Source organism: Lagopus leucura, unplaced genomic scaffold, assembly GCF_019238085.1.
Source record: "Lagopus leucura isolate 7727_CA_CO unplaced genomic scaffold, USGS_WTPT01 Super-Scaffold_73, whole genome shotgun sequence".
Taxonomy (NCBI): domain Eukaryota; kingdom Metazoa; phylum Chordata; class Aves; order Galliformes; family Phasianidae; genus Lagopus; species Lagopus leucura.
This window is the reverse complement of record NW_024962252.1, coordinates 47,023,950-47,096,038: the sequence shown is the minus strand read 5'-3', so window position 1 is coordinate 47,096,038 and position 72,089 is coordinate 47,023,950. Positions and strand designations below refer to the sequence as shown.

Here is a 72,089-nt window from a genome sequence, read left to right as displayed (position 1 = left end):
GTGTACTTCCCTCTGTACTGAGTAGTACTTAATGACCACTAGTCATCACAGTGCCAATAATACTGATTTGATTTTAGTGGGAAGCAAAGTACTTTTGGAGTGCTGTCAGCAATGGGATGAAATGGGCTTAGCAGGATGGCAGAAGGCCAGGGCTGGTGGGGAGGTGTTGTGTCAGAGCAGCCAAGAGGTAATTACGGCACCTCGCAACACTGCTGATTTCAAGGTAGTGATGGGGGAAAAAATTATCGCAAAAAAAACACCTACACAACAGCAAAAATCTCCTGCCTGCTTGAAATTCAGACACACACTATGCAACAGCGTAGTGGTAGAGCCTGGAGCATACAGATCTGTGTGTATTCCTATCTCTGCTGCCTTTTCCCACAAAGGTCAGACCAACCTGGACAAGTTGCAAAGCCATCGTGCTACTGGGAGGGATGTTGATCTGCCTGAGGGGAGAAAAGAACTACAGAGGGAGCTGGATAAACTGGATCAATGGGCCAAGGTTAACTGTGTGAGTTTCAATAGGGCCAACCGTCAGGTCCTGCATTTTGGTCACAACAATCCCAGGCAAACCTACAGGCTTGGGGAGGGATGGCTGGAAAGCTGCCTGATGGAAAGGGACCTTGGTGTACTGATGGACAGTTGGCTGAATATGAGCCAGCAGTATGCCTAAGTGGTCAAGAAGGCCAATGGCATCCTGGCTTGTATCAGGAATGGTGCGGTGAGCAGGACTAGGGAAGTCATCCTGCCCCTATACTCGGCATTGGTGAGGTCTCACCTGGAGTGTTCAGTTTTGGGTACATCAGTACAGAAAGGACATTGAGGTGCTGGAGCAGGTCCAGAGAAGGGCAACAAGGCTGGTGAAGGGCTTGGAGAATATGCCATATGAGGAGAGACTGAAGGAACTGGGGCTGTTCAGTCTGGGGAAAAGGAGACTGAGGAGACCTGATTGCGCTCTTCCAATATCTGAAAGGTGCTTACAGTAAGAGTGGGGTTGGTCTCTTCTCATTGGTGACAGGTGACAGGACGAGGGGAAATGGTTTTCAGTTGAACCAGAGTAAGTTTAGGTTGGATATCAGGAAAAACTTCTTTACAGAAAGGGTTGTTAGGCAGTGGTATAGGCTCCCCAAGGAGGTAGATGTGTTTAAAATCCGTTTGGATGTAGTACTCAGGAACATGATTTAGTGGAAGGTTGTTAGGGTAGTATGGTTAGGTCGTGGTTGGACTCAATGATCTTTAAGGCCTTTTCCAACCTGAGTGATTCTACTATTCTACTGACAGTATTTTTTCCACCAGCTGTAAGAGCTCGGATTGGTGATATAAAGGAGTGGGGGAAAAGAAAAACCCAAGCTCTTCAGCTCAAGATGTAATGACTGGAAAATTCTTAAGGTTAGTTGTTGCTTTGTTGGCGTTTTTGGTTGTTTTTTTTGTTTGTTTGTTTGTTTTGTTTTTGTTTTGTTTTATTTTTTTTTTTTTTTTTTTTTTAAGAAAATATTTTTTCTCATCATTATCTTGGAAGCGGCACAGAAAGAATAAACTAGTAATGGTGGGTTTATTTTTTTTTCTTTTGAACTAGTGTTGATATACTTAACAGAGAAATCTGTGAGCCTTGCAACAGGCTGTGAGTATGTAAACCAGCAATTTGCAGGGAAGTTTGGGTTGAAATTGTAACTTCTTATTCTACCAAAGCCTTAGATTGCATGTAACAAAAGTATGGTGTTAAAATAATACAGAAGGTCCTGAAAAATGCTGAGGAGTCAGAATCTGACCTATACTTAGTGCTGTGAAATTACAGTACAGTGATTTTGAACCAGATTTCATTACTTGGAGATCATCTGTTCGGTGGAACACAGAGTTTGGCTACTGTGGTGTCAGTCTTCCAGGAAGAGAGAGAAGAATGAAGCTAAACAAAACAGACATTATGATTTAAGGTCCGTGAAATGCAGCGACTTACTCAAAATGACACATTGTGCTACTGGGCAGGAAAGAAGCGGTCGACAACAGGATTGGTATCACAGAAACCTTTTGAGGCTGTGACCACAGCTGGTTATGCACTGTGACCGCTTCCTCCATCTCCCATGAAGGCTCTGGGGAAGAGCACTGAAGTCCTCCTTGAGGAGCTCTGCTTCACAAGGCAGATCTTCTGTGGATCCAGGTATGTGGGCTCCAGAGCATTGTACTGCCAGAACGAGTCATGATCTACTGGCAGTAGTGGTGTTTGTATTTTAAAGGAGACCTGTAAAACTGAGGGCAAGGATCTGTCAGAAGGCAAATCCTGTTAGTGAGTTACTGCTGATAAGTGCCTTGGTATTGGGAATGATGTTTTTAAAGGGTGTACACAAGTCCATGGTGAGGTGCTGGAAGTGCAGTGGCCCTAGTCCAAGCAGGAAGGTGGGCTTTTCTGGGCCCAGAGAGACTGCTGAATGCTGCTGCCTCTGGGGCCTCTACTACTGTATTGCATATCCTTTCCCAAATGAGAAACAGAGCTCCTCTCTAATGGAATTACCCCATAGTTTTGCCTTCTGAGTGATACTTGTGTCCATCCCAGTTGATCATAGGGGGACTATTTTTTTTCTCACGGGAGGGAAAAGAAAATAAAAGGCTATTTTCTTGCTTTGATCACATGTAGTTTGTCATTGTTTTCAAAATGCTGTATCATAAATAAATCTTGGAGTGCAGAAGTAGTCTTTGCAAGGTGTTTCACAGGCCATAGCATCACCGAAGGTAACTGCTTGAAATGTCTGTACTGAAGTAGGGCAGGCAGACATTTCAGGAAAAAAAGCATTATCCTTTGCAAAAGTGCTATTTGGGGGGTGCCTTTGATGTTACCTCCATGAGGAGGAAGACTTGAGGAGACTGCCTTATACATGGATACTCCTGCATTCGGACTGTACAAAAGGCACTGCTCTTGCATTTGCATGGTTATTATTTTTCTTATGCAATTGCAATGTCTCCCTCTTCCATCCCCCTGCAAGCACCCTGCAGCCCTGGCTTTGCAGAATGCTCCTGCTGTTTTACAGCTTGCAGCCTGGCCAGTTCTTAACCCAAAGTCTGCAGGAGTAGAATCAGAGCTATTTTTCCTATCTATGTGCCTCTTTTTCATGGTCTTTGAGACTGGGTGAAGGGCAGCTCCTGCTCTGGCAATTCTGTGAGAACTTTTCCTGCTTTCCTCTGCCCCTAACCATGACCGCACAGCCTGACCCAAAGACAATTTAGCAATCAAGTAATCAGTCTTTATCCTCATAGTTAAAAGTAAATGTGTTTTTTGTTTGTTTTGTTTTGTTTTTTAATGAAATCTATTTTTTTCCCACTTGTCAGAACTGCCTACCCTTCCTGGAAGCTCAAAGCACATCCAGTTACGAAAAGTAGTTTCTTTCTCCCACAACTCAGCAGTGTTTTGGCAGCATTGGGATTATCTATGATATTTTGCTAATATCATGGTTTATGACTAATACAAAAGGAATTAAAGCCTCGGTTAAAACAAAAGCCAGAAAACAGGCAGCTGTTGCTGCATGACTTTTGTGATGACCTTTAAATCCACGTGGTTTAGGGCACCTGGAGTCATCTGTTGGAGTGTAAAGCAGACAAGGACCCAAACCCATACCACCAGCAGAAAGTGCCAAATACATCTCCAGCCAAGAATCTCTGCAGATAGACTGTGACTGTGTGGATATTGTGTCCAGCTGGTACAACCATGTGTAGAAGGATTGCTTAAGTATGGGTTCCAGCCTTCGGTCTCATGGGTGTATTTGCAAACCCATCATCACCAAAAATTGAAATAATGTGTATTTGTGCTTTGCACTGATATCATGTGCTACCAGCAATGATTTGTTTAGTTATGTTTGGAAGACTAAATTTGGTGAAATGAACCCTAATTTAAAAGTGTTTCTGCCTTTGGACATCAGGCAGATCAAAATCTTTACAATTAGTGCTCATATGGAGGTATTTGACAGCTGTTTTTCTGCTGACGTTTAAAATATATGTCTGAGATCCACTGTGTTATGGATGTCCAGAAATCTTTCATGATACTTGCTCTTTTTTCAGCAGTACTTGCATAATATCTTTGAAAAAATATGAACAATTAAAAATATATATCTATGCACTAATGACGCTCTATCCATAACACAGCTATAGTTCAAAAGAATAAGAATATAAATTGATAAAATAATGATCTTAAAGCAACATTTGAATGACCAAATTGAGCTTGGGACTCTGTAACACTAGACAGGACATGATCTAATTGTTATCCCATCATTTCCAATTATAGTTTGGTCCAAAACCATTGAGCACAGACCTCTCTCCAGAGGTCTCCAATCACCAGAGCTGGGGGGGCCATGGAATATTTCACAGAAATTTCAGCATCAAAATCACAGCTTTGGCTGAGTTGGCATGTACCTGTGTAGACGAGCACAGGTCCTGCTTAGAAGACAGCACTGCCTGCTGCACCTTCTGGAAAGTGTTTGTATTTACCATTTAACTTTTCCATTCATTGTCCTTCTTCTGACTTTGGATAGTTTCAGCTTTCAATGATACAATTGGGTAGTATTTTATTTATGGATTATTTTTTTACTCTAATGTTATCTCATAGATACTTAGAGGTTGTGATCAACTCATCTCCTATCTTCAACTCAGAGCTACAAAAAGATTCAGGTTCTCCAGACATTCAGGGAGTATTTTGGTTGTTATCCATATATTTTCTGTTTCTGAACTGTCTGTTCAGTACAGGGACTCTGGAGTAGGGATTGTGGCATGGCAGATCTGGCCTCCTTCACTGGTGGCACAACCAGTTCTATCTGCTGTTTCATGCTGGAAGGTTATTTAGTTATGATCACAGAATTATAAATTCATTGAGGTTGGGAGAAAAAAAAAAAGAATCTAAGATCATCTAGTCTAACCATCACCACCATGCCCATTAAACCATGTCCTTTGGTTCAACATCTACCCTTTTTTGTGTGTGTGTTGGTTTTTTTTACCTTTTTACCACAATGCCACAGTCTTCCAGCATTGTTGCTTCCAGTGTACCTTTTCTATTATATAGCCATGGCACTTTCTACACTTGATGTATGGTCTGGCATATCTGTATTCCTCTGCAGCTGAGTCAGCTGAGTGCCTCCTGAAGTTAGTGTTCTATTGCTGACATTGCCAATTTCAAGAGACAATGTCATTTGTTTATTTTAAGGATTTTAATTGCATTATATTCTGTCATATTCCTTTTGCTTTTGCAACAACTCTGCTTGCAATTCAAGGTGTGAAACTAGACAAGAACACCTGTGGTCACGGCAAGCAACCTAAAAAATCCAGCTGAAAAATCCAGACATTTTAATGATGACAATGTTAAATACCATCTTTTGGAAATCTTACAGTAAATGTATTTTCAAATCAGCAAGCAAGCTACTTGTTCCTCAATCTGCATGTATTTCATATGAATGTGCGTTATATGTAAGCTCTACATTTAATTGCAACTTTATTCATTGCTTAGACACAAGCCAAGATGTATGTGTGCAAATGTTTGGGAAGGAGAGGCAGCAAGGTTGCTATTTGTACGAGCAAAATGTATTGCTTCCGTTCTGAGTAGAAAACCTCATCTCAGCAGAGTGCTGGGGAGGGATATTTTTGCTATCGATGAATGTTTTCCTTCTCAAAAGCAAGATTACTTCTGTTTGCATTCAGAGATTTACCACTGACTTCAGTGGAAAGAGAACAGTGTTCAATGGTTTGCTGTGTTGAAGAATTCTGGAAACTTTTACGTGATGGAGCAATCGCGTGATAATATTCAGAAGTCATTGGGAAGACAGATGCTACCACTGTTGACCAAAGGATGCAGTATATTTGGCAACTCCCCTTTCTGCTATATTTTTGTGCCTTGTGTATTTATAGTTTGGACAGGTTATTCAGCCTGTTTGCAAAGAGAAAACAGCCTGGGGATGTGCTTTCTCGTGCAGATCAGCTTATTTCCCCAAAGGCACAAAGTCCCACCTTCCTTCCTCCTTCTGTTTTATAATATAAATAAGAGAGGGAAAATAAAGCTATTCTCTCTATATATATTTGTCCAATTAAGAAAAAAGTAAAGATTGTCCCCCTTTACCCACCAATTATTACATTACCTGAACTTGATCAGCAAGGAAGGCAAGGCAGTGGAGTCGAGGTACCAAGAATGGCACTCCTGCCCCCACAGGAGCATCTGTGCTGGCTTCCAGTCGGTCAGATGGATGTGTAAGTTTCAGAACAGCAGCTGTGGTCCTAAATTGCCTTTATTAAGACTAGTGACTCAGCAGAGCTGTTTGAGGGGGAGCATAGTGTTGGATCAGAGTCAGTGCTATGAGAAGGGAGAAGTCAGGAGGGGAACAGAAAATAAATCAGTGCTGATGAGCTTCCTATAGGGCAGTCCCGACCCAGGTAAAGTCCAGTCTTGTTCTGGAGTCAAGGCTTACCTTAGGTGGTCTCAGGAAGGTAATTCCAGCCTAGTGAGTGCATTACTGTATTTAAGGCCTCCATGCTGATTTTACCCAGTTTGCCTTAAGGAAGAGAGGATCCAGAGGTATACTCTCAGACTGATAATTATTTTTAGTAAGAAAGATGTTAATATTAAAGTCATTGACCAGTTAAAATACACTGCCAAAAATTCAGTATTATGTGGAGATAACTATAGAGAACATTTAATTAACCAACAAAATCTACTAAAAATCTATCTACTATCATCTTATAACCAATAAGAAAATGACTTTAATTAAATAACCTTGGTTTGTTTTTGTGTATGAAATGACTAAGACACAGGAGAGAGAAGCTGTATGACTCCACTTGTTTCAGTGGTGTCAATGTGTTGAGAATCTACCTGCTGCACACTGGTCTTTCTGGAGCTGGTTGGCTTCCTGTGCTCTGTCCCTTCTCCAAATAAAAAGATCTATCTTTGCCCTGTGAGAGGAGGGGTAAAGAGTTGATTTTTAGATGCAGAACTACAGGAAATACAAGAGGCTATTTTATTTTATCACACTCATCCAGATGTTTTGTATAATCACCAAAATCCTTGAGTTATTACTTCAAAACGTGGGTTGAATTTTTAATGGCACTGTAAGAAGCTGATTGATGGCTGGACTTGATGATCTTAGTAGATCATCAGTCTTTTCCAATCTTAATGATTCAGTGATATAGAGGGGTCAGAATTTCAGACATTTTGGTGCACCAGAAAGTATCAAAACCAAAAGCCTCGGACTACTCATTTATTTTGAAAAAGCAGTGTATGTAACTCCATTGTTTTCAATAGTTATCATTATTTTTACTTGCTCAGCTGTAGTTTGCATGCATTTAAAATTAGAGAGATTTCTCTAATTAACAATGTTTACGTTCTTTATATATCATGAGTTTGTCATTAATTGAGGCCCACAGGTTATGTCTGTAGGACCTGTGTGTAGATGGGAAGAGAAAGGTTTTAGTGCTGTGGGGAACACATAGGTTTAGCATGTTGTTGGAAATTAGAGATGGCCTTTTGCTCCTGGCATGACCCTCTGAAGGATGCTCCTAAGGGTAGATGGAAGATAGGGAGTGAAGGCCAAGTGATGATGTCTCTATTGCACTGTAATGAGTCACCTAATTATGATTTAGCCTTACTGCAGGTAGCCTAACACCTACCTTAAGGCTTTCTTGCTAGAGAGCAGCTCAGCACAGAACTGTGTTCTGGCAATTTGTAGAAAATGAGGTGTCCCACAGACATACAAAAGTTTGATTTCCATCAGTTCCTACAACGTTCAGTGCTGGTGGTGAGCTTTGGCCAAGGTGCATGCTGGCTGTTCTCTTATGTGATTCAGTTTATGTGCAGGAAATCCATGCGTATTGGATATTGACTGTACACTACTAATTAACACAAATATATCTCGTAACATTTTATAAGAAGTTTTGTAAATTCCTTAGCCAATGCAACACTATCTTGTTAACGGAGAACAACCAGGAGTCTATTTTCACCCATGGAAAGTGAAACAAAATAACCTTTACCTACTTCTGAATTCATTTTCTGTTCCCCACCGGAAGGACTGATGTAAATCCAGATTCTGATATCAAGGTGGTGAGAGTGACAGGGAGTTAGGCTGTAGATCCATCTGGAAGTTTGTTATACTGGGATGATACCTACATGGAATAAACCCATCTGGTGTCCATAGTTCTGCCTACGATGAGCAGATGGGGTGCTGAGGGCAGGAAGGCTGGACTTGATGTTGCCTTGGAAATGCTGAGCCAGCAGTGTGGGCTCCTGGATAACATGAGTACCAGTGCAAATGAGAGGAGCAGCAGCACTCCTCTGTCTTGGTCTAGGGCCAAAGCTGCTTCAAGAGGAAGGTGGAAATGTTCCTGTGCCTCCAGCAGTGCCAAGCATTTCCTCAGGCATGTGCAGTGACTTGGTTGCTGTTAAACATTTGGTTAAAATGCTCAAAATACAGGAAAACAAAACTCTTGGAAGGTGAGAACAAGCCTTTTGTCCTAACCTGCTTAACTAAGGTGAGAGAAAAGCATGATGCCTATTTTGTTGATGTTTATGAAGCTGCACTTAGGAGAACAACACAGTCATGTAAATACACCAGAAATTCTGTATTCATTGTTCTTATGCACTCCCATGTTTTTCTGAGAGGATATTGGAGGCACGGAGAAGCTCTGAGAGGGGAAATATATGGCTCCAGTATATCTTCTGAGAATAATTGCCCTCTGAAAGCAAGGCACCAGTCAAGGTGGGGATACAAGTTTTCCCAAGCTTCAGTAAATATCTGGATTTGATTTTTTGATTCATCTTTAAGTTTTTAAAGTTTTTTATTCTTTTCATTTGTCTTTTTTTTTTTCCACCCTGTTTCTCAAATGCTTGAAAATTATTTTTACGTGGTGCAATGGAAAATACTTACAATTTAATTGATCTCTGTAAACAGATTAACCACACAGAGGCTCATATAACAATTTCTAATTCTCTGACTGTGCATTTGATGTAGTTGTTTTGCATTTTTATTTTCTTTTGCTGGGGGGAGCAGAGAAGAAGACACCATTGTTTTTGCTTTCTGGTTGGCATTCCAAGAAGTTACAAATTCTTCTTATGAAGTAATACACATTAATCACTGGAGCTGGAAGAAACATTTGGCACCTCTGGGAACGGAGGTGGAGCAGTTCTACCTTGATGCTCTTTAAAGGAAGCTTTATCTTGGCTTTGGTTAGGATTGCTTTGGAGCTCCCCTGTGCTACCTTCAACCCAAGTGTGAAATGCTCTGTTAATCTCAAACTGACACAAGTAAAGACCAGGATGCCTTCAGGTATTATTACAGTGAGTTTTGCCTCATGTCTGTTGATGCTTGAAGTTACTCGCCTGAGAAGAGAAAAACAAAATTTTAGGGGAAAAAACAACAACAAAAAAAAGAGTCTATTTTCCCAGTGCTGTGTTCGGGGCATTAGCAGAATTGTTTAGCTTACTTTTCCATGCTGGCAGGCTGGTATCTGCAGACACTGCCAAATTTCCAAACAGTCTGAGTCAAGTTCATAGAAACTTCTCACTTCTCTTGGGAGAGAAAATTGGAGGGCACGGTTTTTATTAGACCAGTTGGAAAAGCATACAGGCTTCACAGCAAAGAGTCTCTCTCTCATTTCTCTTGGTTGCGGTTGTTGTCTTTTCACTTCTTCTGAGAGCACCTCTGTGAAGGGAAGCGCTTTGCTGCGACCCCTCCTGCAGTGCAGTGCTGGGAGCTGACTCAGAGCCAAGGGCCGTCGACAGCGCATCTCTGCTGGTCACAGCTCCCCAGGGAAACCCAGGAGCCCTTTCCCTTTCATTTGGATTTATCCCAACCCCCATTTTTCCACTTTCACTTCCAGCACTCATCCACCCTAAAGTGGGACTGCAGTTAAGATACATAGCTCTAAGTATATACAATTTAAAAATGGTTATCTTTGCTTCATAGATTGATACTTTTGCCAATGTAATACACATTGCTATTTGCCCATCCATCCATCACACAGTGCACACACAGTTTCCATGCTTTTTACATAGGTTTAATAGGAGATTTTTTTTCCCAGTGACTGCTATGTACTGCAGCATTATTCACAGGTGCATGGTGCCACACTTGCTGGTAATGCACCTGCAGCCATGGATTGCAGCACCTGGGAAGGCCTTCACCCTATAGGCTTAAAATACTTCTGCACTAATCAGCCAGGCGGTGTGCAGTCTGCCCTTTAGCCAAGAGCTGTGTTCAAGGGAGGTGTTGCTCTGAATGAAGCTCACTGTCACTGCCAGCTCTGAGTGGTTTACTTTCTCTCTCCGTATATATATATGAGATTGTTTCTTACACAGCTTCAGCAGTTCCTTGATTGACATCCAGCTTTCCTCTAGATGGACGTGGGCTGATGCTCCACCTTGGATATGTTTTTTCCTCTTGCAGTGCTGGGAAGTGGTGGGTGGAACATCACCACCACGAAGTGCATGGTTTGTATCAAAGGGTGGCTGCATTTGTGAGTTCTTCATGCTTTACGCATCTCTTGTGCATATTTTCTCCAGTGTTTGTGATGTGAACAAAATTTTTAACCCTTTTTTTGGTGTGTGAGCAACTCCTGTGCAATTGTGTGAGGGAGCAATGGGCAGTATTATCCTACAACAGCAGCAAGAGATCCGAGAGGAAAACACCCATCACTGTGAGACTGCCTTCCCCTGGGAGAGAAGCACAGGGCTGGGTTCAGCCAGGAGGTGTCACCCGATGTGGTTTTGTGAGAGTTTGGTCTTTTTCTTACGCAAAACAAATGTTTTCGTTGAAGTCGCCAAAGTCTGTTAACTGTGAATTTTGGGAACTGTGCTGCTCTTCCCACAGAGTGCCTCTTCTAACTCCACTAGGAAAGTTTTATTGCATTGGTATTGTTCTTAGGAGTATAAATAGCAGCAAGCCTGAAAAGGTTGGGTTTGTCACTGTGCTTGTAGATGAAGCATGCAGTTCCGTTGGGATGGCTTGTCTTAATGGAAAAATGTCTGCTGGAGTTTGGAAAACTGTAGGGCTGCGATTCCCACCCTTCTACTATTCCAAGTTCATCGGTGTGGGGGGGTGAGCAGGGCCCCTGAGCCTGGGTCCAGTTCCACAGCCAGGGACAGGCTGTAGCCCCAGGGTTGGCATGGCATTGTCTTTGCACCAGCCCTCAGCCTTCAAAACATAATTTCTCTGCAAAAGAAAGCCTGGGAGCAGCCCAGGGTTGGCTTCCAGTGCTGTGAAACAGGGAAGGCACCCCATGATCACAGGGAACTTAGGGCACACCATACTGCCTGGGGGCTGCTCCTCAGGGCAGGACTCCCGGCAGCTCACCAGGAACACCCGGCTGCCCACAGTGCTGCCACTTTTGCCAACCCCCTGTCACAGGGCAGACCTCTGCTCTGCCTTCTGAAACACCACAGCCTGTCCAGTTTACCAGAGTATACACTGCCTCGGCTTTTGGCTGAGCTCTCCGGAATGATCTCAGCTTCCCAAAGTCTGGGTTACTCAGAGCCTGCTCTCTGGCTTTCTGACCCTCATCCCTGGAGACACTCAAGGCTAGGTTGGATGAGGCCCTGGGCAGCCTGTGCTGGTGGGTGGCAGCCCTGCCCACAGCAGGGGATCGGGGCTGAATGGGCTTTGAGGTCCCTTTTAACTCTGTAATTCTGTGATTCTTAGGGTTTCTGCTGTGTAAGAACGTGATACACAGCCTTAAAAGAAAAGTAAGAAAACATTTTAAGAAAACTAAGCCCCTCTGTAAGGAATGTCCTTCATTCTTCCCATTCCTCTGCCCCTGGAGATCTTCAGCATATTCTGCTTAACTCTGTGACAGACGACACGGCACAGGTGCCGTGCAGTTACAGTTTCTGCTTCAGTGAAACCCATCCAGCTGTGGGCATTAGCACAGTACCGCCCAACACCTCTGTGTGTTCTGCGCTGTCGGTCACCTTTGAAATTACTGCTACAGTTGGAAGCGCTCTCACACCAATCTGCCCCTTTAAAAATCAGGTCCGTGTCTCCAGTATTTAATCACTTACTGCTATTTTTGCCCCTTGTATTTCTTACAGTGCTTCGGATGAAAGTAATTTCTTGGTGCTTACCGTTTCCTCATCCTTTTCTCTTTTAGAAATTCTGCAGTTTGCTCCACACCTCACTTGGTGATGTTTGTCAGGCATTTGCACACAGAAGCCTACGAACGACACGCTATCACCTCCCTTACGTTCTACTTTGAGTGGTTTTCGCAGAATCAGCTTTTCACCGTGCTGAGTATGGCACTCTTTCCATCGCAATTAGACACGCTCCCAAGTCCAGCGGCGCAACTTCACTTTAACTACGTGCGAACGGGAGGCGGCGAGGGCCGACGCAACCTGCCGGCCGTGACCCTCCGCCGCCGCGCCGTACCTCGAAGCAAACCCACCCTCCGTCGTCGGCGCGCGGCCGCAGGTGCTGCCGGCGGGGCGGGAGTGGACAAAGCGGCGGTGGCAGGGCGCTGCCCCGACGGGGCCGGCCCGCGGCTGGGCGGGGTGACCGTCCCATCCCTCCTCCGCGCTGCCGGGCGCGCACGCTCCCACGCGCGCCCAGTGCCACGCGCGGCGCTGCGCGGCGGGAGGATGCGGCCGCTGCGCCCCTGGGCGCTGCTGTTGGGCGCGCTGCTGGGCGCCGCCGCGACCGCGGCGCGGAGCTACCCGCACGTCGCGGTGCTGGACGGCGCGGCCGCCTACCGCCTGCTGTGGGGCCGCCGCGGCAGCGCGCTCGCCTTCCGCCTGGAGGTGCGCACCCGCGGTTACGTGGGCTTTGGACTCTCGGCCGGCGGCGGCATGGCTTCGGCCGATATCGTGGTGGGGGGCGTGGAGGGCGGACAGCCCTACCTGCAGGTAAGGACCCGCATCCCGCGCTCTTTGTCTGGCGGCCGCCCCTGCTCCTCTTTCTCCCCGCGCGGACGTCCCCTTCTCCGCCCCGCTTCTTCTACCTCCGCTCCGCTCCTTCCTCCTGGCCCTTCGGTTTTTCCCATTGTTGCGCGCCTCTCCCCTCCTTTCGGTCCGCGCCCCGCCAACCTTCCTTCCAAACTTCTGCACGGGTGTTGTCGGAGGTGTCGGGTTTCCTTCATCCCAAAGCGCCTTCGCCTGTCCCCTTGGGCGCTTTTTCCGCGGGTACTGAGAGCCTGGACCCGGATGGGACGGGAGCGGTTGCCCTGAACGGAGACCGTCGGGGCGGCCGAGCCGCCGGCCTGGCTCCGTCCCTGTGACCCGCCGACATGGGCGCACGGTCCCGCTGCCCTCCCGGGCTGCTAAAAGACCTCTCTACCGTGTTCCTCTCCTCCTCACGTGGTGGTGTTCTGCCCTCGTTACTGAAAAGGGCTCACGGGTAACCGCTGGAACTCACTGCTTACCCTTTGGTAAAGCAAGCTTGCGGGAGCCCAACCCTACGGGCGTAATTCTCCGGGTATTTTTCAGCAGTTGTCTACGTATTGCCGTGGCTGGGACAAGCGTGCGGGACAGCGGGACAGCGGCTCACCCGCTCCTGGAGGTGTCAGTGGGGGGATGGGAACCTTTGGCTCTCCCAGCGCCCCGAGCTGGGGGCTGCGTGGGGCCGAGCAGCGGGATCGGCGTGGCGGCTTGTCACCCCTAATGACAGCTCTCTGAATTGGATCTCACTCTGCTCCTATTGTTAAGAGGACAGGCTGGGAGCTGTGTTAGAGCACTGAAACTGCCGCTTCTATTTCAAGAGGCAGTTTTTTTGAGTTGGTTTTTTTTTTTTTTTTCCTCAATAGCGTAATAGCACGGGCTTTTACTAACTTTTCCCAATGAGGAAACGAAATGCTCCGTAACTTCTCTCTCTGCAGTTCGTCAAGGTTTTATGAAATCAAACCTTTTTGAGAAAAAAAAAAGGTGCTTTTTTATTATATATATGTATATATAGATAGGTAGATATACATTCCTTATTAGTTTGCTATATCAAGTTTAGGCAAATATTTGTCTTATTTAAGTTCAAAGTTTTTCATAGTAATTCTTCTCATATTTCAAAGTGAAGATCGATTTTTTTTTATTATTTTTTTTTATTTTTAAAAACCTCAGTCTAAATAAAACACCAATAATAAAACCCCCATTCTGGCCGGTGAGCAGCACAGCTCTCAGAGGTGCAGGGTGTGCACTCACCAGAGCCCTGCATCGCAGCACATGCACCTATTTAAAGAAACCCAGACTTTCTGTCTGGCTGATTCATGGACGTGTTCATGTAAGGCAAGCCTTGTGGAAAAGCATCCAGAGCTGATGTAAAGGCACCCAGTGATGGAGAATCCATCACTTTTCTTGGTAGTGCACAGCAACGGTGAGACTTTACTGCTCCTTATTTCCAGTATGCATTTGGCTGGGCCCAAATTCTAGCCATGTAATTTCTCTATTAGATTTAAAAGCCTACTCCCCAAATCCTGTCCCCATGAAGTTATTTATATGCTGTAATCAGGTCACTCCTCAATTTTCTTTTACATAAAATAAATAGATGCAGCTCTGTAAGTATTCCACTGCATGACTCGGCTTATAAGCAGGCGGGAAACTGACTTGACACTTTCCAACAGTGATAGGACAAGGGGGGTTGCTTTAAATTAATAGAGGAAATCAAAAGGGGAAATTTAGTTTCCTAAATCAGATGTTAGGAGGCAGTGCTTTACTCATGGTGGTGAGGCACTAGCACTGCTGCCCGGAGAAGCTGTGGATGCCCCATCCCTCAAGGTGCTCAAGGCCGGATTGATTGGGCCCTGGGCTTGAGCTGGTGGAGGGCAGCCCTGCCCATGGCACAGGGTTGGGACTGGTTGGGTGTTGAGGTCCCTTCCTTTCCAAGCCATTCTATGATTCTATTGCATTTTTTTTCTAGTACTCAAAGCAACATCGTGGCTCTTTTCAGCACCTCTCTCCGGTTTTCAGCATCTTTAAAAGTGGCTCCGTGCAGTCTTCTGCCAAAGATTTAATTTACTGTCACCACATGACAGATAGAACAGAAAGAGAAAAGGAAGGATTGTAGCGATTGCCTCCTGTCATGGAACAGCTGATATTTGTTCTGAAACACTGATTTAACACATAAACATCTGCTAGGCAAAATGCTATGAGTTATTATGTTACACTCTTGAGCAGATAAACTGCAGAAGAAATCCCTTCTATCCCTGAAGCTTACTGGTAACCTGTGGCTTTCACCATCCACAGTTCTTCAGTGCTAGGCAGTAAGGTTTATTGGTAAAGTGGGACGAGGTCTTTTATGAAGGGCAGACTGCTAAAACATTTCTGTACTTGCCCAGGAAGAAGGAAGGGTGAGATATGAAGAGGATGGAGCAACCCCGTGAAGAAACAAAATCCATCCAGAGTGTTTTCTGGACAGGCGTCACAGACTGATACAAAATGAGTACCTTGTTCTAGAGCCCTACTTCAGTAACGTCTAACTCTTCCCTTTACTGGTCACAGAGTTTTTAAAAACACTTCATTTATTAGTTGCATATCATCATTGTTTACACTATTACTATGAGAAGGAATTTAGGAGTACATAGGTTTGTGCCTAGTTGCACTCTATGAAATATGTGCACTGTAAATGAAAGAACTTACTTTTTGGTTTCAGAAATATGTTTTTAATCCATGGTCATCCATTGGGAAATGTGCATTGTGTCTAAACTCTTAGGAGGGTTATTTTTTTATTTCTTTGAACATTCTGAGATGCTTGTTATTGGCCTGATTTTCAGAAGCCCTTCTGAAACACCTTTACAGCCTTTCAAACGAGCATTAACGTGCTGTCCTCTGAGGAGAACTGAACCTCTTGCCCCCAACCTCCTTAAATTCTCTTTTCTCCTTTCAAAATAGGAAGTGTTCTTGGGGGGAAGAGTCCTCTCCTGGGAGCAAACAAACAAGTGCAGTCAGACTGCAGCCCTTAGCAGATGGCAGGTGCTGCCCGCTTTGTGCAGCAATGTATTGAGGTAGAAGGAGAATTCCAGAGAGCTTTCAGAGAGAAGATGTTTCCTCCAGCATTTGTTCATCCTCTCACTGCAAGTTGTGCCATTCCCACCATCAGCGGGCTGTGTCTTTCCTTCAGAAAATTGGATGACTGAAAGTTCTGAAGATCTGAGATGGGATTTTTATATATATATATATTTTATATGTTTGGTGAACTTAGGTGCAAGGCTTACCTGTTTTGTTTTGCTTTTCCATTTTGGAACTGCATGTAAGGAATAGGAGGTCTGGGATAATGAGTAAGGAGCAGAAAGATTTGAAAGACTTAACTTCACTTTTCTCTAAATATATTGAGGTAGCAAGTGGTACAAGCACCAGAGTGGCTTTTTGAAGAACTTCTGAATGATATATGAATTATACCTTGATTATCTCAGCCTTTCTGAAGTTTGGTATTTGGGACAGGAATACAGACTTACTTTGGGAAAGTGTAGAGGATACAGCATGCATGTGTGCATACATCCGTAGCAGTGGTGTATTTTGAGGGAGTTGCCTGTACTGTGTGTAGAGAGGAAAAGAGGGAGGTGGAGGAGTGAATTACCGGAGCGCATTGCCAAGAGCCTTGTGCTGTGTGGCTGACGGTTATGCAGGTTTGGGGCGAACGTAATGAGAAGAAGTAGAAGGTACCAATGGGATCTGGTGTCAGACAGCAATGACCTGCCTTTATCTTTGCCGGGGTTGGCTTGGGTGGGCAGTTTGTACTCTGCAAAAGTTTTCCTACAGCATGGCTGTGGCCACTTGCAGTGTGTGTGCTCTTCGTGTTTTTGGGTCAGCTTCAGCTATTGCATCGAGTGTTCCTTCCTTCTTCTTTTTCTATTTTTTTTTTTTTTTTTTTTTTAATGTCCTTTGTGCTTATGAATTGACACAGCATGCATTTTCATCGCCATGCCGTTTCCTTGGTCTCCACCCCTGTCTGGAATTGTGCATCCCCACCCACAGCACGTAGCTGCAGAGAGCCCCGTTTTGGGGCGAGTAATCCTCCTTGATGAATGGCCATTTTGTGCAAGTTACACAAGAGAGTGGCATTGTTGGAGTCTTCTGTTGAACTTGCACAAAAATAGTCCCTCCTCAGGGTGAATAGGGACTGTGTGTCACTAAAAAGTACTTTATTATTCATTACGGCCCCGCTTGTTAACCATCACCCGAACTAAAGAATATCTGTTATCAAATGTATCCCATGGAGTTAGCTTAATTGCTCGTAGGGAAGTACTTGGAAGAGGTTTTAAAGGACAGAAAACAGTGAGCATTCTCTGTACTTAACGATATGCTGCTTTTAAGTGCACTCATGCCAGCGGCAACAAAAGAAGTGTTTAGAAAACAACTTGAAAGGCACCAAAAGAGAGATGCAAAGCGAGTGCCACGCTGACATATCTCAGTCGGCGCTTTGTTGGAGGTATTTCAAGCCTTCGGGCATTGTGGCGCGATTTCCCGATGACTAATGAGTTCTCTTGGCCTCGGTGCGGGGCTCAAAGGGAGGCGGTACGGACGTCCCCTCGGGCCGGGCGCTTTATGCTGCCCTTCAGAGGGATGGTGGGGAGGACAGGGCAGCGACAACCGGCGAACAAAAGATGGGGATCACTCTGGAGCTCCCGTCTTAGGCAAGGGTCGGGGGTCTGGTTCGCAAGTTGGTTTTTTTCTGGTGCTTGTGGTATTTTCGCTTTCAGTTTGGATTTTGATAACTCCAAGAAAGTTAACTTTTCCACTAGAGTAAGTATCAAAGCTTCACAGCCTGGGCTGGATGGAAATGCAGCCACCGTGAGCGACGTGAGGGCTTCAAGTAACAGGGGAATGGTTTCATTCTCCTTACAAGCAAATATCTTAGAAGCAGAAAGACTAGGAGAGATGTTCTGTGGCACTTTGGGAACAAGTATCGTTAATAATTGTGATCCAAAATCCCTGCAGTGTTTAGAAAACTTCTAATAATTGAAGCAATTAAAGTAATTAAAACAAGAAAAATTGTGCTGTTTGAATGAGCTCCTGTATAAGGAATGTTCCTTGTGATAAAGTGCAGTTGTGAGATTGGATCGTGCAGCATCTCCTAGTTACAGGTTTTCTTCCCCTTAAAACACATAGCTACATGTTTAGTCTAGTCTGTTTGTGTAAGGGTAGTCTTTAATCTGGCTCTATAGCTTCTGATACAACTGGAAAAACGCTTCTAAAATCAATATTTATTGTAATATGTCCCAGGGTCTTTGGGACTCCTCTGCAAAGTCAGATTCTCCATGCTGACAAGCGATGCCAACTTCACAACTGCTCATGCTTCTTACACCTGTGTGTGTCAAGCTGAAGAAATTATGATGCTTCAGTGTTTTTCATTTCTGTGTGTAGAAAATTATGTTTTTGCATCCCCCAGGAGAGCCACAGGAACCAGGGAGTGTCACCACAGAGTATAGGCTGCTGGGGAGCAGCTCTGGGCAGACACAAGAAATACACCCAAGCATGTTCAGATGATTCACAGCTTGAGGAACAAAGATGTGTCTCTCAGTAAAGAATTGTTTCATCTGTAAAAAATGCCTTATTTTTTTAATGCAGTATCTGTGCAAATACACAAGTGGAAAATGGGAATCTTTGTGTATCTGTGTGTGCATTTCAAACAGAAATGCAGCCCAGTTATTTGTTATAGATAAAAATGTTCAGTCCTTGTTAAAGTTAGTAGTATAGTTGCACTAAACATATTGCCATGCTGACTCCAGTGTAACTCAGCCAGTCGAAGCAGCTTCCATGTGACAGAGAGCTGGGCTTCTCAGCAGGCAGTGAATCATCTCATACTCATCTGGTGTGTAGGTTAAAAAAAACAAACATGACAGTAACAAAAAGTACCCAATCAATCAGTAACTTAACTAGGAGCAGTCAGCTCTTAGGGCTGTGGCTGAACTTGCTGATCCCACTTACTTTAGAAACTTCTTGCAACTGATTGGTTGCCGCCACCAAACTTTTTGCTGAGGATATTCCATTTGCAGACCAATTCCAAAATCAGATCAGTCAACTGGAATGCTCTCAAGGTGTTTTATATTCTTATTTAAAGCAGCGATGCTTTCAGACTCCCACTTTGTGTTAGTTTTCTGTAGGTGGGCTCTGCTTTTCCCTGATATAGGAGTATAGTAGGATCTTTGCCTTAAATGCAAGCTGAAATTTATTTGAGGTTGAAAAAAGGTTGGTTTTCTTATTTGTAAACTCATGCTCTGTTTGCTTCTTGCCAAATACAATGTAAAAACAGCTTTTTTAAATATATTTTTTTGGTGGTTGTATCCAGTGTGTGCTGGAACCACAAGCAGCAGGATTCCATCTGAATTAAATGAAACAATAAAAAAGAGAAATGCTAACCACAGCTATTCTTCTGGAAACCCAGAAAGGCATAGCTTGGTGCTGATTTCATTCAGAAGTTTTGGTTGAGTCTTTTGCATCCTGTAGCAATTTATCCATCCTATAAGACTAAGACGGATCTTCTCCTGCACGAACTCTTCTTGGTTGCAGCTTCCCAGTTCCTTTGCCATACTCTTCAACCCTGCTCTTAGACACAGGTTTGGGCACTCTGGGAATGTTCAAAACTCTGTGAGTTGGCTGTAAACCATAGGTTGGGACTGGTTGAGACTTAGCTCATTTTTCCTCCATTTCTCCTTCCTGGTTTGTCCCTTGGCTTTCTTCTGGCTGTTCCCACAGCCAGGATGCTCAGGAGCTCCTGACTGCAGGGTAGCTCACAGAGATCACAGAGACAGAACTGTGCCAGACCCCAGCTGCAGGTGATGGGGCCGCAGCCTGGGAGCTGTTGGTGGCTCCTTTAGGTTGAAAGGTGCTGTATATAATTTAACATGGGAAATGGATACCATAAACAAAATGAGCTTGTACATTGTAAAAATGTGGGGAGGGAGCCTTATAAACACCTGTTCAAGTATGCGATGACAGCTGGTAGTGCTTTTCTCATGAGGTTTCCTTCTGCAGCTGTGCTTACATTCTCTGAGGATAAAAAAGCCCAGTTGCGCCTATTTTTTACATCCTTGAGAAATTACCCTGTCTTTTGCTGAGCAGCAAACAGAAACCATCCACACCACAAAACATTTTCTTAAGAAAGTCAGCGGTTCATAGGATCTGAAAACTGTGTGATGTGATCAGCCACACTTCTGGAAAAGAGCAAACTATGTGCAATATCAAGAAAATTTCTCTTTTCAATCTGTTGATTCAACTCCTAGGTAGCATTAGAGATGTTTGCACAACATAGCCCAGAGTTCTAAATGCCAGTTTATGCAATAGAATCAATGGGAGTGCAGAAACTGTAAATGCTTCTAATGTAAACGTAAGTAAATTTTGAAGCAACATTTTGTTATTATGTAGCATGACAACACTGTCAAGTCTTTGTTTTAAACAGTAACCAAAATAACATGTTTGTGTCAGAAGAACAGTCATTTTCCCCTTATCTTCTCTCTGTAACTACTGATGCTTTTGTCAAGTTCATGTAAAACTTAGCAACTTTATCTTCATTTAACCATATAACATATATTTTGTGTGTATATAAGAAGCTGAATGATCTGAATTCAAGGGCAAAATCAGTAAATAAATCACGTTTTCAGGTGCTTGCTAAGAAATTCAGTATTAAGGAGCTGATAGTTACTGCAAATCTGTGCTGGAACTCCATAAAATTCAGAATATCTTGCACCAGTATAATCCTGCCTATGAAAGAAACAGGTTTTCTGACTGTATGGGGGTGTTAAAACTAAATCTGCATAAAAGAGGTGTCCATGTTAGAGTCTTTTTTTATTTGGTAGGAATAGTAAGTTGTTCCAAAATCAGGCAAATTTCAGACCATCTGCAATAGTTTTTGAAGTACTGTCATTCTGTTGATAGAAATGTCACCCTCCCTTCTCAACAGAATTACATTTGCGAAGCTTGTAAGTTTAGGTGAGGTCTGTATTATGGCAGGCTCTCACTGGGGGCATTTGGAACCATATTTGGTGAATGGAGTTAAATCCAGCTGGCAACCTGTCACGAGTGGTGTTCCCCAGGGGTCGGTGCTGGGGCCTGTCCTCTTCAGTATCTTTACTGATGACCTGGGTGAGGGCACTGAGTGCACCCTCAGTAAGTTTGCAGATGACACCAAGCTGGCTGCAAGCATCTATCTGCCTGGGGGTAGCGAGGCCCTACAGAGGGATCTGGACAGGCTGGGCTGAAGCCAATGGGATGAATTTCAACAAGACCAAATGCTGGGTCCTGCACTTTGGCCACAAAAACCCCAGGCAATGATACAGGCTCACGGTGGAGTGGCTGGAAGACTGCGTATAGGAAATGGACCTGGGGGTATTGATTGATGCTCGGCTGAACGTGAGCCAGCAGTGTGCCTGGGTGGCCAAGAAGGCCAACGGCATCCTGGCTTGCATCAGAAACGGTGTTGCCAGCAGGAACAGGGCAGTGATTGTCCCCCTGTACTCAGCTCTGGTGGGGACACACCTTTAATACTGTGTCCAGTTTTGGGTCCCTCACTGCAAGAAAGAGATTGAGGCCCTGGAGCGGGTTCAAAGAAGGGTGACAAAGCTGATGAGGGGTCTGAAGCACAGGCCATATGAGGAGTGGCTGAAGGAGCTGGGATTGTTCAGTCTGGAGAAGAGGAGGCTCTGGGGAGACCTTATTGCCCTCTATAACTACCTGAAGGGAGGTTGTAGTGAGCTGGAGGTTGGCCTCTTCTCTCGTGTAACTGGTGATAGGACTGGAGGGAATGGCTTCAAGCTACGGCAGGGGAGATTTAGGCTGGATGTTAGGAAATACTACTTTTCTGAAAGACAGGTCAGGCACTGGAATGGACTGCCCAGGGATGTGGTGGAGTCACCAACCTTGGAGGTGTTTAAGGAACGTTTGGATTTTGTGTTGAGGGACATGGTTTAGTGAGAACTATTGGTGATAGGTGGATGGTTGGACTGGATGATCTTGTAGGTCTTTTCCAACCTTGGTGATTCTGTGATACTGTGATATTTAGATGCCCTCCATGCTGCTGAAGCCCAGACATCCCCTGTTTGACTTTTGGTGGGTGCATCCTCTATGCTGTCCCTAGGCTTTGTAAATGACATTCAAAGCCTACAGAGGTACCCACCTTTCTCCTAACAAAGATCTAACAAACTATGCTAACTAACAAAGTGGAGCATCAGCTGCCTAAATATGGTGTTTTGATTGGATTTGTACCACAGGAACAGGAATTTTCCTTTTTATCACTTTTTTTCCTCTGAAAAGAAATATCTCTAGAGATGCATCTTTATATGTTCATAATATCTGTGATGCTACCGACCCAAATTAGTAGGGATTTAAGGAAGCTTAACTGTGTTACAAGAAAGTTACCTGAAGTTTATGCGTCTTCTATGCTGGTGAAAGTAATATTTCTTTAAAAGTAATGTGCTTTATATAGGTTTAGCTTAGTGAGCATGAGAAAAGATGAATGAAACTTCCAGCCAATTCTTGTTACTTTTCCTTTTTTGATACTGTTTTGTCATTTTTGCACAAACATCTTTTTGTTTCTTAAGGGCTTTTCAGCTCTGGTGGATAAATTGACCAAAACTTGCATAGTTTGACTTAAAATCTGTTCTGTGAACAGAAGGAGATCAGAATGTTTCCTTCATTTGTTCATGTTAATTTGTTCCTTCATTTGTTTCGTGACATGTCCTTCATTTGTTCTCAATTTGGCAAACAAACTGTTTTCATGTCAGAGGTTGAGCAATCTAATCCTGAGCTGTTCAGAAATGTTCTTGCTGTATAATTTGATTTTATTTTTCATGATGAACACCTACATAATTTTCAGCAGAAGGAATAAAAAGTAGTGATAGAGGCAATTGGTAACTTGCAAACAGCTTCTGGGAAATGTATTCATGCTTGATTCCTCTAGTGCAGTCCGATTGCACTAAGTGGATTTGTAGGATTTGGGAGACAAAGGAATATCTCTAGCTTCCCAGGAACTACACGAATTTGCTTTCCAGGTATTTTCAGCACCCTGACATTCGAGGGATGTTTCATGGGGCCGTGTATCAGGCAGAGGAAGCAAGCAGAGCCAGCGACTTCATTACTCTGCAGAAATTTTCACATGGGAAAGATTAGCGTTAGTTGGTCAGATTAAGATCTGCCCGCGGGATGCTCTTGGGCGAGTTGGGGAGTGAGATGCTGCTGGGGGCTGGTGGTGGGCAGGCAGGGGCATTGCAGGGCCTGGAAGCCCCTTCCCCAGGGCACAGGGTGAGCCCACAGCAAGTGGGGCTGCGGCACAGCTGTCACACAAGTGAACAAAGAGTTCCACCAACAGTCACCGTATCAAGGCATAGCCAAGCAAGTACCCTTCTTTACATCGCTTCTTCCAGTTGTTCTTGCCCACTCCCTGCAGGCTCATAGAACTTAGGGCTGTTCTACACATGGTTTTTATACTTGCAGATCACCAGAAAATGTTGGAGTGCACACACCTGATTTGGCTTCTCATTTATGAATTGTCCTTCTCAGCTGTTTCAGGCAAAGACTCCCAATGTATTCCCACGAGGAAAAGCTTCTCTTCCATTTCTGTTCCACAGTACTTCACTATCTGGTTGCTTATTTTAATACAAGATGCTTTCCTCCAATTTAATGTAACATCTCAAAAAAGATACCACACCTTCATAAAAGTTGATGGTCACAAGGTTGCACTTCTAGTTCAGAGAGGTATTTACTATTTTTAAGATGAAAACAGATGTTCTACTTATATAATGGTGTTTTCAGAGGAGGGATGGTATTTTGTAAAGACATGCTGTGTCTCTGTCTAAGCTCTAATGTAGAGGTGAAGTGGAGCACTTTGTTCCCACAAAATATCCACCTTTGAGTACCATCCCAGAACAGGTCCAGTATATCTGGAAAAGGAAATCCAAAGTTCTTTCTGTGAACAAACATAGCTCATCACTACTCTTTTTTTCAGTACATAGCTTCACCTTCCATGCTTCCCTTTTGCTGTTTGTAGTGGTAGTTTTCCCAGGTATTTGTGCCTTCATATAAGTATTCATTCACTTCTAGTTGCAAAAAGTGTTGACAGGAAAAGCATTACTCTTTTCAGTACCTTTAAAATTTGGATTTGTTTTGGAAGTGTAAAAATCAGAACTGTTTCAGTAGGTTTGGCAAGACAGAATGTTTTTATGCTGATATAAGTGCTCTGTGTTTACCCTTTTCTTCCTTGAAATTGTGTCACGACTGAGATAGTTTCATAATTTTCATCATCTAAAAATATCTTAAAGAGGTGTTTGAGCATGCAGTTATTCTCACACCTGTAACAGGTTGCTTGTGGTCTCTTGTACACAGAAAGATTTCTCAACTGCGATTAAGTTCAAGGTTATAACTCCCAGTTGATCTTTTTGTGAATTAAAATGATGTCAGCCACATTTACCAGTGTCACGGTATTTGAACGTAACATTTTGTGATTTTTCAGCTTTGTTGCCTCTACTTGAGCGAATGGATATGAAAACTAAAAACCTTTCTAAAATTAAATGGAGGTTCAAGTAGCTTCAGAGGTAGATGCCTTCAAAAAACAGAAGTTGGTGTGTTTTGCTAAAGATGCAAAACAATTAATGGTGCCCGCCAGTAACTACCTGCCATCAGGGAGGAAGGTGGCATGTTCTGGAAAAGAAAGGTGTCTACCAAGCTTAGAGGCTCTGCTCTAGACTTAGCTGCACAGAGCAGCGTCCTTAAACCTCCTCTTACCCCAAGCAGTGCAGAAACAGCAAAGCCTTGGCAAGGCGGTGGAACAGTCTGGAAGAGAGGGAAGAGGATGACTGGGACATGGCACAGCTGGTGGTGTGGCAGGAATTTGGGGTGAGAAGGTTAATGACCTGGCATTGCTGCATCGTTCCTCCATTTTACTGTACTGCTGAGCCAGGGATCATCTTTCTGAGCGTTGCCTGTAAGAGCAGCCACCCAATCCCAAACCACCAAATAAACCCCAAAACCCTCCAGGCAAATTCTGTGTGCGCCAAGTGCTGTTTCTTCTGGTTCAGCTGTAGGATTCCTGGTTGTGATTGATTTTATTCTGGGAGATTTGCTGTTCATGAGGAAGGAATAATAAACAAAAAGCTGGGAGAAAAGAAAAGGGCAATTTTGTTGTTTGGAGTATTAAGTGAACTTATTTCTCTCAGTAATTTCTACAAACTCCACAACATCCCAGTTATGACCGGGGTGACTACATTAAATAAATTGACTACATACGTAAATTATGACTATAATTTAGGACTGCCTACAACCTTTATTTCTGTAGTTATGTACAGGCAGTGTATGGTTAAAGTTGTTCAAACCATTTTTTTAAGCTGCTTGTCAAGGAGACCCACTTTCGCTAAGATTTTTAATCAAAAATATGTTTAGTGTCACCAAAACAGTAATCCTTCAGTGTTTTACATAAAGGCAACATTTAAGGGTATTCAGTATTTGAGGAAAAGGTTATTGCTTGAATATTAGATTTTAATAATGGCATACCTTTTATTTTCAACAGGATTATCATACAGACGAAAACAGAGTACTCAAAAAAGATCCACAGCAGGATTATCGCCTGGAATATGCCTTGGAAAACAGTACTCACACCATACTGGCTTTTAGCAGAGAACTGCACACTTGTGATCCAAATGATAAGAGCATAACGGTGAGATGCACTGCCTGTACGAAGAGATGATATATTAACACAGAATGAGTGTATAGCTGGTTTTGATGCTGGCTACTAAAATCTAATTGGAGAAATTATCTTAGGATACGTGCTTATTCAGCTCTCAATGGACTTTCCAAAGCACCTATTCTATCAAATTAGCAGGATAAAATACTTGCCTAGTTTTATTGAGTTCTCATATTTTATTTTCAACTTTACTTGTTCTTCCACTTCAGTGCATAGTGTTCTTTAATATGTCACACAGCATGTGAACCCAAGAGTGAAACAGGTACTCCTGTGCCCTCAACTCTCATATCCTATGTTTGCAATCATTCAGGAGATGTCAGCTTGTGAAATACTTTTTAGGTCTTAGACTAATTTGTAAATGATGTTAAAGCTGGACTTGTAGAAAAGTTTTGAACATGTATAGTTGGAACGCATTTTTTGTTTTATTTCCATATTAAAAATGAAGAGGTTGAATAATCTTGTGATACAGCTTTGTGATACTGCCCTTTCTATGCATGGTAAATACTTTTCTGCTGTGCTTCATAAGCATAATTTTAAATTATATGAAGTTGATTATTTTCATATTGAAAATGACAGGCTGTCGTGATTTGAAAGACTTTTCGTGCTTTGGCTTGTTTACTACTATTCATTTTGGAAGCATTGCAGTAGTAGTTTAACATGATTGTCATTATCTGTGTTTTCACAATACATGCGATAACGACAGCATGAGCTAAAAGAGAGCAAATGCACAGCTGTATAAACTGCCACATTTCCATCTGTCAATGGTTCTGTGGTTTTTGCATCTGTTCCAAATTGTCTCAGCATAACTTAACTTTCTGAGACCCTTCAGTGTTTATTATTTTGTCTCACTGGGTGATTATTGCAATCTGAGAATGGTTTACAGAGAATTGATCTGCACTGTAGCTACAAACTGATTTTTAAGATGTAAATCTGCTCTATAGCTGAATGTCTATCTTTCCTAGTGTATAGGGCCAGCAGTTCACAGAAGGTGCCCAGACCTTTACACATGCGAGCTGCGAAGCAGTTTTGGGAGGACAGCTTCTGACCACAAGTCAGATGAGTGCCATGTCTAGAAAAAATGTTCCGTGTGCTTAGTTGATTGCCTCTATCTGAGTCTGTTCTGCTGTTTTCAGATATGATTCAAGTTTGCCACGTTTCTGAAGGAAGCTATGAAAGAGATTCAAATTTTGTGGGTCCACATTGAACTCTGAATATAAGCATGATTAATTTTTGATAAAAATTTGTATCACAGAATCATAGAATATCCTGAGTTGGAAGAGATCCATAAGGATCAAGTCCATCTCCAAGATGACGCGTCAGCCCACGAGAGCTTGCTAAGTTACATTCTCATCCTCAAATGTACAAAGACAAAACCCACATACCTCTCAAATTCAAGAGCATGATTTATTAAATCATGAATTCAGTTGATTTTTTCTAAGTTCTTTGCAATTGTGTCAGTAGCTGTTTTCTTCTCATTATTGTTGTTCAAACACATCATATCTATCTTAGGAATTGTATGAACTATGCAAGAGCATATTGTTCCCATTCCTTACGTGTTTTTGTTTGTTTTTTTCCAGGAGAGCACAGTGCGGGTAATATGGGCTTACCACCACAAAGACTTGGGAGAAGCAGGTCAGAATTACCACGGGTCTACCCGTGGTACAAAGAGTCTACGTTTACTGAACCCTGAGAAAGCAGAAGTCTCACCTGCCTCTTTGTCATACTTTGACCTGACCAACAAAGACGTAAGTTACTCTGTGTTTTGGGTTTGTGTGGGCTAAGGTGGCAGCCCAACATCTGAGCTTACACAGCAGGACAGTATGACTTTTATAATATCGTTTTCTTTCCCTTTTCATTAAGACAGGTAACCATACCAGACAAGGATACAACATATTGGTGTCAAATGTTTAAGATCCCTGTACAACACGAGAAGCACCATGTGACAAAGGTGAGGGATTCTGACTGTGTGAATCCAGGTTATATATTTATGCTTTTGTGTTTAGAGGAGTTCGGGTGAGAATGATGACTCTTCAGATTCAGTAATTGATTGGACTTTGAAAATTTGTTTCACCACTCACTAAACAAGACCTGGTCTTGTTTTCTTGTTTTTTTCACTAAACAAGACCTCTTATATGTCTTAACAAAAGTGGGGGAAAAGTATATGTGTGCTCCCAGGACCTGGTTCTGATGCACCCTAACAATCAGCACATAGAGTGACAGAGATGCTTTCTTTCACTTTTTCATGTCCTCTCTCCCTTAAGAAAATACTGTTGAAAGTTTTACCACTGTTCATAAACGTGTTTGGCAAAAACATGTTTGTCTAAAAAGCTTGTTCCGTCAAGATTTTGCTATACATAAGAATGTTATGGATATCTTTTGAAAGAGAGTAATTTTAGATTAAAAAAAATAAAATGCAGAATTTTGTTAAAATAAAGGGCCATGTTACATAATCTGAGCAGGTAGTTCATTATCTTTGGGTGTGTAAAAGCCAAATATTACAGAAAGAAAGAAATGCATGTTATAGCTTATTCAAAAAGTAATGAAAATGGTTCTTGCACTCCTCCCAAGGAGCAATATACTAGAAACCTAATCAAGGAACAACTTCTTATTGTTCAAGATTGCTTGAGATAGCACAGTGATATAAAGTAATTAAAATAGATGTACAGGCCTTAAGGTGCTTTTTCTATTCATTCAACATTAATTGAATGCTTTATGGACAGTAGCCTTAAAGTTGTTGCATTTATATCAATAAAGGTCAAAAGAATAGAGACAAGTGTTATTTTAGGCTTGCATGGGGAAAATGAAGAAGAAAAGACCATCTCAGAGGCGCATAGTACAGTTGGTGCATTTCTGTAACTAGTTGTATGAACCTGGCAGCTTAATCGTGGCCCTCATTTTTGTGTTTCTTTGAACTCATTAATGTATTCAATTTTATTATTTGTTATTGTCAGTCATACTTCTCTAACGAATTGAGTAGAACTGAAATTTTAATTTAACTCAGATAATTTGATGTGTGATCATTAGTGTATGTCTGAGAAATACTCATATTTATTCTGAAATATTGTGGGTTTCCTCAGTTTATCAGAATAAAGGTCAAAATTTCCACCTTCAGATACATTAATTGCATTTGGAAACTGTGACAGGTAGTTGCACAGAATGAAAGACAGATTTTACTTGTAATCAGGTATATATGATGTAAGTCCTTGTTTTCTGCTCTCAAGTGAGAGAGCTTAGAAGTTGGAAATATTGGAATAATGATTTCCATGTTATATTTGGTGGACTATATATATGCAAGCTGTTGTGTTTTCTGGAATTATTTATTATTTATATTTACTGAATGTATTTTTAAATGTTTTGCCTGACTACCCATGCATGCAGACACTCTTTAAAAAACAAAACAAAACAGTACTTGAAGACAAAACATCTTTTTAATTCAGAGATAATAGATTGATTAATTTTTAAGAAGTTTAATATGTTTTTACTATAACGTATAATGCATATTGTAACTTATAAGAATCACAGTTTGAAATAAGTTTGAAATAAGCAATTTGTTTGCTTTAAGGTTAAAATGAGATTAGAATCCCCAGCAATTTTCCAACTACAGAAAAGCCAGCAGATTTGGTTAGAAAGAGAAGAATGATTATAGAAAAAAGAAGCATTAACATAGAAACACTTCTTAGCATATCTTTTCATATATTGAAAAGACAGCTTGTATTTTGTGACTTTTATATATATAGATATATATAAACTTATATGTAAATATATGCATTTGTATATATATACATTTATATATATATACATACATATATATGTAACTTCTGTAGATCTTAAAGGGTTTTTGTGAAATTGTATTTATGTACTCATATGTACTAATTAAACATTTCCTAAAGCCTATTGACAGACTAAGGATTGGGCTTATGGGTACTTGCATTATCTGTGCAACAAAGATGGAATTTCACAAAGGAAAAGGCAGATGAATTATTTGACCCTAAATAACTATGTAGATGCTGATTCTTGATTCCATTTTGTCTGTAATGTCACTTTCATACAAATCTACTCATCTGACAGGTGGAAAAAAAGTTAAAATAGTACAAATTCATCTCTGATATAATTCAGTCTACAGAAGTTTTGTACAAGTGGCTTTAGCCATTTCTGTGCTCCATGATGATTTTGTGGAACACTGCAGTTCAGCTTTTGCTGAGCAATGCATGCCAGCAGCAGCTTATGTATAAATCTACTGGATTCTCAAATAGGTTTAACAACCACAATTGGACTTCTTTTTTTTTTCATCTTGTTCAACTGTTTTCTCTCATTCCTTTCGTCTTGCAAATTTCTTTATTTTTCATAGTAATGTATTTTTTTAAATGTCAGTTTCCTCAGGAAAGCACAAGACTTTAATGATGGCAAATAACTTAGGAAAAAGTTAGACTTAGCAGCCAGGGTAGAGGCTAAGACTTCAAGCCAAGAGGGCAGTTGTCCCTAGTTAATGAATGCCAGATTCTGAATTAAAAAGTATTTTTAACTTCCCTTTTGCTGTTAGGCAGAATGTCTTCAAAGCATTTAAAAATGTCTACAAGCTAATGGTATATTAGCTAGTTGAAGTGATGATGCTTGGTCTTAGGATGTATCTACAGTGGTTTGGATTAGGAGCTTTCACTTTTCCAACTGAAAATCTTCAATTTTTTATTCCTCACTTTGGCGTGATTACTGTCATTAAACAATTGTGGAGATCATGAAACTGAATAGTAAAGCATGTACCAGGAGGACAATTAGAGCACTCCATGCAGAACTCATGAGATACTTCTGATTCTGGATAGTGTGGGTGCCAGGATCACATTGTTTTCCTTTTCTGTCCTTTTCCTCTTTCACGTTTTTGGTGTTGATGTTCTTCATGTGGAGGGGAAAAAAAAAAAAAAAAAAAAAAAGTAAAAAGAAAGAAAAAGCAAACACTGAGCAGAGTGACTCTCTGAGCAGGGAGAAGCTGTTTTGCAGATTTCCCAAAGTGCTGCCTTTGCTTTCCAGGGAGCTTTGGCACAGTCCTTTACCCCAGTGCTCACAGGGGTGAGCTATGATTGCATCAAAGGACTTGTTGGAGTAGGTTTTGAAGGAGTGGGCTTTTCCCTTAGCAGAAGATAAATAAATAACTAGCACAATATCTCAAAATCAATAGAAAATAAATTATGTAAGTTCTTACATGTTTTCTTTCTCTACATAATATTCACGCTACTTTCCAAGAACCTCAGGTAATGTGAAACAGAATATTTTCATTGACTGTTCTTGATCAAGCACTACATGACATGTAAATTCTGCAGGAGATAAGATTGTAATCTTACATTCATCTCATAGGTGGAATGAGGACGTGGCTGAGTAACTTCTCCTTCTGCTATATTTTCCAATGGAGAACAGCCTCAGTATGATAATGGGGCACTCAGCCAGATTCAGGATGGCTCTTTTAAATCTTCCTTTGTTTCATAGCTCTGCAACTTCTTCCCTAGGGAAGAGACTGCATCTTCCTACGTGTCTCTGCAGTGCTTTCTGCTATGAGATCTGGTGCCTTCAGGAACTCCTAGAGAAACAACTCACAAAGCTGGTTATAAGGACTTTATGCCTCCTAAGAAATAAAGTGAATTAAGATGATTTCTCAATAGCTGGGCATAATAGTGATAAGGGCTGTTCAGATTGCAACTGATATCAGCTAGCAAGCTTGTTTTTATGAATCTGATGGAACACATTACTCCTCATCTTCAAGCAGCATACCTGGTGGAGAGGTGGCTACTTGGAAAGTTCTTAAACTTAAAAAAGTTTTCACTCTTCATATGTGTTTGTGTTAGCAGAACCAGTTATCAGGATAACAGATCAGTATCAAAAACAACAACGTACGGAAAAAATGAAAGGGGCTGCTTGGATGTAGTAGCTGACATCCATCTTCCTTCACATTAGCTCCTTACAGGACGGCACCAGAGTGGTCCCAAGGTGCAGACACTGGCAGCCCTTTGTGTAGCACTATGCACTGCTGCCTGCTGCAGAATCCCCCTGCAGCTAGTTGTGCATTGACCTGTTCTGCTACTTTGAGCTCCAGGCTGTGATATGCACATCAGGCTTACTATCCTACAGGGATTTCATTTTCCTCACAGATGGAAGTTAGCTGTGAGCTTTCTCAGAAGCAGCTTTCTTAGAAAAAAAAGCATTCTGTTTATTAGTCCACACTTTTTGGACATGGGCTTCAGGATAGCTCTTGCTGGGATCTTTGCCGTGCTCTGTAAACGTTGTTTTGCTTGGTCCTGAGTGTGCCTCTTAATCACACTGCTAAAGCTTTCTGGATTCAGTGACTGCACCTGGAGAAGGCCCTCAGCTCCAAGAGGACTTCTCAGAGGGAGAGAGGGAGGGATCCATGGGTGAGACAGGCACACAGACAGACACACAGACAGGCATGCCCATGTACTGGTCTCCCCATGAAAAGATGTCTATCTCCCTGCACAAGCTGCATGGAGAGTAGCTCCTGTGGGTGTGGTTAGCCCTACAGACAGACAGACAAACATTGCTGTGCAGGGCTAGGAGCAGAGACCTAGGAAGGGAGAGGCACTTAACCGTGGAGCATGCACTGCAGTGGTCCATTTTGAGTATCCTTAGCATTTTCCTTCCAGTCAAAAAAAAAAAAAAAAGAAAGAAAGAAAAAGGAAAAAAAAATGTTAGTAGCAGCACACTCACTTCTGAAATGCTTTAATTTTTGTTTGTCCTTTACTATCTGTTTTTCAGTATTTTTGATGTATGTACCTATGTATGCATTGACACGTCTGTGATTGATTATTTCTGCCTATTTGCTGAGTTTGTGTTTTGCTTAACCGTGAGCTGGCATCAGGTAGATGTTTACTAATGTCATGAAAATGAAAATTTGTTTTACATTCATAAGAAACACTTCTCAGTATTTCAGTAAATACAGCTCTTGCTATATTTTTGAAACCTGTTTTTAGTGCTGTTTCTGCTTGTAATTCTAAAGATGCAGCTCTTTTGTTGCTATCTTTACCTTAGGTGCCAATACTCTGTGTCTTCCATTTGCTTCACTTAATCATATTACTTATTAATATTACTGCCTCTGCTAAGACTTGTTGCTTTTGCTTTTTGTTATCATTGTTGTTTTTCTCAATGCAATTTAAATAAGCTTAAAATGTGGCAGATCCTCAACTGTCCCTAGATTTTCTGCAAGTTCTCTGTACCTGTAGTCTTTCCCTGCACCTGACATGTTGTGTAATGGGATGTGTGAACTTCTGAAAATGTCTGTTACCCACTGGTAAGGGAACAGTGCCTATAATCTACCTTCCAGATGAGCTGTAATCAATTTACAGTTTTCCAGCTGCAGTGTACAGCATGCCCATGCTAGTTTCAGCACTTTTTGTTTTCTCACTTTACTTTCTTCTTTGAAACAGACTACATTTTCCTCAGGGAAAGTAGTTCCCAAGGCTTGAGGAGTGATAATCTCATAGACAAAAACATGCCTGACATTGCATTTCACTGTTAAGAACAGGAAAAACACTTTATGTAAAGTATCAAATGCCATAGAGTACTTGGGTCATTTAGGTGTATCTACATACCTTTTCCCTTAGAACTGCTTATTTCCCTATAGTTCTGAACTTTCTGGTTTATTTATTTATTTTTGAAATCAGCATTAGGAGTGGAAGAACACTGGCAAAAGGCTCAGGAGCACAAAATACTTCAGATTCTGTAGGAGAATTTTTAATGGAAAGCCCAGTTTTAGAGGACATTCAGAACTGGCAGTGAGGACAGTAGGTTGCATTTTGTAAGCATTTAAACTATTGGATTCCATGTTGGGGATTTGATGGTATCTTTTCAGTCTGCCTCATGTATATTAAATTAAAGTTATTAAAGACAGAAGATTTCCAGTGATGAAGATGGGCTGCCTCACATCTAACTTGACCAATCTACTGGTCTGAGCTAGCTGCTGAATGCCCTTAGTAGTCAGTGGCAAAAATAGCTGTTTATGTCATTCCAGAGTAAATGTCTGAAATATATGAGCTCAGACATCCCCTTTATGACTCAGTCTCTCTCCATCGAACTAAGAAGAGAGAATCAGCCCGTATTACATACATAGCTCTCAGATGGCTGAATCAGAGATGTGTCCCACCAAAATGGTCAGGGTTGTTATGAGAGAAAAAAAAAAAAACAAACACATTTTTTTTTTTTTCAATTTGCCCTTAGGAAAAAAATGATTTTTCTCAGCTGCAACTCCATGTAATTTTTTGACACTGAGCTGAGTATATATGAATAGCGAAAACAGGTCAAACATATAACCAGAAAAAAACCCTAATTATTAAGCATGTTTTGAAGTGTTACATTGGGCATATTTTTATACAAGCACCAAGGTTTCCCATCTCTGATTCCTTTAGAAAAGGGACTTTCTTTTCAGTTAAAGAAGGGCCTGTATTAGAGCACACCAGCAGCTGCCAGTTAATCTTCATGTTCAGTTTCAGAGCAATCTCTGATAAGGAAGTAAAAACTCCAAAAAAAACTTGTTGCCAAGGGTAACTTTGCTTTTTGACAGTGGAATGCTCTAGTAATACCAAAGACCCCAGTGTGGAAATACAAAGGGACTCCAGTTTAAGAGACTGATTGATTGAAAGCCAGAAGGGCAGCTTGTAGCCTTCGGTACCTAAATGAGGGCACTGATTTTTAACTTGAGTGATACCAGACAGTAACTGCTTGTTGTTCTCTGGCTTGAACTTTTACGTTTTGCTAAATGTGATAGATAATTCAAGCAAATTGCATCATGCAGCCTGAAACAAACAAATGTTCTGTGTTGTCCTATATGTTCCCCTGCAAATCAATTTCAGCCTTGGTAAATTAGATTGGGAATGAAATGATATCTTATGCTGCAGAGCTTGCAGGCTCTCTGCCCTTTGGTGTGGAGGGCTCTCTTCAAGCCCTAAGTTGGGTTTTCAGTGTTACAGACTCACATGTGATTGAACTGACTAGAAAATGCAATTTTCCCAAGCATCTCTCTCAGGAAATAAAAAAACTGCTGTCTTCTCTCATATTCTGCTGAATTATTTCATATGTAAAATTATTTCATACATTAATACTGTGATCAAAGATGAAATTACATATTACCACAGATTTTACTGTCAGACCAAACTTATTATTTCTTAGTGGAATGTATTCTTGTTTTGTGGTAGTCTTCTTTCATTCCTCTTGTGTATCTTTGCAACAGGAAACCTTAAGCTATGCATTTATTGCTGCATTAGTTATTCCATATTTGGTATGCAAAAATAATCTATTTCATTTCTGGCATCAACAAACATGAACATCTAGTTAATTTAATAAAGTTTCTTTCATTTTCTTTTTTTTTTTTCTCCTTAATTAAAACTATATTCGTCCATCCATCAAGGCAATTTATTCACTAGGCATGTAGTTGGAAAATATGTATTTTCTGTTATATGAAACTTAGAAGTTATGTCAGTTCTGGTTGCATATAAGTCTTAGATGAAAGGGACCTTAACTATGACTAAAGGTGAGAATGCAGAACAGGAAAGTGCTGAATTTGTGAAATCTCTCTGAGACCACCGCTGTTTCTGAGGTGTTTAGTAGAGAATTGCTATTGATGTACCCCACTATGTTTTGTGCAGCATCTTTTTTCCTTCCTTATCCTTAGCTTTGGTTTTAAAGTGACGTGGTTAGGTAGCACACTGAGAAGATAAGAAAATCCTGTCTAGCAATTGTCTGCAGTCATCCTTTCCACACTTCTTATTGTAGCAGGTAATAAAATATTTCCAAGAAAAACTGAGCCTCTGATGAATAATTGTAAGCCATCTTCTGTGCAAATGGCAGAACAGCAGCTTCACAGGCATCAAAGTCTGACTTGGTGGAGCTTATGCAGTATGAAGTGAGCATCTGGGTGGATCACAGAGCACATCTACTTCTGTCCTATGACACTGTCTGTTATGGTTAACTTTATAATTCAGATAAGTCATGTAGTAACATTATCCTAACCAGATTTTCAGTAGGGCCATACTGAACTGATCCAGTGTAATTTATATAGAGAAGAAATTTCGTTCTAACCATAGGAAGTGTTATCTTTTCAGGTCCCACCTCCCTGTCTCCAAATGTAGATTTAGTTACTGGTTCAGTTTTCAGAGAATAATGCTGGGATATCCCCTCCGTTCCTGCTTCCACATCTGTACACAGCAGTTACAGTTATGTCCAGAGCATAGATTCATTGATTGCTGGGGGCAAAATAGAAAGAAAGAGCATTAGTAACAGTGAAAAAATAAGTTAGTCAGACAGTAGCACTCCACCATGTCCCCACATAGCACGTCAATTGACAAAGATGACAACTGAATTGCAGGTAGATAAATTAACAGTTTCCATTTGCACCATGGTTTACGTGAAGTTTTAGATGGTACGGAAATAACTTATATCTTGACCTAATTAAAATTTAACAAACAAACACAGAGTGCTAACCTGAGAAAATAATACGTTATAAGTGAGTTATAGTAAATTGAAAAACGAGTGCTCTTTAGTCTTCTTTCTCTTACCCCTCATTTCAGTGACCTTGCCTTTGCTATCTCCAAAGTTGCTTAGACTGACACTGTGTCTTTCTGTTTTGTAAACTGCCAGTTACAGTTGTGGTTTCTAGAGAATTATGAGAGTATAATTTCAATATTCTTACTTAACTTTCAAAGACCATGTCATCTGAAAATGGCACTTGTTTCGTAACTTTACCAGGACTTGGATTATGGTGAGAAAATGTGGAACTCATGATATTAATGGAGACATAATTTAACCTCACACAGGACTCAACAACATATATTTTACAAATCATCTCATGTCTGTCTGTATGTATGTAAAACATCTAAATAAAAATTTTAGACAGTATGAGCAACAGTTCCTGAGATGTGTTGTGCTGACTCAGGAAGCTGTGCCAAGTCATTGTTGGGAGATGTGCATAGTTTATCCCCTACTTTCATTTCAGTAGACTTGAGGTTCCAAATAGTGCAGGCTGGTGACTGCTGAACTCATTCTGTATCCACATGCTTAAAGTCTTTCCTCTTTCCTTTTCTTCACTTCTTCTGAATAGAAATCAGAATTTTGTTCACAGAAAACACGTTTACCTATGTCTGTGTATTTACACAAAGCAGACATGCTGGAAATTCTCATGCATTCTGTGTTCAGTAAAGTTTCTTGTTGCTTCCCAAGGAGGAAGAGAAAAAGTTTGATGTTATTAAGTTACGATCAAAGGGAAATTTTTGCAGTTGTGCGTAGAATTAAATCTTTTTCCATCGCTAATCTCAAAGAAACAGCTAGACATCACTGTGTATTAATAGTGACTTCATCAAAAAAGTTAATACAAGCATTACTTATAATTATATTTATATGTTCATCTGGGATAAATGCAAAGACTTTATGGACTATTCACCTTGGCTTTAGATCTGAAAAGTATTTGGTTACATATTATTTTATTATCATACTGTTTTCCCAAGAAGGTGATGATGTTACTGATTAATTGCTGATTTGTTCTGTTTGGTGTGGATCAGCTTTGCTGAGAGACTCCAATCCTACTGAATACCACAACCACTCTGCCCATGTTCCTGCTGCTTAGGTGTGCAATGAATGCATTGCCGGAAAGCGTAACTGAATGAAACATGTTTTTTCTTGACCCAAGCTTTTTATCAGATTGCTCCTCAGGGTTATGATTTTTAATTGTTGCTAAATGTGTTATCTTAAATCTTCAGACATTCCTCAGGCGGAAGCAGTTTTTTAATGAATATTCCTTTTGAGGCATATTTCTTTTGGATTTAGTTGAAATTACTGTGTGTCTTTCAGATCTGAATTCTTTGTGAGTGGCAAAATTCCAGGCAATTAATTAGGAATAAGAATTTAGGAATAAACTTAATGGCAGAGAGAACAAGGAGCCTTAAATCCATCTCTAATTCTCATTTTAAAATGCTTTGTTTTTCATGGTTATTGTGTTGTTGGATTCCTTTCTCCTAATTAGAATATTTAAGTTGTTCTGCATACTAACCTATAGAAATTCCAGCTGTACAGTGCAATCATTAGCATTTCTTTAATCATGGTAATATGTGAGAATGGCAGGAATTGTGTGAATTCAAAGGTACAGCCTCCTCTCCAACTAACAGGAACAGTAACTTTTATCATGAAGGCCTTATTCTCTTTCTATAAACATTCTGCAGCTTAAAACTGCAGTATGGTAATTAGTTCTTAATGTGGTATACTAATAAAACTTAAATAAGAGCCTTCACTGAACAACACAGACACTGAGTAAACAAATCCTTTCTTCTTTACACCAAGAACAGGAAATATCTGTGCTCTGAATAAGATTTTCCATTCATGTGGTAAGGACTTGTTTCTCCACACTGATGCTAGAATTTTTATGTGTTTTAAACCAGTTAAAATGCCAACAATATAACTTAAATAAAGTAAATAAACAAGTCAGCACTGTTATTTCAATTTTGGATTATATCCTGTATTTTAATCTTGCTTTGGGGAAAAAAAAAAAAAAACAGAACAGATATATTAAGGACAAATCATGCAAATTTAAATGCCTTAACTTGTATGGAACCTCTATTTTTGGTCTGGAAAATTTCTATCCTCCAAAGAAACCTTACCTAATCACATTATTAAGGTGGGGGTGGGGATGGTTGCTGCTGCCTGTGCTTTTTTCTCTTTGTATCTCTTTTGTCTTAAAATATAAGAAGCCGTATATATCAGTAGCATCACTAGTAATATTTTCTCCAGCTTAAAGCTGTGAAAATAATTTGAATAAATATTTTTATATTTGGAAAACAGTTCAAGATAAGCAATAACGCTCGTACATAAAAAACTACCAGTGAAACAGGAACTGTGGCTTTGCTAAGGCTACTGCAAGTCATTCACCAAGATATACAACTTTTTACGTGAACAGCAGTGTTTAAATTCAGATCAAGATGAATGAAAAGGATTTTGTTAGTAATGACTGAATTTAAGATCTGAATTGTACAGTGAGAAAAACGAGGAGACCCTTGGCTGCAGATGATAGGGCTGATCTCAGTAAAGGTTAGGCAACTAGCCCATGCTTGACTGCAGCCTGTTGAGCATTTGAGGTATCTCTTTCAGCCCTAGCTGCTCTGTGACATTAAATTAATGCTTTCTGACAGATGGGGTTGGGGGCTGGGAGGGTGGTCCCTGTCTGACCTCAGGATTCCTGAACTTGCGGCTGAAAGTCTGCAGCAGATTAATGTTGCAGATATGATGCTGGCCTAGACAGGCTTTCCTCCTGACATGAGATAGCTGTTGGGGTTAAAATCTTGGTCTGCCCTGGAGTCATGGACTTAGATTTCTCTCCTAGCTCTAGGGCACATTTCCAGCTCTTGGGCTTTTGCTCAAGCTCACCTTTAGGATGTGTGGAAGAACGAATGCTAAGCAGAAGGCAACTAGTGTTTGAAAACACTAGAAAATGTATATGAAAATCAAACCATATTATTATTGAGATTTTTTTTTTTTCCTGGAATACACAGAGTTTTTTGCCGAAAAAGACAACTTTATTGAGCCAAGTATTTCTACATGTTTGCTTTTCTGAAGAAAAATCATAAACCTTCAGTGAGATGTCTTAGATAAATATTTGTTTTTTCCAAGACTGCATTTTTGGGGAAAAAAATTTGGAAAAATCTTGATGACATTTTGAACTTTTCTAAATAGGACAATTACTTAAATATATGTACGTGGTATACATTGTGTAAGAAGTACGAATTCCAGAGTAATCAGTAGAAAGGTGGTAGTTCTTCCCAAAGTTGAGTACAGAAAGCAGAGAGGAAAAACCTTGGCCTCCGTTTCAAAATTTCTCTACAGCAAACTCAGCCAGCCCTCAGTTTCAAAACCGTCACTTTTTGGTCTGAGTTTAATCAAGGACATGGCAATCTCAATAAAATAACCAACCACAGACTAGAAACAATCTTAGATATAACAGTGCCAGGACAAAATCTTGTGTCAAATTTTTATTCTCAGTTTTCAGATGATAGAAAAATGTTTTTCCTCTGTGTTGCCAGAGGCTACATTCACACAGTGTTATATAAGGCTAAGGCAGACATTTACAGTGGCAATATGCCATGCCATAGTGTCTTTCAGTTAGTAGAGGTGATGGTAGGATGCTTGGTACTTTATGATGTTCTCCAGAGGGAACAGGAAATCTTAGTAGCTTGATAGTTGTGTTGCTGAAGTCAGTTTGTTGAAGACTCTGGGCTGAATGCATCTGCTCTTTTCACAAGCCTACTCTCTCTCATTTTCAGTATCTCAGGCTTAGTTGAGGATTACATACCTTCTAATTTGTTGCACATTTCCTGGCATGGTTTTGACCACTGCTGAACAGCTGATGCCCAGGTATGGTTGAGGCAACTTTATCATCAATTTTTAGAGAGTTTAGCTCTATGAATATATGAACATGGCATCACAGGTAGATTCAAAGATAAGAATTGTCTGTGGTTGGTATTTATTAGTGTACATATGGCTAAAGGAGATTAGAAGTCACAATATGATTATGTAATAGATTAATGGAAGCAGAATTTAATGGAACACTTTGAAATGTAAAAATAAGTTGGAGCTTGCTTTTGAGCCTGAGAAAATAAAATTACTTTTTAAAATGACATTTCTGTGTAGAATTGTCATTGGAACAAGACCAAAAACCTGTTGCCATTTTTCATATACAAAAATAAATTCAGCATTTTGTTTTCTTAAGTTCACTGAACTGTATTTTGTAAAGTGGACACTATGGAGAGATTTTGGAGATAGTTTACTGACTTTCATCATTCATGCAAACAGGCACGAAGAACAAACCACAGCTGTAACATCAAAGAAAGCAAAGCAAATTAAAAAAGGGAAAAAGAAGAGAATAAGCAAAAAAGACTTCCAGCTTTCTGGAGATATTTTTTTCCTTGCAGGAAATCTAACTTAGATTATGCTCTTAGAAATGCTGTTTGCTTTTTCATCCTCTTCAATGTGTCTTACATTAGAATCTTGACCCTGCTTATCATCAGCTTGAGATGCAAGCCTCTGTTAGAATTTTTGCCTGCTTTTTTTTTTTTTTTTTTAAGAAACAAAGACGTGTTCTATGTTCAATTTGTATAACAGGTAAAAGGTTAATAGATAACAGAGAAGAGAGGAATTAGAAGTTGAAGTTGAGTAATGCAGGCATTCTTTGTTCATGTGTTGTAGACATGTTGACTGGAATACGGTTTCTGGTAAGTGAACGGTGGGAAACATAAGTCTTAACTAATTTAACTTGATAATGAATTGAAAATTTGTTATTTTGTATTATGAAAGTCAGTAAAAATACTGACTCAAAAGAGAAGTGCCGAGGGATACAGTAATTACACAAGGAGGTCCTTAAAACCTCTCCACCTGCCGCATCGGTTATGCTACTCAAACTCCATAACCATAACACATAATTTCTTGGTTGTAAAAAGCATTGTTTTTATTTTGCCTGATATCTCCTTCTTTGGGACCCTGATTTGATGTGGTGGGTGAGTAGAGCACATCTATTGTTTTTTACCTCTGTCAGAGGGAGTTGGGTTTGTTCATGTATGTCAGTGTACTCAGTTAGAAAGATGTTTCATTCAAGCTTTCAGAAAAGGTAGAAAAGATCTAAAAAGTAAATTGTCATGAATAATAAAAGAGCAGCTTCTTTTTGCAGGTTTCATGAAAAGCAGGGGAGGGTGATTTTTGGGTATCCACTTATTTTTCACAGTTCCAAATGCTTTCAGCAATTGGTGGGCACAGGGCTTTTGTTCACAGAGCCCCTGGCAGTTATGAAATGTCAAGCAGAAAATGCACTTTGCCTGCAGGTGGAGAAGTCACTGAGGTGCCTTGGCAGTAGTGCACTATCTCTGCAGGCTTATTCATGGCATGGCAAAGAGATGAACCCTGACAGCTGGTTCTTCCTTGCATTGCAGCTACAATTAAAGCACAACAGATCAACATCAAAGAATAGAGTAAAATGGAAAAACTAGTGTTTTAGATGGTTATATGCATATTCTCTTTAAGTTCAGATATTTTCCCTCACTGCCTTGGCTAACAGGAGGTGAAAATGAAGGGCTGACTTCCATTTTCACTACAACATTCTGATTTGCTCAGGTATTGATGGATGAAAGTGTCACTTGAGCGTCATCTTACACTACAAGTACAAAGTAAACAAAGCCTATGTATAAACAAGATGTCAATAAAAATGAATTCCTTAGATCTGTCGAGTTTATTGACTACTATATAATATGCCAACTTTTATCACATTTTTTCTGTATTTCTCTCTCTGCCCTAATTTGCCATAGTAAGTTACTGTCTTTTCATGAATATTATAAAAGTAGCATGGTTTCCCAAGACAAGAATACAAGACAGTTATAGTGACTTACAGCATGGGGTCATCATCGCTGTGTCTGGAGAACTGCAAAAGTAATCCTTAGCTTAGTTTTCAGTTCCGTGGTTTGAGGATAAAATACTACCAAAACCCAAAATCTTTTATGCTTTAAAAATTCAAATAGATGGAAACTTTGAATGTGTGCATAAAACAGTACACATTTTGTAAATGAATGTCTGCTGGAGACTGATACAGAGCCGTTTGTATTAGTAATAACCTTGTAGAGATGAGTCCAACTAATTGTGTTATCACTCACTGGGGCTGCAAGTACTCCGGAAACAAGGCTACCCTGATCGAGATATTTAATTGTAGATACATTCTCTAGCAGCTGATTTTAAATCTGGGACTACTTATGTGTACCTTTAAATGGTTTAGCAGTTTATTAGATTTGGCTTTACGTTTGAGGAACTCTGTCGTTTTTCATCATTATTTGTAAGGCAGGCCAGAAAACAAGAATTCTGCTTATTAAAAAAAAAAAAGTGAGATTTAGGAATTTCTTTTCTGCTTGGAGCAAACTAAGCTGTACAGATGATCTTGTGGAAAGACAGAAAGAGGGTGGCAATTTAAAGAACCTTCTCACACTATAAGCTACAATGACAAATAGCTGAGTAAGTAGGGCAGCACTCACCTGGGGTGTAGAAGTGGCATGTGTAAATCCCTGCTCCAGTCACTAGAATAGGGGGTAAGACAAATGTTTTAAATATTATTTTCTGCTGAAGATATTCCACTGATTAACTATAGCTATCTACTCACTGGGTCAGAGAAAGGAAACTTAGCACAACAGCAGGGCTTGCTCGTCTTCCAGATCTCATTTCAGTCAGAAACAATGCTTGTGAACTTCAGGAAGGTGACCTAAGTGAGCAGTTTCTACTAATGAAATTTTCCTACATTTTTAATAAGATTTTTGACCTACTCCTAGTAGTTTCTATTTTTTTTTTCTTTTCTATTTGTTGAAAAGGAAAGAGAGAAGCTGGTACTTCTCTAACCAAGTTATAATAAAAATGTATGAAAGGTCTAACTTCACTGCTCCTTTTTGTTATTTCTTGGTGCATCTGAAGAATATGAGATGTCCTAGAAGATACACTGGAAAGATGCTCAGGGACTGCTCGTTTTTTGTTTTTTCTTTACTAAAGAGCTGAACAAAACTGTCTTCTGATGTGCTGTTTTTATTTAGGTATCTGACATTAAGAAATCACTGACAGGATGTGAGTTTCTAATTCTGATGATATCCCATTGTTCTGAGAGGAAGTCGGTTTTGAAGCAGTGATTGTAAGCACAGCAGGTGTTGAGATCTTGTAGCAGCACGCAGAGCTATCAAGTGTTTGGACAAAACTGTTATTTTTTTCTTGGTAGATACAGGGATAGCATTTCCATAATCAACTCCCTGACTAATCCATACGTTATGTGGAAATTCTGCATTTCCGTGATATATGCTGCTGTTTAATGTATAAGGTGCCATGATATGATTCTTCAGTATTTGGATGAATGCACATGTACATGAAAAAGCAGAGGAAAGAAACAACATCAGTCTGAAATGGACACCTGAATCTCTGTCAATCAGCCCCACATAGTTGAGTATTAATTCTTATACCTTATATCTGATGGGAAAACTGACTCAACGCCTTTTCAAAAATACTTCTACTCTCAAGGAAAAGTAATTCATGAGAATGGTATTGCTAACTAAAATAGGGATTACTGAAAACAGTACAGAAGATTTCTTGCGAAACATTTTGGTTTTGCCTTTAGAACAAAACTTTGGTATGTCAGTGCAAGTTGGCACCCTTCCATTGCCTTCTGAGCACAGTGAGGTGGGTGGTTTGGGTTGTGCACTTCTTGGAAGACATACACATAATTCAGCAGCAGTTAGACTCCCCAAGTGCATGACTTCAGTGGTACTTTGTGGATTTATATCAACAAATGTGGTCTTGATATGCACTTCTGCCAGTCCTTCCTCTTCCGTAATTGCTTTAGTGGTTTGAAGAACATACAGAGATACATTTCTGTGACAATATTGTGCTGAAAATGTTTTAATAAGGTAAGAAACTCTTACCCTGCTCTTGTACCTGGGATTTGTGTTCAAAATAAATAGGTGCAATTTTAGGATTTATATATGTTTTGTTTGTATTTTTTTTTCCCTCTGCTTAAAATGCCTTTGATTTCCTAACAGTATTAAAAAGCAGTACTGCACAGGTACCTGCATCTTCAATGTTGCATTGTTAAGCTTTAGATTTCTTGTGAACATATTTACAGAAAATGTTCAGCTTACTCAACTTGAAAGTAGATATGACAGATTGGGATGCAGTCTTTGAAAGTGAAACAAGAGAAAAAACTCCTTTCATTTTAATGTAGTTTTCTATATGCTGATATGCTCGAAAGGCAAATGGGATCCTGGGCTCCATCAGGAAAGGGGTGGTCAGCAGGGACAGGGAGGTGATTGTCCCTCTCTACTCGGCTCTTGTGAGGCCCCATCTGGAGTACTGTGTCCAGGTGTGGAGCCCTCAGTACAAGAAAGACATTGAGATTTTGGAAAGGGTCCAGAGGAGGGCGACTAAGATGATCAGGGGGCTGGAGCACCTCCCCTGTCAGGACAGGCTGAGGGAGTTGGGCTTGTTCAGCCTGGAGAAGAGAAGGCTGCGGGGTGACCTCATTGCAGCCTATCAGTACCTGAAGGGAACCTACACCCAGGAGGGGAGTAAACTCTTCAAAAGGGCTGATAACAGCAGGACTAGGGGAAATGGTTTTAAGTTGAGGGGGGGAAGATTTAGGTTGGATGTTAGGGGGAAGTTCTTTACTAGGAGAGTGGTTAGGCCCTGGAATGGGCTGCCCAGGGAGGTTGTGGATGCCCCGTCCTTGGACGTGTTTAAGGCCAGGTTGGACGGGGTCCTGGGCAACCTGATCTGAATGTGTATGTTTGGTGGCCCTGCTAGGCAGGGGGGTTGGAACTACATGATCCTTGGGGTCCCTTCCAACCCCGGGTGATTCTGTGATTCTGTGATTCTGTGATGTTTTGTGGAATATTATCTTTCTGAAAAGCAAAGTAACTTTTTTCAGAAGTATTCATGGTTGCCTCAGGGGTGTCATCACTGACAGAGATGATTTAACATCATCCATCCAAAGAGAGAGCAAGCACTGTTTTATATCAGAAAGAAATTTTGGACTACCCTAAAGTTCAGTGGCCAAATTATACTAGGGGCACCCCTACACACCCGAGAACCCTCCAGCTCCTCACTGCCACAAGCAGACTGGAGCATCCAGCCTCTGAGGAATATCTTAATAAAGTCTTTACAACTGAGCAGATTATAAATTCTAAATTTTCATAGATGTCTGAAAAATTTGAAAGTCCATCTTGAGCTGAGGAATGTGGGGTTATACCTCCAGGCTCGCCCTACATGTGCATAATTAATAGGCAACTTTAGTTCAAAGTAGTGCAAAAGAGGCAGAGATGGGGCTGAAAAGCTCTGCACAGTTCTGATACCAGCCTGGTTTAGCTGAGCAGACGTTCAGCTGGCTTATATCCCAGACATGCTGGAATGTAGCTAAACGGGGCTGGACAGGGAGAAAGACAAGTGACAGTACAAGGCTGGGGTGGGAGAAGAGAGAAAGGACAGATGGCAACATAGCTTTAGTCAGGACACAGGTTTTCCTTTCTGTTCCTTGTTGATGCACTTAAATGAAGATGTTTTTAATGCTTGTAGTTGCAGAATGCTGAAGTAGCATCTCAATGTAGCAACAATCTAACTTTGAGGCTTCTCTTTCAGTATAAGTGCACAATGTACTTTGTAGTTCTATCTGTACACCTTAATTGAAACAATCATATCTGAGATATATTTTCTTTCCTTTTCTTCTTTGTTCTACCTTTGATAGGTTGAGCCGTTGATTCAGAAGGGCCATGAGAACCTGGTGCACCATATCTTGCTCTATCAGTGCAGCAGCAACTTGAATGACAGCGTACTGGATTACGGGCATGAGTGTTACCACCCCAACATGCCAGACTCTTTTTTCACATGTGAGACGGTCATTTTTGCGTGGGCCATTGGAGGAGAGGTAGGACAAATAGCTATCTAGTGTGCTGCATGAAGTGGGGATTAGGAGGATGTATATCAAAATGAAGCTTCCTTCTAGTACGTTAGTGATTTCTTTATGTGTCTTTTTTTAAGGTTATACAGTCAACCTCTAAATGCTTCACCATCAAGTCCTCCACTTCTTGTTGGCTTTCTAAGTGCTAGATACAATGAACTTTTTGAGTGACAAGCTTAAAGTGATGAAAAAAGTATAGACCAAATCTATATTTTAAATAAAGAAGGATGGCTGGGAGCATGGAAGTCTGTCACCATATAATCTTGTCCTATACAACAAAGGAAAGCATTGCTTTCATCAATGAAAATAGATATCTGTTATCTGTGGAGAATGGCAGAGTTAAAAGCACTGTATGTGACTGCATCAAAGGCTTTGCTAGACATAGATCTATTTCATTTTGCACCCCAACAGCGTCTGGATTGTAATACTGCCTAACTGGGGCATAATATTCTGAAATTTCCTTCCCAAACCTAAAAGTCATCATTTCAGTGTTAAAGTGATTGTGTATTGCTGCAGAGCCAGCACAAGGAGTGCTTTATTTGTGGCAGTGGGATGTATCTACTGAAAACATAGTAGATGCCATGTTAACCCTGACGCTGATTTCAGCGTATTTCACATGCTAATTTAAACTGCTGTTAATGGTTTCAGCTGACATAAGACAGCACTACTGCCATAGGAAACATCCCAACCTTTTTTTACCCCCTTGCTTCACTGTTTGCAAGCTCAGTCTTGATATGGGCAAAGGGAGGAACTGAGGAGATGACAGTTTCTGGAGTCTTTGCTTGCCAGCGTGCAGTCCAGAAACTGTTTCTGAGTGCTGCAGTGTGAGAAAGCTGGAGTTGCTACATGTACAAACTCAAAGAAGCTTAATCCACTATGAGCATTATCTCCGATGTACACTTTGTTCATTTTTGCCATCAGCTATGCTCTGACCTTCTACTTTCAACTTTCTTAATCTAAGTGAAATAAAAAATTCATATAAATAACTTATCATTTGACTACTGTTATGGAGGCTTTTGCAAGGATGCTCTTCTTGTAGAAGACCCACAGAGAGCAACCTGGAAGATCTGGGTTACACTCGAGTTTACTGGAGTACTCAGTGCTTCAGTTTATGCTTATGTAGCATGAAGATCATAATATTTATAACTATATACTAAGATTAATTCATGGATGTCCATCGAGAATCAGAAAGTTAGGATCTCAAATTGCGTATTAAAATACTATCTGTATAACATAAAATGGGGCAGATTCATTCCTCATAATGTGAGTATGGTAAATGAGTTCACCTATAAGATACTGGTGTTTTGCTTTGAACCAGGCATGAACTTCTGAAACAAATCTCTCAGTTATCCCCCCTTTAACTAAGCTCCTTTGTTTGTAACGTCATCCTTTTTGGGAGGATGAAGTTAAATTTAATGTTTGGGGGTGAACCCAGCGCTTCTCAATGAAAAATGGAATTCAGTGCATAAGGCTGACTGTAGAGATTGTCCCAGGAAAGTAAACTGGGGACAGTGAGTCCAGCACAACCTGTTGTGCTGTACAGTTCTATTTCTTTCTCACCATATGGCTCACTAATGTAAATGTGCCACAAAGACAGTTTTTATTGTTGAAATCATTTTGCTTAAAATGCATTGATTTGTACAGGAAAAATAATCTAATTATGAATGACCACTGTATTCCCTGCAAATTACGGCTTTTGTAAACTAGAAGCATTTAAAACATAGACTCACTTTTTCATAAGGATTTTATTGTCGGACTAAATGCATAATGATGCACTGTTTATACATCTCAAATGGCATTTCTGTTTTCCACTCAGGCAATAAGGAAAGAATAAATAATCACAAGATCATAAGATAATGCAGGTTGAAAGGGACTTTGGGAAGTCTCTAGTCCAGCCTACTACTCGAAGCAGGGTCAGTCATGAGATCAAACCAGGTTGTTCAGGGCTTTATCCTCTAGCAAGCATAAAAGCTATTAATTTATACTGGCCTAGTTACCTAGTGCATGCAGTATTAATAAATATATTATGCTACAATGTCACATTCAGAACATTTTAAAATAAATGACATTTATAAATCGTATCATTTGCATGATTGTATCATTGCAAAGCAGTAATTGTATTCATATATAAAAAATGAACTCTTAAACATGGGAAAAGTTCATTTTCTCAGTGTGCATGTGTTGATTCCAGGGCTTCACCTACCCTCCCCATGTTGGATTATCCATTGGCACAGCAGCTGACCCTCAGTTTGTTCTTATGGAAGTGCATTACGACAATCCGACATACACCGAAGGTTTGTACCCTCATGTTCTGTAAAATAAGCAATACTGGAAAATGTACTCATTGCATCACACTGCAAATAGAACAGATGCAAAGCTGAGGCTCATTTTCCCCTTCTTGATGTTTTCTGACTCACAGTGTTTTTCTCACTGCACTAAGAAACATAGCCTGAAGAAAGTGGGGGATTCAGAGATACAAAGAATTGTGGACCAGGTGAATACACCTTTGATCAAGACATTCTTTGTGTTATCTCTCTCTGTATTCTTAGCTTTTGCTCAGAAATCCAATCAGACTGAGAGATAGCAGCACATCAACCAGACTGCAAGATAGCATCACAGAGAACAAGCTTTTTATAAGCTTTGAAGTGTTTTTTAATACATCTGCCTGTGGGCAATTTCAGAAAGTAAAATAAAAATTCAGATTGTTGGTCATTCATTATGTAAAAACAGTTTGTCTTAAATTATAAGGTACACTTTTATAATGCTATTTTTTAATCTTCACTCTAAAATTTATTCATATCTAGAAAAAACAAAAGGAAGTTTTGTTTTAATTTGTGAAACTAAGACGCTCGGTAAATCTAGAATACTTCAAAGCCGACTTTTGAAAAGTTCAGTAATGTTTTCTGCTTTTATACAAAACTTTGTTGAGCTTCTATGCCTAAGGATACTCTGATTACTGGAATAAGTGAACTGGGTAAAATCCATTGCACAGTGTACAAGTCCTTTACAGCCGCATGCATTTAAATAAAAACTTCTGTGTTGGCTGGGGCATTCCATCTTACTACTATTCCCTCTCTTCATGATGTCTGAGAAGAACTTTCTTAAAATTGTTTTATTTAATGACAGACTTTCATCCTTCAACATGCATGGTCTTATGTGATACAGTAAGCTTATTTTGCGTCCCTGTCCCTGGAGATGCTCAGAATCAGGCTTGAAGGGGCTCTGAGCAACCTGATCTGGATGCAGGTGTCCCTGTTCATTGCAGGAGAGATGGACTGGATGGTCTTTAAAGATTCCTTCCAACTCAAATGATTCTATGATTCTATCCTTGGTAGAACATGATTTCCCATCAAATATTACCTGAAAGCTCAGCACATCGTGCAGAAAACCTCTTTTCAAATTGGACTGTGTTCTAAATTCACTTTTTTATTTTAATCTATTGTGCTGTATGATTTTGTCTTAGCTTAAGTGACACGTATAAAATCTGGGAATCAGGAGTTTTGTTTCCTTTGTAAGCAATGGGTGCAGCTTTGCCATGTTGAGACAGTGTGAGTGATCACAGAGACTCACTAAGACCTGGGAAAATTCAGAGATCATCAGCAAAGCAAGGTGTGTGTGATCCAGGTGGTTTCTCTTCTCCCTGGCAAAACACACAGTATAAGATTGTTACAGGAGAGAGAGGGGAAGAACCCAAGTGCTCTTGCTGCTTGAGTCTGGGTGCGATTCCTGAGTCCTCTCACCCATCCTGCCACCAGGTCACTTCACCATTGTTTTCCCATTTCAGGGTCTGTGTTTTCCCAGTTTGGGTCTTGTGGTTAAGCCAGCAGCCTCACCTCCGCATGTGGAGCAGTGTTAGTCTAAGTGACTCAGATTCATAATCAGTGCTGGCTCCTGGTCAAGCTCAAAAATGTATGAACTGGTTCTAGCCTGGCGGATTCTGAATGCTTCTTTTTCAGGAACACCCACTTTTAATTTGAAAGATGACTTTTTTTTGAGTCTTTTTATCAAGAACTCTTAGATATCATAAAAATATCTGGCGTTTAGATGTTATCAGGAGGCTTAAGGGGGGAGCACCATGAAGGAAAAATTCAAATTGATGAGATTACAGATAGCTTCAGAAAGAGAATGAATACAGATGCCAAAATGAATTAACATCAAGATGTGAGACAGCGTATATTAACTGAAATATAATGACTTGTATATTACAGATGGTCTCATAGTTCTCTGCCACTCGCACGTGATTGTGCATAGCTCATAGCATTTGTTCCTTAATTTTTATGAACTATGCTGTCTCAGGTGTTACAGTGGCTGGGTGACTTAGCACCTCCTGTATCCCTCTCTCATTTGTCTATCTTAAAATAGCATGCTGCATTTGTACTGATGTAAAATTTGGTTTCAACCACTACTATGTCTGTTAGTTTTTTTAGAAGACTGATAGAGGAAGAAGCCTCTTACCTTCTCTGAGATACTTGGCAACATTTTTGCATTTTTGATTTCAAAGCTGAAATTTGAAAAAGCACAACAAACAGGAAGGTAACAGATGAGATAACACAGAATTTAGGGCTCGTGCAACACAAAGCTGTCTTTGTTTCTGCTTATATCTTGCCTCATAAAAATAGCTAAGGCAAGATAAATAATTATAATACCTTAGTGGATGGAGACAACATAAATTTTGAGTAGATACATAAACAAATGAGTACGGCCAAATTTCTAGATGAATGAAGTAGATTCATACTATTCTCACTCTTAAAGCTCAACCTTCTAACAGCAGGCCTTTGCTCTTTAGACTACTCTTGTAATCAAGAGAAATCCTTGAGGGGAGGATTAAATTCCAATGCAGTTCCCTTGCCTTCTTTATTCAGCCTGGTAGTATTATATTTAAATTTGTGATTTAAGAAGCTTTTTCTCATATCTTTAGTTGATGATCTCTTAATTGGGAAGATTGAAAAAGGATATGTTTGGTCATCGGAGGTATGCTGTGATGTGACAGGCAATCCAGAACAAAGGAAAAAATATTATTATTGCTGGGGCTTAAGGTGAAGGAATAGATAAATTCACAGGGAGAAGGTAACACGAGTCAAATATTTCAAGGAAAAAAAATACAACACCTTTAAGCTTTGTTTTAAATATTTCTTTTTAAAACTAAACTTGGCAACTTCTGAGGTTTTATCATTTCCTTGTATTGTTTCTTGTGCCTGTAATCCACATTGTTTTCTCTGATATCCATACTGAGTAAGTTAAAAGAAGGATCAATGTGCTCCAAGCAACACACATTTTTCAATCCTGTCTGAACACCGCAGATATCAACATACCATCTTTAACAACCCCCTTGTGGGCTACCCCTGTTTACTGCTTCCCACATATGGTTTGATTCATTTTCAGGTTATTGAGGTTGATTCTTCAATTTTATTGTAAAAAAAAAACAACGTAGGACAAGCCTTGAAAAATGTGAAATGATTGGATTTATATTTTTTTTTAATACTGATTTACTGCCATGGCTGACCGTGTTATTTTGTTGCAGGCTTGATAGATAACTCTGGTCTGAGGCTATTTTATACTCCAGTTTTAAGGAAATACGATGCTGGTGTTATTGAAGCTGGTCTTTGGGTCAGCCTCTTCCACAATATCCCACCGGGCATGCCTGAATTTGTGTCAGAGGGTCACTGCACGTTGGAATGTCTAGAAGAGGTATGTGTCCTGTCTGAAACCCGTGGCTTTCATGCTTTGAATTAGTTTAGGACAGGCTCTTTATCTCCTTGGAAAGATTGATAGTTGCTGGTTAAAGAACTGGGTCAACGCATCTGCTGCCCTCCAGAATTTTGAGTCTTTAATCTAGGCATTTGGGATGCTCTATTGCTTTACTGATCTGAGTAATACTGGATGATGTGCTTGTGATAATTTAATTCTGTGTTCAGTATATAAACATGCATTGCTTTCCATGGCAAAGCTGTTGGTAGCCTGAAATCACTAACCTAGGAGGACTGTTGAGAGAAATTAAGATACATGTGTGTGCAGAAGGCTCCTAATAGCAAAGTGAAAGTCTGAAAAGTATACTTAGACCAACCAGCAAAAAAAAGTTTCAGATGTAAACCTACAATATTTCTCTACCCATTGGCTTGAAGATGGGAAGTAAAATATATCGTAATTATAGCCTCTTAATATAAGGGGCTTCTCTTGGCACAGTGTTCATTCACAGCTGCATATATGTATATAATAATAGACATCCATATTCAGTAGCATTTGCCAAGAACAGTAAAATAATGTGTAGGTTTTGATATGATACACTTAAAAGTCTTAATATACTGAGAATTATAGGCAGTTCTGTTGATTTTCATAAAAGCTGCGTGCATTAGGAGTGAAAGCATGTTTTTGTTAAAAAAAAAAAATTAAAAAAAAATCCCCAGGACAAAATCAACGTTTTTGCATATTAAACCATTATTTCCATTCTGATTTAATTTTGCTCCAGGCTGTGTTTTGCTGTAAAACATGAAGTGCACGAATGAATATATCTTCACTCTGCATTACACTACCTTACCTCTAGGCGTACTGATGGTCTTGATTTCCTCATGGCAGGCTCTAGGTGCTGAGAGGCCTAGTGGGATTCATGTATTTGCGGTCCTCCTTCATGCTCACCTTGCTGGCAGAGCCATCAGGATGCGTCACTTCCGCAATGGTGAGGAGCAGAAGCTGCTTGCTTATGATGATGAGTTTGACTTCAACTTCCAAGAGTTTCAGTATCTGGAAGAAGAGAGAACCATCATGCCGGTATGGCACTCTTAATTCTTTTCCTGAAATTGCCTAAGAGATCACTTGCCTAACATTACTCACACTTAGGATTAATTTTGCTACGTAATTCCTTTAATGTTTTGGTCCTTTTTCCAGTTACTGCATATAGATGAATGCATTAAAGCTGTTGTGTCTCATGAGTATCCACTTGGTTCATTACAGAACTGACGTGGACCCGATATCGGTTCATTCACTGGATGTGTTTTATGTCCAGAATTGCTCGATTTGAGCTTTGCTATTACAAATGCTTGAACAAAGCAGAAAATAAAATCACAGGCGTGCCTGGTTGCGTCTTTGTTGTGCATCCAACCAGATGAAGGATGGAAACATCACCATGGGGCTTTAATGAGCCCTTGGAACTAGGTAGTGCATCACAAATATTTGTGCATAGCAAGTATTCACCCTTGCAAGCATGTTTACGAATCAGCCAAGTTTTTCCTTTTTTCATACTTAATTTATTGTTAGGAATAAAATTCTAAGCTTGTGTTCCACACGAGATTTCACTGAGTAAACAAAATTCTGGGGAAGAGGAAATCATTCAATTCTATCTGCTGTTTTTGTGATAATGTAATATACTTTTTTAAAAGTCAAAAATATATTTATATTACAAAGCTTCAAATTAAACCAGTAGCTACCCCCAGGTATTTCATGAAAGCAATCTTTATTTTTTGAGTGAATCACTAGCTTAAAAATTATTCATTCATCTCTTTTTAGTTCGAGCAGGCACCTATTTTTGAAGCTGTGGCCTGAGGATAGAAAGCTTATCACTAAAAAGGGCTGGATACTCCACTTCCAACTAGCAGAGCAGGTGGAGATGTGTTTGTTCTGGTGCACATGAACAAGCCCATTACTTCATGAAATTGGTTGGATGCAAAGTGTCAGACAACTGCATTTTATTTATAACTGGAGCTGTAAAGGATGTTGGAATGACTGAACTTCAAGTGTAGTCAGGATCCTCATGGTTTGATCTTCTAGGGTTTTTTTCAGCCTCTTTTCCCACACTATGGGATACTCTGACATTTGTCCCTGAAAGGCAATAATAAGCTAAAATGTTAACTTTAGAATTTAATGTCTTGATGCTCAGGTGCAGCATCTATTCTTTGAAGTCCAACTGCTTGTACTCCGCGAGGACTTCAAAGACAAACTGATGTTACCTCCTCCAGGAAAGAAATGTTGAAGAGCTTAGGAAGAGGGCTGGCAGAAGATGACAGGTTTACAAAGACCATAATACTTTCAGGAAAATCCATGCAGATTATAGAGAAAGGCCTCTTAAAATTCAAGAACAAAAGGGAGTAGACAGCAAAAAGATTAGATGAGGTATTTGATAGTATCATCAACTTAACAGACAGCTAAAGTAGAAGCTGGAATTCTTTCTCTGAAGTGAGCCTTTTCCATGCCTTTGAATTGTTTTCATCTTGTGCAAAAAATACCAGTGTTATTCTTCATATAATGTAATTATATGGTGTAATTCTAACCAAGACTAATTGATTAACTAATAATGCTAATAATAATATAAGTAAATTTATCATAGAAGTTCTTGTTATTCTCTCCTGATATCTCTTCTTTAAGCTGTGGAGTCTAGATGATTTGTTTTTCTTTGTATACTAGTACCACCTTCTGAATTTAGAACCAAAAGATCTAGTCTTGCAAGTGGAAAACTTTTATGATATGATCCAGCTTCAACCAGGGGAGCCAGAGTCCTCACTGATGCCAGTTGGCTTCTTGCCATGAGGAGCAGTGATGCTTTGCCAGTTCAAGCTCCCTGAGAAGACTCAGACTTCATTTGCCCAATGCAAGGTTGACGTACCTTCTTCTGGTAGCCCAGAAATACAGTTACTGCTAGCAGTGACCTGGCAGGAGTGAAGCCCAAAGGGAAGGAGAAATTTTCAGCCTTCGGGGGGGTAATCTGATTTCTTCCAGAAAGACTGATACAGTGGGTGATAAGGGAAGATGATAACAAACAGAAAGAAACCAGAGCAAGTAAGCCTCTGGCATCCTTGTGACATGAAGTTGCCCCAACATGTCAGATTTTTGAAGTATGTTCTATATTCTTCAGTATTTTTGTTTCTGTTGATCATCATAGTGGTTTTGAGATAAGTGTTTGATTAGGTACAGGGAACAAAGGTACTGCCTTTTTATTTAAAAACACTGTTTGTCGAGACAGCAAAAAGTTAATTGCACTTAGTTGAGAAGGTAAGTCTTCAGCCCTTCCCATACATATCTGTCAGTGCGGCTAAGTCTTTGCCTGCCACTCCTCTGCTCGCAGACTTGGCAGATAAATAGCTGTTGTTGTGATGTGCAAAAGCTTATTTTCCTGATTTTTCAAGTAATTCTGTAGAAGTTGGCAGAATAAATTAGCCTGGGAAAAGATATGCAAAGTAGCACTGGAAGAGTTTTGGAGAAAGAATCATGTGCGTGCACTGTCTACTTATATAGTTTTCCTGAAAATGGGCTTTTAAGTGTGCACTTCCATTGCTGTTTGAAAAAACAGATCACCCTCTTAAGAAGGTTCTGTTTAAATCCATGGGAGATCCTTTGAGGCACTGGGCTAATATGAATGTTAAGTGCCAAATTTTGGCATAGAATAATTGCCTAATTCTTTGCTCTTTTAAGAGCTTGTATCCACTGCTCTGATCTGTTTTTATTAAGTTTTTGCCATCATCTGTAGTTACTTGAAGTTAGCGTTGATAAACTTCAGAAACTTGAATTTCTGAAATCGTCTGTTTCAGGGGGATAATTTAATCACAGAATGTCACTACAGCACTATGGACCGAATACGCATGACATGGGTAAGAAAATCTTATTCATAAGATGCAATTAAAAAGTGTGAGATTACTTGCTAATTTATGTGTGTACTTAATTACACAATCACGTCATTTCTTAGGTTTTAATGTCATAAGGACTGTTATGATTAAAGTCTGATCTCTTGCATAATAATTTTGCATATGACTAGTTTATAAAAATAAGCAAGCCAGTTCATAACAGATACTGAAAAATGAGTACTTTCTTCATAACATGCATTAACATGTAAATTCTGCATATTCTAATGAATTATGTTTATGAACTTGCTACCTGTTTTTCACTGAAGTTGTAATTATGAGTTTATTTTCACTTATGCCATGACGAAGATTAAACCACTTGCTTTTGTACCTCAGGTAGGACTGAGGCATGACTGGGATAAGGTGGCTGGGAATAGCCACATCATTATTTTACCTTTCTCACGCAGCAGCAAATTGCTCCAACTGCTACTTTGAGCATGCTGGCAAGGGGCTGCAAAGGGGCTCCCTGGCAGCTGCTCTTCTGTGCAGGGCAGGAGGAGAGGGTGTTCTACCTGCATGCATTCGCAGCTGATGCAGCAGCTGGACTGTGCCAGCTGACAGTGAAACCAGGGAGTGTTGCCAGACCCATAACATGTATGGGATGGGCACAGCTGCAGGCATCCATCCTGCAGAGGTGCTGGGCTGATCCCTTATACTCAGAGGAGCCAGGATCCAGATCTCCAGAAATTGAGACCTGTTCAGTAAGGAAGACCTTGTTATGATGCTCAGAGAGCATAGGGATAACTCTTGCTGAATCATGGCTTTGCTGTGGGCAAATGCAGGACATGTATGAAGAAAAGCAAAGTAGCAAGAATCAAGCCATTTTAGTTTTTGTTGTGCTAGCTGTATCTTAGTTGAGTGAAATACCAGCATAGAAACAATTAAAAACACTCAGACAGTGTGAGTAGTGAAGCGCACTGATGTGCTTCCATGTTAAAGCACTCTTCATATAGAAGTAAATCTTTTGGTAAAGATTATCATTATTATATTATTATTATATGATTAATATGGAAGTAAACACGTTAGTAAATCTGTGGTTTGAGCTCTTAGCTTACTTTTGAGATGAGAAAGGTAGCTGAATGCTGTAATTTTAGTTGGTATGACACCTTACAAACTGATACGTGTGATAGCATGTGGCAGGGCAGTGAAATAAAAATTCCTGAAAGAGCACAGATTAGAATACTGGTAGGAAAAGAGAATTTCCCTGATGATGCCCGGCATGAAGTTTTAAAAAATTCAGCAAAGCAGAATATGACAAAAAGGGGCAAACTAAGAGATTGTCAAAACTTTTATCCTTACACTGAATAAACTCTGCTACTTTCTATTTGTTACTAATGTTTATTAGTGAGAAGCAAGTGGTTGGATTTTAATTATCCAATTCTGTCATACTTCAGGGTAAAGTCCAGCTTCTCCTATTATCCTGTGTGGTGACTGCACTAGTTCTTGCACCTTGGTTCTTGCTTTTTATGTTCCATGTTCTTATCACTTGTGGTTCTGTGAGATTTATGGAAGTGTTTCCACAGGATTTAGGGGCACATACTGGTCATAAACTTGTCCACACTTACCCATATTAATTTTAAATTAGATTCTTGGTGGAAGACTATTTCAGAGCATGTTTCTTCTAAGAGCTAAAAATCTTACCAATTCTTTTATAGTTAGTGCTCCTTTGTTCTTAGGTCCATATAATCCATACAGAAACATATTCCATCCCAGCCTCCATTTTATTAGGCAGAACTCATGCAATTTCTTATTAAGAAGACTAATTATGCTACTAGATTTTTCCTACACCTGTTCTGAATCATGGTAGTCATAAGTACGTTCAGGACAGCCAAAAGTAAACCTGAACTTCTCAGATCAAACTTGAACATAACAGTGGCTCGTTTTATTGACCGTTGTTCTTTCTGACATCTCTTCAGCTTAGGAGTTGTTGCTTGAGCTTGCAGTGTATTTTGTAATTCATTACATAATAGTTTATTGTTACCTGATCAACTACCATGCAAAGTAAACCTTTTGATGTGGGCCTCCTGCTACACATTTCATTAGCATATAAATACAACCAATGTTTCTATCTGTGGCGTTCCACTGCTACCTAGATGAAAAGAAAAATCCCGTTTTCAGGGTGGTCTGAGCACCAGGAATGAAATGTGCCTGTCGTATCTGCTCTATTACCCGCGAATCAATCTCACCCGGTGCGCAAGTATTCCCGACATCATGGAGCAACTCCAGTTCATTGGTGTTAAGGAAATCTACAGACCAGTCAGGCAAGTGAAATGTTTGTGAATATGTGCAACCTGTTGTAAGATCACTCATGACACTTCATTTTGATGAATAACCTGTGCTTTGCAGCTACTTGTTTCTCTGGCCAAATTGTTTTTTATTATGTTTTTTTACTAATTGAAAAACAGTTTCTTCTGTTAAAAAAATTATTTTTCTTGCAGCAGGTACCTCACTGCCAACCACCTAGACAAATAAAACTTCATATAAATATCATATTAATGTTTCAAATGTATTAGTTTATCAAAACATATCAGTGAAACACTGATATGACTAAAGGATATACAGATAATTTTGAAAAAGTAGGACTTCAGGAGCGCTAGCATTGAATTAGTCCATGTAGATCTGCTGTCATTAATTCTGCTGAAGTTGATTCACAGCTGCTCTGACGGTGTCATCACTGAAATGTACCACTCACATCCATTGTTTGGTATCCATAAATATTCAGCAAGAATCAGTGAATGTCAGATTCAATTTCCAGATGAAGAAATTCAGTGCTTCATACTTCATACACCTTTGCTTCATACGCACTTCCATGTCAGATGCCATTTGGTCAGACTGCTCCTCTGCTGCCATCTGTCACATGGCAACAAAATGTATTGGAACATTGGCTGGAGGGTTCAACTTCAACTGCCATAGAGCCAACATCTGCCTCGGAAGTCATGGGCCAGCATAATAAAATAGGAGATATTTCAGAGCAGCCCTTGTAGAACCGATGCTCACATGTGGAGCTCACCGCTGTTTCAGTGACACTGACAAGAATACATAAAATGACAAGAAGTTCTAAGTAAGAAAGAAAATGGAGGGGATGAGAGAATATTAAGTCATTCACAATAAGAGATAAAATGGTAGTTAAGCATCATGAATGGGGAAATAAAGGCAACTGGAGTTTTGAAAGAATTACAAGTCAGAAGATGATATGCAAAGTAAGTTGAGAAAAAAAGGGAGATAAAGCAGTAGAAATCTAGCCAAGAGGAAGAACAGGCTTTTGGTTAACCACTGATTGCAGAAGTTGAGCAAACACTGTTTTCTGACACTTTGATTCCCACTTTTGAGGGAAACAGATCACTGTACATTTTTGAGAGGTAAACAGGATTGCATAAGAAAGAAAACTCCATCATCATTTTTTCTTTCTAACAGAAATAACCCACAAAATGCTGAATATTGCCCAGCTGCTCAGATTGAAAGGGATCATTTTGTTGTAGGATCTGACTAATTCACTGTCCACTGTGGAAATTCAGTATCTGTAATAAGCCGTATGAAGACCCATGCAGTTCAGCTGGCATCTGGCTGCTGGCCTGCGAATTTGCAGAGGGGAAGGTTAAATTTGGCATTAGAATTTATTCAAGTCAGCAGAACTCTTGCTAGCCTTCATAATGTAGTCCAAGGCAAAACCAGCACAATTCCCACTGAGTTGTTGGATCTAACCTTTCTGCCTTGTGATATCACTAGGTTAAACTGCACAGTGATGTTACTTTCTATAGCAAGGGTGATTTTCTGAGTCAACAAAAAAATTTAGGTTTTTGTAGATGGGAAGAAGACCACCAATCTAGAAATCAATGAGTAGTGCATTATTTTAGATTTAAATGTTCCTTTTAATGCTCAAAATGAAAGCATCACAACAGAGGATCAGTGGTATAAGTGACTGTAAACATAGTTTGAGGATGTCTGAAAAATCTTAGAATCACAAGTTTGGAAAGGGCCTACAAGATCATCTACTCCAACTGTCCTCCCATCACCATTACTACCACTAAGCTACTAAAAAGCTACTAAAAGATGAGTTCCAAAATGAACGAAATACAGAAAAACAAATAATATGAAGTGGAATGCTTTATTAGTGGTGAAGGTGGAATGCACTTGCAAAATTTCTTGCAATAAACTAAGCTAACAGTAAGATTTTAAAATTAAATGGATAGATGACTAGCATGGCCTTTTGTTTAAATTTTATAAGGTGGCTTTCCTTATGCAGTATGTCTGCATAAAAACATATAAAACTTATCGCAAAGCAATTTAATGTACAGGCTTATTGGTCTTTGTCCTGTAGTTTATATCCAAGACTGGATATTTTAAAGAAAGTCAGAATGCAGCCAGTATGTACTTCATTTTGACGCCACTGCTATTTTCAGTCTCTCTTTGTACAGGGAGAGCACAGTTTCTAAGCTAATCCTAGCAAAAAGAGTCTTTCTGAGGTTATAATGAAAATATTCTAACGAATGTATGCTGTCTTGAGGGTTCATTCATGATAACTGTATTTAAGAAAAAAAATGCACATTTGGCTTGGGGAAATAAAGATGTTTTGAATAGAGTATGTATGCAGACTGTCTGCTGCAAATGGAGGAGTAATTAGAAGAAGAGATTGTTAATGTCTCTAGTATTTATGACCTAATCCACAATTCTTTTTTCATTAAGCTCTGTTAGCCTAAGGGTATGTGACCCGATGCTCGTCTCTCTTGTGTCAGTTTTACACTGGAATTGCTTCACTGGCTCCTCTAAAGTCTCTTGACTTAGACATAAAGGCAACTGGATGCAGGATCAAGGCAATGGTGGCTCGCTTCAAAACTCTTTTTTTCCCTCAGTCTGCTGGCATGGACAGTGGTATAAATAGTTAGGAGTTAAGGTTAAAATGATTGGGCTACAATTGCGTAAAATAGACATCTGATTAAAATCACATCCTCCATGCCTAGATATTGAATGAAGCTGAAATTGGCATAGGCAATTTCATCCAAAGAAATGGGAGACAGTGTACTGCAAGATATATACAGTCCTGTCTAAAATGTTTTAAATGTGTAATACACACTTCATCCAAAAAAGAAAAACAAAACATTAGGTTAGTGAGATTAAGTTTCTGTCACTTTATTTTTTGTACAAGGTGTATCTGACTTTGTTTTTGAAAACTTGCCCCATTCACCATCCTTTTTCCTTTCATTTAACTTGATTCAAACAAGAAGAATGAAAAAAACAGTAGAAAAGATTTTTTTAGCTATTTTTTTGCTTGTTTGTTCATTATTAAATTTTATTTTTTGGTATTACTATGTTTGAATTTTCTATTACTAAATGAAAGATATGAGATCTCATTCCTTCCCCTCCTCCATCTCAGGGAGGTGGTGGGGAATGAGACTAAGCCCACTTGTTCGTGGAGAGGGTTTCCAAATGTCAGCTCTCCTACAGCAGCACAGCAGATCTCTAACCTACCTCTTGCCAAAAGTTCCCTTGCAGCCATAGCACTGAGACATGCCAAAAGAAAATGTCCAAAACACTGGTTATTTTCATTCAATTCTTTGGCAGCATTGCCAACTTAGCAACCCTGTGCTAGGCTGAGGTTTGACCTATTATCTGAGTTATGGCAGAGCCATCTGGAAACAGCTTTCTAACTGCTTTCACAACACTGCCTGTCAAGCCTTGCAGATGGCAAGATTTATTTATTTATTTATTTGTTTATTAATGCATTTGGGAAACTTACAGTAGAAAATTTGCTTTCGATTGTCTGTGTATTCAGTTTGTAGATGAGAGAATAGCAATGTAGTTCTTAATTGGAAATCCTTCACTTCTAAAAGCATCTGGCAGCAACTCCTAAATTGATGACAAGCTTTCTAAGTTCTGTTGAAGTTAGTGACATTGTATCAGTTTTCACTAGCAGAGATTTCAAATGAGTTTTATATTTATATATGTATGTATGCATGAATGTTAATAGCATGTTTTCTTAATAAATTCCCAAAAGTAAAATCCCTTATCAGTTCTGACTTGGTGGTGTTTGTTTGTTTTAAAATTCTTTTTATTGATTTTTCTTCAGGACTTGGCCTTTTATTATCAAGAGTCCTAAGCAATATAAAAACCTATCTTTTATGGATGCAATGAACAAGTTTAAGTGGTCCAAATCAGAGGGTCTCTCCTATAATGAGCTGGTGCTTAAACTACCAATGAATGTGAGATGTTCAAAAACAGATAATGCGGAGTGGTCGGTAAGTCTATTCCCATCTAAGTTTTCTAAATGTTAAAAAGGAGGCAACTATGACATGAAACAGTATTTGACTGATTATGAATAAGTACTTGGCCTCAAACTGTTTACATGTCCACTGAAGATCTGCAATAACAAATTACAAGAATGTTTTATGGATGCTTTCATGAACTCGAGATCTAGAAATGTTTATAAAGAATAGAAAAGTTGGAACTTTGAGCAGGTCTTGGGATAGGTGTATGGTCTCTTCTACTGTGTCTAGGACTCAGATCAAAGAATAAACATGTATTCAGATTAGGTGTCCATGTTGGCATCAAGTTTCCATTGGCTCCCTCCACTTTCAGGGACTTATGTTAGGGTCTTGTAATGGAAGATTCAAACTTTCTAAATCATTCTCTTAATCACTCTGTAGATTTCTTCTCTTAATCACTCTGTAGGGGAAATTGTATTGGCTACATGAGGAATTCTCAAGAATCTGATTTCTTAATTCAGACATCTAAGCCACTTAAATCTATACAAAGTCTTCCAACATCTCTCACTTTTCTGTTGGTATTGTATTTTAGAGATATCTATAGTAGTGGGGCAGAAAAATGCATCAAGCGTTGCCTGTCTTTTTGTACATTCTTGGAAGATTTTTAACTTCAGAAGTTTTCCTTTCCCTGTACTTTTGATTAAAAAAACTGTAAGATAAAAATAATTTCCCATTAATTTAGTCTTCATTCTAAATTACTTCTGGTATATTAACAGGACCTCTGGGAAAAACTCTTATCATTAAAGTTAATATGTGCTTATAAATAACTACTAGCACGATAAAGTATCATCCACTGGAAAACATACATTGCTCTTTGAACTCCTTTACAGATTCCAAATTCAAGATTTGATTTTATTTTTTGACTTTTTTCTCCCCAGAAGGGGAAATTGTCTCATTGAGCCACTTTACTTCCTAACTGATTTTAAGCCAGCTTAACATAGCTGATGCTAAATACTACTCATGAGATAGGTCCTAGGAAATCCCCACTCGCAGAAAAGCTTCTGTAGCTTCTGAGCTGTCACACAGTAGTTTCAGGTAGTGGAGAAATTCCCCTTTCAGCAGCAGTGTTCTCAGGTCTCTCCAGCATTGGACTGTTCTGCCCAATGAAGGTAAGTGAAATACTATGAGCTATAAGTAATCAAAGAGATTCATATATATGTATATATGCATGAATCTCTTTGATTACTTATATATTTTCCCCACTGCAGATTTTCTGTGAAAAGTAGTTATTGAATACATGTGATGATAGAATGAGTGACTATTCACTGGTTTGGGGTAAGATTCTTGACAAACTGCTGGCCAGTAGCAGCTGCTTAGCCACTTTTTCACTGATTATTAGTGGGAAAACATATAAAGAAGAGGGAAAACACTCAGAATTTTTATCAGGAGGGGATAGGCTTCTTTATGCTTTGAGTGGTTTGCTTTCAGGAAAATGCTGTTCCACTTTATCTTATAGGATGAAGGAATAGTACTTAGGTCTTAACATCGTCAAACAGTGAGTTCATTGCAACCAGGAGTACTTAGCTCTCTTTATCATTAGTTTCCTATTTTGAATGACTCAGGCATATTCTTCAAGGCTGAGATTAGGACTCTTTCCTTTTACTTCCCTAAGTGGTGATATTACATGTAATTGGCCATACTCATCAAAATTGGAAACAGATTTAACCTGAAAGGCTAAACGATCAGTGAGTTGTCACAAGAAGGTAAAAACTTGAAGTGGAGGAAGTGAATTGAAAATACCTTCACCCTACTATAGGGATAGCCTAATGATCAGTTTTAGCTTTGTATTGTATTCACTGGGAATAAACCAGTATTTGGATTATTCATTCTCTGCAGTGCAGGATAATTGCAACACGGAGAAAAACACCACGCGTATATTGTACAGGTGGACATTCAAACCTGCAAAAATGTTTGTGCCCAGGGGCTCACTTTTCATAGAACTTCTTTTCTTCAACATAAGCCTGACAGTGTTTCTTTTAATTCAGAATTAAACCATGTAAGCATGGAGTAGATTTAGGAAATTTATAACTAAGTGGTGCACCAAAATCTCTCTGATTCCATGCCAAAGCCAGGAGAGACAGGTAGATGCCAAACTCCATAAGAATTGCACTGAGTTCTAAGAGAAGAGTGAAAATGCGGAATATATAAAAGCATGACACAGCTCTGGGTGGCCCTGCTTGACTAGAGAGTTGAGCCAGATGGCCTCCAGAGGTACTTGCCAATCTCAACCATCCTGTGATTCTGTGGGACTAAAGTCATAAAATGTGTGCCCATCAACAGCCTTCTACATGTAAGTAAAAGCTTTGTATGTGCCATGAATACTTTCAGATATCATCCAATATCCCAGTAGCATCTTTCAGAAAGATGAAAACAAAAATCAAGCCAGCCAGAAAATCCCACAAAACAAAACAAGGCCATACAGATCAACCAACAAAAGCCTGACCTTGTTTATTGGAGAGGATGCCAGTGTATGCAGCTGTTCCCAAGCTGAAAACAATGGATCCACACACTGGCTGATTGTTTGGCGTGTAATTTTTTTATATTATTTATAATTAATTTTTTTATATTTTATATTTATTTTAATTTTAATTTTATTTTATTATTTTAATATTTTATATTATATATTATTAAATATTATATTAATATTTGTGCAGAGCTTGATGTCTTCACAGTAAGAGTCACAACTGCAATGCAAAGCTATCAACAGATTCTCATGCAAGCTCTGACAGATTTCTACTCTTATAAGATGAAACTGATAATTTTTCATTTCAATTGCAGTTCCAAGGCATGACAGCTTTTCCTCCTGAAATAGAGAGACCGTACAAGACAGAACCAGTAATATGCAGTTCATCTTCCTGTTTACCTTGCAGTTTATCCTTCACTCTGTTGTTTGTGGTACATGTCACATCCACTACCATAGGAAACTTTGGGCCCTTTGTACAATAATTTTTATTCATTTGTGTTCTGTATGCCATGCAAGTTCTGATGTGTTTGCACTGTTGCTGTTGTAGATTTATTTTTTTACATATTAATAAACTAAATTTGCTAGTTCAAAATAAAATGTGTACTTCCTTTGAAAACTGTGGTTTACTTGTTTTCAGTGTAAAGTATATACAAAACACAGTAGGTACACTGGCACGTTGCATATTGAAACCTTTTCACATACCATTTTGTTACACTTTGTCCTGGCTCTTCACATCATGTTTTCAAAGCAACTATGTATATGGGTGAAATTAATAAACTAAAAGAAACTTAGTTAACCACATTCCACCTGGAGTATGCTGTATTATTTTGTCTTGGTTCTTGACATGTGCAGGTTAAGATGTTATTGCTATAAACATGTATTTGGGTATGTCTGACTGGCACCTGCAGTAAAGCCAGTAAAGGGAGAATTTATTTAGGGGACCATTTCTAGGAGCAGTACATTGCAACTGGTCACTCCTCCTAAGAGAAAAAAAAAACCAGTTGCCACAGTTGTTAAATGGATGAAAACCCCAAACCTCCCCATAGAGATCCCTGTACAAGGAGTCCCTGGCTAACCAGGGGTTTCTCTCCTCCTTTCTTCTCTTCATCTTTTCCTCAGTCCCTGACAGTTCAGTCTTTCTTTTTTCTTAAGGTTTTGGGTAGGCCAAGTAGAGCTTTGGTGAGGCTAACACATCCTTGTTGTGCACAACCTTGATATAGCAGCAGTGATGAAGATCAATCTCAATGCCAGGCACTGGCATGCACAGAGAGGGGAGTCTGACCCTGCCAGCAGCTATTGTTAGCACATGCCAAGCATCCTGATATGCCAAACTGTTGATAAAGAGCTTATTTTTTGCATACCGCACACCTTGTGTACGACTTTTTGTTTGTTTGTTTGTTTAATGTGAAAATCTGTGTCTTCTTTACTCAGATGTTGTTCAGCAGGGAAATCTTCCTAACGATACCTAATTAATAGTTTCCCAATAAAATTATGCAACACACTTGGAAAACAACTTCATCCCTAAGCCCTCATTTCTATAGGCACGCTGTAGCTGCAGTTAACTATACATTTTCCACAGTTCAGCCTAAACATTACTAGAATTCAGCTGGGAAAATAAGTTTTTTTGGATATTTAGAGTGCTTCCCTAACCACTGCAGCACCAGCACTACAACTAACTTCTGTAGACATTATTACATAGAGATTTTGTTAAATGCATTCTATGTCACTGAACACCGTGCTGCAGTATGCTCAGTCCATAGTAGATCAAGAACTCGATTTAGTTGAAGTGAACTGATTTTCTGGGTCATTGGATGTTAACCACTAAAACCTGCACTTGTTTGTGAAATTAAATTTCTTCATGAGAGCAGTCTATTCTGATGCAAAGAGCTGTCACATCAGAAGGATAATAAGGAGGGAATTTGGAATCTGTCTTCTTTGTGTTTGAGTAGTGAGAAGGAAAGCATCACAAAGCTGGTAAAGCTAATTTGTGGATAGCCAAAATGACAATTAGTGTGAAAGTCTTCATAGAAGAAAGGCATTGAAGATACTAATGCCTGAAGTAGAGATGAAAGAATTAATCAGTGTTAGATTAAATTTCTAAGAGCTATAGCAATCTCATTATGAAACGTATGCATAAAGGGAGTTCAAAATCATCTGTGAAGACAGGTTCATAGGGCCTGCTAAATCCTCCTGATGCTGCAATCTGCACTTGGAGTAGGAGAGCAACTCCCACCAAATCCTGGGGAGTTTCTTTATCACTGTTGCGCAGCTGCTTCCTCTGGACTACTAGCATGAGTCCTATGTAGACTTGGTTTGTAATTAAGATAAAGCAGATCTAGGGTTACTTTCCATTCACTTTGGCTGTTCTCTGAGTTGGTGCTATTTTTTGTCTATGGGAATTTCCTTTCCATGGGTACCCGTTCTAATAACGTGAACAAATGCGTATTTGTTGTTGCCACTGAGTGTGCCATGAGATGATGTAAAGCATGTCTGCGAGAATTAACTGTCACTGTTACCAGCAACACCTCCCTTATATACTAAAGGTTCATTTTTACTTAACCTGCAACTGTTTTATAACTTCTTCAGGAACAGAAAAGAAAATCTTGCTTCACAGGTAGATAAAAATAGAGACTGGTGATACAGTTCTGGGATACTTGTAGATAAGAGATCTAAAACAAATAAAAGCACATTATATTATGAAAGAAACTTAAGAAAATAAGTAAATGCTGAAAGTCTAAGAACGTCCAAAGCTCAAAACAAAGATAAAGTGTGAAATGCTACAAGTTAGCTCTATGCCACTGAAGTAATATAGGTGGTGCAGACAGTTACTATGTCACACTGCACCTGAAAAACCTCTTAGGCACAGATGTGGTTTACTTTCAATATTGCCCTGTGCTAAAGCACACACTCTTGAATTGTATTACCCAAAGTTACCCAAAGCTTTCATAATAGTTAAAAGTAAATAAATAATTTCCAAGTATACCACTGCGTAAGAAAAGATATTCAGTACCCTCCAGGAGATCAATGAGATAATGAGCGTGAAACAAGTAAAGAACACCTTCCTTGGAATTTTTTGCCAAAATTTTCCTGTATGAAGAAATGCATTATGAGTTTCTAGCATGAAACTAAATATATAAGTAATGTATTGGGCTGGAAGTCCCTATCTTCTTGAATCAGATTCACTGTATAATGGACAAGCTGCCTATCACCTGTATGCTGTCTGCCTGTCTGTCTGTCTGTCTATCTACCCAATTTATACTATTTAGTTCCCTTTGTTTCTTCTTATTATTTTTTTATTCATTCTGGAGCTTCCATTTTATGAGCATGTGGCTCAAACAACCACTTGAGGTTTTGGCTGTTTATCATGAAACCATGATTCAGGAATACTGAGAAGATAGCAACCAGAGTTTATGTAACTCCTTGTACCTTCTGGGGATTGCATCTCCTCTGCCAGTTCCATTGCACAAGCCCATGTCCGTGCACTGGCACCTGGAGTGTAGTGACCTCTAAGTTGAGTGTGTGTAGATCCACACACATGCCAGCAGCAGAGCAGTGGGTGTGCACCTCTGCTGGGCTTTAGGCATGCCACTGGTGAGGTCTTGCTTCGTAAATCAGCCTGGTTGGTTAAACGGTGGGACAGTGTGACCATATTGTCCCAGATGCTGAAGAGGCATAAATTTAATAAATAAAACCCAGTGAAAACACTGGCCTCATTCTTCTCTTTCCTCCCTTCATACAGAATTGGGCTATTTATAGACCAATTGCTGCTTCTAGCACATTTAAGAATTTCCACTTCTGCTCTGAGCCTCTTATGGAAGCTTTCTGATAGAACCATGAGGGAGAGAGAGGAAACTAATCCTGAGATTTTCAGTAGAGAAGGAAGTGGGGAGTAAAAAATGATAGTTTTGACAGGGACTTCTAGGCTGCTTCCCCATGTTGCAGGAACCTCGAGGAGCATCAGCACCCCCAGAAATGACCAGCATCCTACAGTCAGACTGAGCCAGCACAGGCTGGCCAAAGGGTGGGTGCAGCTGTGGGTTTTCCCTTTCCTCATCACCTGCAAAGTGCTCATGGTATAGGTGCCCCCAGCTGCCTGCATGTTAGCCCTGTGTGGACAGACTGTCCCCAGAAAAGAAGACTCAACAACCAAGAGGTGGAGGGAGGGTTGGAGAGAACCACTGATCACAGAGCAGGGCTCGCTGAACTTCCATGCCTTCTAAAGCTGCTGTGCTAAGATACTTTAGTCAACTCACTACTATTCATAACATATTCAGGAATGGGCTCATCATTTTATGGGCATATATATGCAAGCCAACTAACTAATCAGCAAAAACTGTCCTCAAGCACAATTTTTAACTCTCCATTCACAGCTGTCTTTTTGGCATTGAACCTTCAGGGCTAAAGGGATTGAGGTCTTGATCTGAAACTCTGCGGATGTGTAGCTAGCCATCTGCTGTGCTTGCCCTAGGATGCCAAGGATCACCCAGGATCAGAACTTTTTAAAGCATTTAGTTATTGGTGACTGTCTTGGGCTCTGGGAATACACTGCTTGTCAGAAAAAAAAAAAAAAAAAAAAAAAAAAAAAAAAAAAAAAAACCACAAAAAAAACACAAAAAAAAAACACAAAAAAACCCGCACCATATATGCCCCTTAGGCAAGTAAATTTCTCAGTCACAGCCCTGGTCTATGGACCAGAAGTATTATGGAGAAATTGAAAATATTTGAGAGCTGTTGAGTAGCACGTTAAAGTCATCAACCTACCAGAGTTGTCATCTCTTGTAGTACTGGGTACTCATAGTGTTTATAAAGCTCCAGCTCCTGGGATCTAGAAATGAGTTTTGTTTTGTTTTTTTGTTTGTTTGTTTGTTTGTTTGTTTTTTAAAAAAAAAAGAAAGAAAGAAAATTTCTAACTCTGAAAAAATTGCAAAATGTGATTTAAATATGTGGATTAAATTTTTGTTGTGGTTTCTGAGGTGTATGGTACTCTATCTTTTGACTTGTGATAAATCTTCTAATTTCTCTCTGTCATTTCTCTTAAAATTTCTCCCTAGCACTTTCCCACATCTCTGTTTGCTCCCTCTTGTACTGTTGTCTACTTACTCATTTCTCCACTGTGCACATTTTCTGTTCCTGCTTACCCCAACGTCCCCTTGGTCAGTTGCCTTCTCCTGTCAGGGACGAACACTGGGAGGAATTGTCTGAGATGTCTCTGAGGACAGCCTGGGCTCTAAGCTCTTCAAAGTAAGGGGAAGTGCTAACCTTCATGAAGTGGAATAAATTTAGAAATAATAAGACCATTTTTTAATATTAATTCTTGTAAAAAATGTGGATTCTGTTCCAAACTCAGACTGTTTATTAAGTCAACTGCTTTGTAAACACAAAATTGAAGGTTTTGCTCTGCCCAACATAGAGAAGAATTAGTTATGCAGGTCTACTGTCTTGTTTTCCTCTCTCCCTGCTTCTTAACTGTACTGTACAAACAATTGTCTATTTACTGGAACAACCATGAAATCTCAAGCCCAGTGCTTAGTGCACTCAGAATACAGGTATGAACACAGTGTGTGTTTGGATATCAAAACTAGAAAAAGTATTTTCCCAGACTGAATTTTTTACTTCTGTGGAAACTGTAGTTTCTAAGACAACTGTAAGTTTTTATGTGAATATAAGGTGATTTAACATGTATAAAAAGTATGACTTACAACCCATGTGTGAAAGCAAAATGTTTTAGGAACGACTCATCATAACTTGTTTAAAAAAAAAAAAACCATGCTGAAATTCAGTACAAGTTCTTCCAGACTATTGAGCAAGAATTATACATACTGCCATTTGAGATATCCCGCATAATCAGACGTGGTTCTTCCTATTACCCACTTGGTTTATCTTATGCACATAGATTTCAATATTGAAAAGCTTTTTCAGTCACACTGCAGATTTTTTAAAGGTACAACTGTGTTTGTTAAATTTGTGATTGCTTCCCTGTTTATCCTACTCTTCTGTGGAAAAAGACAATATGAGCAATACCTATATGAGGTAGCAGTCATAGAGGACCATTTTCTTCTGGTACAACATGTCAGTGCCAACACTAAATGGTGAGCTGTGGTTTTTGTATGCAGTTATTATTATAACTGTTCTAAAACCTACTTTCCCCTGGTTTATGTTACTGCAGAAGACAGAAGAGAACGGTAACTCCTGCTTCCAGTACCTAAGCCAAATCTTATGCTCACAAGATTGCCTTTGAAAACTTTCAAAGCTACCACAGCTGTGGTATACATGCAATATAAATGTGATATATATGGGAGCATGATTTTTTTCCTAAATAACTGTTGTACAAGTAGCATTTTCTCCAGCAAAATATGTTTAAAGTCCTTGCTGCAGTAATGGTGGCCTCATATTTCTCAGTCACTGGTGACACCTGTACTGGCTGTGCACTCTGCAGTTCAGAGGCTCTGCTGCTCTTTGCTTCTTGGTTATGCTGACGAGCTCTGGAACTGACCGTGGCCACTGAGCTGCCTCATATGGCTGCCCATAAATTTCTTTGGCCATCTAAGCACCTGATAAGGAAGGAGTAATATACATTTTTAATATACACACAGAATTTGGAAATGCTGTGTTTTGATATATCACAAGAGCTCTGAACTGAAGAAACTGTACAGTTCGATTGTATACATCAAATTAATTTTAAAAATGCATAACAGCTGAATGTAGAGAGACAAAGTATGTTTTTCTAACAGCAAAAATAAGTGTAGTTGCTCTAATATAAAGAGAAAAAGTTCAGTACACTATAAATATTTGCCTTAAAAACAAAATCTTCATTAGAATGTACTCTGGATATTCCACAATTAGAAAGGTTGCAGAGTGATGTAGACATGGTTGATTAAATGTTTGTTGAAGTGTCCTTTTAGAAGTTCTGAGATTTAAATTGTACTGTTGAGATTTTTAAGAGGCTCTGTTGAATTAAATATGCATCTTCTTAGCCAAAAGCAAAGGAAACATTAAAAATGTAAATGAATGAGTTCAGAAAGAGGAAGACTGGCATGCTGGGCAGATGGAAGCAACTACCTTATCACCACTTCCTCAGAATAAAATCATTGTGTGATTCCTTTATTGCTCTCTTGTTTGGGAGAGTCCAGGAGAGACAAAGCAGGACTTGTTTTAGCTAAAACAGGCAACAGCTTTCCTCTCCCAGGCTTATCAGAATTAAACTATTTCCACTTAATTTTAATTTGAATACAACTATTTCTATTATGATTTAATTATTAAGTTCATACCCAGATCATAGTGTAGAAATTAACTTTTATTATGTTATAGGTAGCATATAGGTAGTAGCTAAGTGGATACATACCACAGTGGTTCCTAGCTTGCAGAGCATGCTTTTTGGGAGAGAGAGTTGCTTTGATCTTATTCAACTTACTAACGTGCAGTACAACATATTTTCCATTCAACTTACACAGTTTCCTTTGTATTTTAAACCCCAGTTGATTTTATAAAGTTTTTGTTGTTGCTGTTTCTTTCTGAAAGAGGGATTTAGGAACAAAAGGAATTGTACCTACTGAGATGATAAAGATAACTGCCCCTTTCTCCTAGCTGACATGCTTTCCTATGTACTGTTGATTTTACCTGGGATATGTCAGAGCTCCTTACATGATGCCAAGTGTTCTTCTCTCTTCTTGCCTTCAAGGCAGCTGA

The 72,089-nt window shown here is 39.7% G+C and overlaps 1 protein-coding gene across 1 annotated transcript; it reads left to right on the top strand.

The window, feature by feature from the left end:
* Positions 1-12,577: 12,577 nt before the first annotated feature.
* On the top strand, positions 12,578-65,204 carry MOXD1 (monooxygenase DBH like 1). Its single transcript, XM_042885362.1, has 12 exons — positions 12,578-12,841; positions 25,413-25,559; positions 27,164-27,331; positions 27,451-27,534; positions 45,862-46,041; positions 48,266-48,368; positions 51,596-51,762; positions 52,648-52,839; positions 55,590-55,649; positions 57,798-57,940; positions 61,744-61,912; positions 64,718-65,204. The coding sequence occupies exons 1-12, from the start codon at positions 12,578-12,580 to the stop codon at positions 64,883-64,885; spliced, it is 1,845 nt and encodes a 614-aa protein (XP_042741296.1). The 3' UTR covers positions 64,886-65,204.
* Positions 65,205-72,089: the final 6,885 nt, after the last annotated feature.

What these genes read in the sequence shown, in the direction of transcription:
- MOXD1 (XM_042885362.1), top strand. Translation starts at nt 12,578, where the DNA reads ATGCGGCCGCTGCGCCCCTGGGCGCTGCTGTTGGGCGCGCTGCTGGGC. An exon ending in AGAAGCACCATGTGACAAAG is followed by an intron (nt 27,535 to 45,861) that starts GTGAGGGATTCT and finishes TACCTTTGATAG; the next exon opens with GTTGAGCCGTTGATTCAGAA. An exon ending in GAAATCTACAGACCAGTCAG is followed by an intron (nt 57,941 to 61,743) that starts GCAAGTGAAATG and finishes ATTTTTCTTCAG; the next exon opens with GACTTGGCCTTTTATTATCA.